Below are 72,089 nucleotides of genomic sequence, written 5' to 3' on the forward strand. Positions count from 1 at the left end.
CTAGTTTTGAGGTAGTTGTATTTCTTCTTAGTTGCGGAGGAGACACAGCGTGTCTGTCTAGGCCTCCATCTTGGCCAGAAGTCATGCCACAGTTATTTAAAGATGAAATTAAGATGACTTTTATAGAATACTACTTTTAATTCTCTAAATTAGCATAACCTAACAAAATAATGTTTCTGTTTTCAAGAACTACACAATAAAAATTTTTCATAGAACAAAGCACACTTTTCGTGCCAAAATACTAGCATTTTATTACTCTTTTAAACATTTCCATTGTTGGCTATATTTGGCAGAAATTAAGTAATGAATGGCAATTAATCTCACAATAAATTTAGAAGTGAAGTAGAACATTAAAACAAAAGGAGATTGAAAGAATAATTCTGTTTCTTCATCCTTTGAATCAGCAATGACTCCATGCATGAAATGGACAGGAAAATATACAATCTAACAGATAAATTATTTAATGTTCATGTTTTCTTTTAAAAGTTGTCTTATTTGCATTTACACAATATGACCCTGAAACCACAAGAAGTTACAAAGATATGTTTAATTTATTGGAATTAATGAGAATATATAAATATAGATTTATACCATTGTCATCAAAGTATATAAAAATTGAGCATGCCCATTTGCATGACTTGTTACTGATTTCAATATAAAATATAATTTTCCAGGTTTAAGTAAGTGGGAAATGAATGAAGCAAGTCAGCTATTATTTAACAAATGAACGTGAATTGAAAGTAAAAAGAGGATAGGAACAAGCCAACAAAGAGAATGATTCCTGGAAAAAGAACTAATGAGGGGAACCCTGCAACAAGTGTTTTCTGTGTGCTTAGAATTTAAGAACACAGTTGCTTATAAATTACCCACCAAAATGACTCTTTTTTAAATTTCGTTCTTCAGTTACAGTTGACATTCAATATTATATTAGTTTCCTGTGTACAGCATCATGGTGAGACACTTATATAATTTACAAAGTGATCACCCTGATAAGTCTAGTACCCATCTGGCACCATGCATAGTTATTGAAATATTATTGACTCAACTTCCTTTGCTGTACTTTATGTTTCCATGGCTATTTTATAACGCCAATTTGTACTTCTTAATCCCTTTCCCCATTTTAGCCATCTCCCAAGCCCCCATTCATCTGGCAACCATCAGTTTGTTTTCTATGTCTAGGAATTTGTTTGTTTTGTGTGTTTATTTTGTTGTGTAGATTCCACATAAAAGTGAAATCACATGGTTATTTGCCTTTCTATATCTGACTTTTTTGACTTAGCATAATACCTTCTAGGTCCATCCGTGTTGTTGCAAATGGTAAGATTTCATTCTTATTTATGGTTGAGTAATAAGCCATTATATATATGTACCACTTCTATATCCATTTGTGTCTTGATTGTAGCATTTAACTATTGACATTTAAAGTGATTATAGATGGGTATGTAGGTATTGACATTTTATTGTTTCTGATTGTTTTTGTAGTTCTTTTCTGGTCCTTTCCTATTCTCTTGCTCTCTTCTCCTGTATGTTGATGACTCTTAAAAGACAATTTCTTAACGATTATTCTTCAGTGATCTATTTTTCTCTCCCTTCCTGCACTCTTCATTTGCTATACACTCTGAAGCATTCCCAGACTGAACACCTTTGTTTTACAGCTACTTATTTATTTATCCTGTTGAAGAAATATACAGTTAGTAATAACAACGGCACAGATTGCCAGTTTCTCAAAACAAAATCCACTTGAGCTCTATGACTTTATCATGGTATTCATACTTATAGTTTGAAGATTGAAGAAAGTAGTTATAATTTTGACATCACATTTTAGATATGCCTAACGTTAAACAAGCTTCAGTAGATGGCCTCATGTGTTTCAAGTAATTTACAATAAAATAAAACAACTTGGAGGGTAATTATTATAAAACATTCTGATATGTAAGGCTCTAAATGAGTAGATGAAGGTCAAAAATTTACCTTTAGTTTGGTTAAAATGACATCAATTTACTCAGTTGAATATTTATATTAATGAAGACACATAGCCTATTTGAGTGGTCACTGCTAGTTTCTCAGTGAAAGGAGATTGTCTCTAATGAACCCTCACTGAAAAACAGTTTGACTGCACCAAAAATATGACCCATCTTTTTTATTTCAAAATAAGTTCTTGTCTCACATGGGAAGCATGAGACATTAATCAACTTTTTAATTATTTTAAAAGGGTAACTAGTATTGATGAGCTTTCTAAGGAGAGAAATGAAGCCTGAAGCATTAAGGTAAATTAAAATGTGAAAAGCCAAAATATAACTGTTTAAACTAAAGATGCTATTGTCTTAGTGTACCATAATATTTACACAGCTTGTAGAAGTGTCCCAATTTAAATCTTAGTTTATATGCTATGGACTAATATCTATGCTTCTATAGGATAAGGCTGATGGTAAAATATTACAAAAGTTTTAATATTTTAAAAGTCTTACATTTCATGCAAAACATGGATATTAATCATAACAAAAACACAAATTAAGTTCAATAGGTAGAACTTAGTAAAGTCAAGGGAACCAGAATTCTATAGCTAAAGTAAGAAACTTTGAAATTCTTCAAGTAAATGAGGACACATACTAGAAGCTGGAAATCTTTGAAGAATCTTCTGGCAAAAAGAAAGAAGAAACATGGGCAAGTACTTGGCAAGTCCTAACAGTCTCGTCTAAGCTTTAAGGTCTGAAAACCTAAAAATAGAATTCCTTCAAATTATTATTTTAAAAGTAAGTAGAAATTTTGCAATTAAAAACATAAAAATTGGATTATATTCTTTTTTCCTCTAGAAAGCAGCCCCATTTACATTTTATCATTGGAATATATTTTCCAGATCCTTCATATCAGGGGTCACTCATTAATTCAGTATTTTATTAGTCTCAGGCCTGCTGTGAATAAACATAGAATATGGGAAACTTTGGGTCCCAGGATTATTGTTTTTTTTCCAGAGTTTCAGCTAAGTGCTATGGTCAGTCTTAAACAAAGCTCAAAAATAAATGCATTGATGTACTTGGTTCACTATAGACTTACCATTTATTATGTCCTCTAAAAACACCAACCAACAGTCTATTTAAAACATATTATTTTAATTATATACTAGAAGTCTTACATTATTATTTGCTAACAACAGTAACTAGTTTTTGTTAAATTTAATTTTGCTAATATAATAAGGATAATAATGGTAATGGATGAGGCCACAATTAAAGATAATTTAATAAGAAAAGAAAAATTTATTAATGAATCAGTATTTTTGAGATCTCATTGCATGCAAAGCAGTGTATATAGAAATACATCTAATAATGCATCATTTATGTAAATCTTTTTATTTTTTCCACTTTTTAAAGATTTACTTTATTGGTCCATACTTTTCATACAATAAAATGCACCCATTTAAAGTATACAGTCTGATGAGTTTTGACAAATGTGGATAGCAGTGTAAATGTCAGCACCATCAATTATCAAAAATTCCTATCACATCCAAAAATTCAATCTCTCCCATTTTTGCTTCTGTCACCATAGTTCTTTCTGCCTTTTCTAGAACTTAATCTAAATTTAATACAGCAGCATGTGTTGTTTTGTGTCTGTCTTTTTCAATTAACAGTGTCTGTGACATTCTCATACATTGCCATGGGTACCAATACTGTTTTTCTTTTTGTTGCTGAGTAGTATTCCACTGTATGTGTATATCACAATTTAATTTGTTCAATTACAGTTTACATTCAATATTATGTTAGTTTCAGGTGTACAACAGCATAGTGGTTAGACAATCGTATACTTTACAAAGTGTCCCCCTGATATTTCAAGTACCCACCTGACACCACATTTGTTATTACAATAGTATTGACTATATTCCTTATGCTGTACTCTACATCCCTGTGACTGTTTTAAAGCTATGATTATGCAAAATATTTGAAGACCCCTTTTATCTTAACTGAGTAGCATCCCTTTTCTAATAAACTCGTACTAGTTTCTTTTGGATTATCTTCCTCAAGCGTGTTAATGTTGGTGTCTTCCTCTATAAATTTTCATGTCATCCTGTGTCATTTCCCCATGGTTACTAAATCGACATGCTAAAGCTCCTGTAAGTTTTCAGAATGGCAGTAGGCATACTTAATACCCAGTGGAAATTAGAGTGCCATGTGGAGAAGTACCTGGCAATCAACCTTCATGGTCATTAAAAAATAATATAAAATGAGAAATAAACCAATGTAATTTTAGAAAACATAAAGCAATAGAAACTCTAACTTCAACAATTGTACAAAAAATAAAAACTTTACTGAGGAATAGTTTATCCGTTTAGAAGAATATTATTTAAAGTTAAATTCTAAAGGAGGTATGTAGTGTGATTTGCTGAGAAAATATTTAGGCGAGAGGAACTAAATATATACAATTTTAATTAAATGTGAACTTGTAGGACTGAGTTTTCAGGGATATAGTGGAAAATATCAAGCTTTCTTGTGTCATATGAGTGGTACAATCTAAATTCTACAGTATAACAAGAAGGTAGTATCTTTTAGGGCTGAAATGATTGGAGAAAGCTTTTTTCAAAGAGGTGATATTTAACTAGGGCCTGAACAGTTTGGTAGACACTTGAAATACAAAGATAAGAGAATGAGACTGCAGTCAGTAGTAAAAACAGAGCAAAGGCAAGGAACCTTGGACAGGCTGGTTTGTTCAGACCACCCTGGTTAATGATTAAAAAGAAGAACACAGAGGGTAGGGGTCAGGAATTAAAGAAATGTTCCATACCAAACATTTTCTTATGCATGTAGGGCTATTTTAGCGTTCTGATAAGACATAAATCACAGTTGCAACAGGTTAGATCGCGTGGAAGAAAGACTGACCATGAAAGAAAATAGCTGACGAACTTAGGAGGAATCTTAGAGCTCACTGACCTGCAACATTTTGCTTTGCCTCTGAACTGTCTTTCTCCCAAGGCTCCTCATAATCATTTGTTTCAATCCACTCGGACAAGGCATTCTGTTCTCAGAGTAAGAACAAACTTTTCCTACCTCGGCATTTGTTATAATATAACAATCTAGCAAACAATTCAGAGCAAATTGAACTTAGATTGCACAACTTACAAACAACCTTGAATTTATAAATATGTATGCATGTGTTTGCTCTATCCTACAAACTTATTTTAAAAATCCTTAAAGTCAGAAACCACACAATGCAATTTTTCATGCTACAGGGTTTTGCATTTTCTTTGGCTAGTCTACAAAACCAAAATCCAACTCAGAAAATAATGCTAAATACATATATTTGTTGAATAAATGTGTTCTGGTGATGATAGATATTTGTTTATTCCCTTCATGTTTCTCTTTATCCTTATGAGGCAATACTTACATTGAACCCAATTTGTACGCTTAGCTTCTAACTCTTGAAAATAGAATGACGACTGAAACATATCTGGTCTCACCCAAGAGTGTTTTCACGATAAGGGTAAAAAGAGGCATCTCGGGGCATCTGTGGATGATCCTAATAATGATGGGCAAAAGATGCAGTTGAAATGTCTTTCTGATTTACCTACTTGACTTAGAATGCAATATTAGGTTGGAGGGAGTGAATGGAGGAATGGAATTGAGCTGCGGTCAGTCATATACCACCTAATCAGCTTAATCCCACACTGTAGATGCTATAGGGAAGAATGGATAGAAATAAAATGATTTTTCTGTTAGGCTGTATTTTAATTTGAAGGGTTGGTTTGGTATTCTGTCACAGCTATGAATATTATTTTTTAAACTTACCATTCCAATTTTTTAAATCCCTATGAATACAAATGGAATTCTCCCTTTAAGAAACTGTTCTAAAGCTTAATTTGGTTAATTTCCTTTTTCTTTTTTTTTTTTTTTTTTTTTTTTTTTTTTTTTTTTTTTTTTGATAAATCTTTAAGAGTAGGGATTTGGGCTGTTGTTGGAGCACTTTTAAGTCCAATTAGCTGTTTCAAGAACCACAGCAAGGCACTGTAAGAAAGGGCTTCAGGGACTTGGGTCCTATGTTTTACCCATAATTATACTCAGTATCTTATCTGCCAATCCCCACCCCCTACTCCAGCGACCTTTAGGTCTCAGGAAATACCTTTGGAAAGCAGAGAGAAGCCTCTTTTAGAATAGAAAGCCACTTAAAATGGCCAGGACTAGGGCGAGGCTAGGGAAGCACTGTCCTTAGGAACAAGATATAAGGGGTGCCCCAAAACTCAGTAATGAAGATAAATATTTAATATACTATTTTAAAGATGTAAATTAATGTAAAAGCCCATGACTAATAACACATCAAGTTTTTAAATAATTACAGGATTCTGGTTCACCCTCAACCGCTTAAGTTTAATCTCTTGAGTTTGGGCCACGTCTTTAAATTCTGCACCAGAGGTGAGTGCCTTAGCCACCTTATCCTAGTCCATACTTGAGTCCTCAATACTTTCCTAAGTGGACCTACCTTTAGATTTAAAACGCATTGTACCAGCACTTTCCCTCTGGATTGACCTCTGTTATTACAAACCTCACGCGGGGTCCCATTGAATTCCTGGTGGACTCCCACCAGGTGGAATAGCGGTATTTATCGAGTGCCCCTGCCTTCAGGCACGTCCAGCTCTTCCAGCTCCCTGTTTTGTTGCTACTCTCTACTTGCAGGAGAGAGGCAACTTTGGCACCTTCCTTGTGCCAGGGCCGTAGTTCTGCTTTGGCAGAAAGTACCCACAACCAGAAAAACATCTTTACTCCTTTCTACTTTCTGAATGACCGCTTTCCACTTAGTTATCTCCATCCTCCCGCCAAAGGTAGAACTCAACCAAGTCTCAAAAGCACTCCCCTCTGCACCCCACCCCGGGAAGAAGTAAAAATGAAGGTTTCGGAGTCTGTGGAGAAAGCAAGTGCAGTGGCTTTCGCCTGTCATTGCAACATAAATTAAAAGAAAAATCATCAAGATAACTCGGGCTTTCTGGCCGGTTTTATGCTTGAGCACTTTGCGTCTTCCAAGTCCACGTGCTCCCCTATCCCACCGGCGGTCGGAGCTGGCAGTGTAGGAGGGCTTCGGGCAAGTCCGTGCACCACGCCTCCTGGGCTGGTCACCTCCCCTATTGGCCTGACAGCCTGTCATTCCAATCTGGCTCCCACTCCAACTAACCATTCACGTAGTTCGGTTGCTTCTTGGTGCGTGTAATGTTGCCAATAACGAAAGATTTTTTTTGCGGGGGGAGGCGAGTACAGGTCGTGCTGCAATTAGTTCATTGAAAACTCAGTTGCTCTTGGAGCGGCCGAGCGGAGACGGTTCTCAGCTTTTATTTTGTTGACTGTTAAAATCTCCGGTAGAGAGCTGCAACCATGCCCAAAAGAAAGGTAAGTGAAATGGGAAGATATAAGGGGGACTAGCTACTGAAACATATATTTCCTAACCGGCAGAGATTTTTTTTTTAAAAGCACTTTGGCTTCTAGTTCGATTTTGCGGTGTACTGAATGGAAGGGGAGGGAAGGGCAAAGAATGGTCGGTGTTAAGTTTTAGGATGGTCCCGCATGCAACTAGTACTTCACTTTTGACTTGTTTTGTTTAAGGGAAAGAATCGCCTAAGAGGTGTCTCCATGCTGAATTACAAACAGCCATAGCGCTGCGCTGTCGCTTCCTACCCCACCCCCCTCCCTCCGCTTACCCTATTGGAGAACGCTTCTCCCAACCACGCTCCCAGGCACCCGCTTCCTGCACAGCTCGCGGCTTCTCTCTGGGAACCTTCCCGGTTGGGAGCACGAAAGCCACGGCTTTCTCCCATATTTGCCTTTGTTCTTCCCGTTTTCTTTTTCCCTTTTTTCCCCTTCCCTCCTCCACTTCTTGTCATGCCAGATGGCTATGCAGTGGTAATCCTGTGCCATTAGGCGGCGCAGACTTCTAACTGTCCTAGAGAAGGGAGAGATTCACCACTGTAATGAACAACTTTAGGGCGGAGCAGTCTGGGGCTCTCCGAGCTCTGTCTAAAGGTAAAAAGAAAAAAAGAACTGAACCACGTAAACTGTTCTTCGTGTTAGCGCAACCTGGATTTGTTCACTTTAGACACGCAGAATTGTTCTGAGTCGCTCAGGGTCTACAGATCTCCTGAAAACCCTCACTTTAAAATTCGTGGCTCCTCTCTTGGACGGGAAATAAATTCATGCTCGGTGTTTGTTTGCTTGTTCTGGGAGGAGGGGCCCCTGAAAAGTGAAATCAAACGCATTCATGCTTGATAAAATTGTGAAGCGCCGTGCTAATGTAAGGCATGATGACTGTTTTGATATCATTCTTCTGTATCCACCCACCTTCCCTATTTCTATAGGGTAGTGTAAGACTGAAATTCCCCTGCGCTCTGAGGCTGTGCTAGGAGTCCCGCAGCCGCTCGGTAATTCCCAGGCTAGAGGGCTGCTCAGACAAGGAAAGCGATGGTTTCTGATCACCATCCCCCTTTCGGAGATTCCCGCCCTTGTGCTTTTCTAGGCTTGTGCAATGTGTCTTGCTATTTTACAGAGCTGACAGCAACCTTGCAGCAGGTAGTGGCGGGAAGTTTTAAAAATGCGGCTGGCTCCTCGGAATAACGCATTGACGTTGTAACAAAGAGGTTCCCCCCCCCTTCAAAGCATTGTGGGGGTTGTAGTTCCTGTGTTCGGAACTTGGAGGAGAGGATATCCAGAGTCATTAGAGAGGTTCAGATAACTACAGCTGCATCTCAAACATACAGCAAAACAGCGAAATGGCATGAAGCTCCGCCTTCATTCTGCCCACCCCCACACTTTTTTTTTTTTTTTTTTTTTGCTTTAACACTGGCTACAGCAGGTGGTTTTTAAAATTTAAAAGATTTTTTAATAGGACATGCAATGTAAACAAAAGGATGAAATTGACTATTATTTGTGTAAATGAACTTAATGTCTGGTGAATACATTTGCTTCCTGGCGCATATTTGCACAGTAGTAGACAGTGGTATGTAGCATGCTACTAGGAAATAATGTGCAGCTACTTGAATGGGACTCCAAGAAAAAGTCATAAGCAGTCATGTTGTAACTGTAGTCCGTAGGCATTATTTTCTCACCTATATGTTTACACCGATGACCTTATTTCTGTATGTTTTTCTCCTCTGTATAGGCTGATGGTCCAGATGATATAAGCCAGGAGGTGAGTTTCTTTAGTTTTAGAATCTGTCCAAAAAAATCCACTCATTTTTAAAATTTGGGGCTCATAAAAGCAGCGAAAAAAAGATGCTGGTTAGTATATTTGACCACGAGTACCAATGTATATGTCAGTGAGCTCTCTCAAAAAGTTTGTATTTACTGAAAACTCCAAACTTCTTGGAATTTAGGACTTTGTTGTGCTTATTAAGATCGGGAGGGAGCTCCTTCCTTTTAAGCAAAAAAAAAAAATTGCTTTGTCAGTTTTAAAGAAGGGGCTATATTGTCATTTCTAAATATGTTCCTTGTTCCTAGTGATTGTGTTCAGTTAGCCTACCAATCAAAATTTAATCTGGGATTTTTGTCTTAGTTGTATGAAGAATCTAGAGGAGGGAGAAATCAAAACTTATATTTCTACTATGACACTTCATAATCAGGTGTATAACTGCTTCTGTAACGACAATATTTATGTAGTATTACACTACTATTGTGTATCCATAATTCTCTTAAGTGATCTTTTTTTCCCCACACATAGCCAAAGAGAAGATCAGCCAGACTGTCTGCTGTAAGTAGTCTTTTTAAAAAGCCGCCCACCTATTGTGGAATATAATTTTAAAATTCAGGTAATCCTGGACAATACTATATTTACAAGATTTCTTTTTAAGAAAAAACAAAGCTTTTTTCGGTTTGAACCATACCTATTTATTTAAATTAAGAGGTTGAATTTTATTGTTAGTGATTTTTAATTCTGATTTCCTCCCTCCCCCGCCCTCTTGACTCGTGTTTTGTTTTGTTTTGTTTTGTTTTGCTTTTTTGGATGCAGATGCCTGTTCCCATTATACCAGAAGTGAAGCCTAAAAGAACATCAACTCCAAGGGTAAATATTCAACATGCAATGTTGAGAGAAAATTGCCTTTCTTCCGGAAAAAAAAAAAATTTGTTTTAGAAAAGCATACAGCTGATCATTTTGGCTTTTTTTTTTTTCTGTTCAGTTAGTAATCTATTACATTATACCATATGGTATATGTAATCTCTTTGAATAAGGAATATTTGTTCATGTTCTGTGATTGTCCACTGTGTTTTGGCATTTTCATTAGGAACAGACAAAATTTTAGTTGGATAGACCTGTTAAATGTACATGCCTTTGACATCATATAGTCACAATACCTGTATTCCTGAAAAAACCAAAGGTGTAGACTATAGTAATCAAAGCAATGCTTTTTAATAATTGTAGTAACTAATATTTGATAATACTTTACAGTTTGCAAAGTGCCTTCACATACATTATTTTTAAATGGACTCATTTAATTTCATAGAAGCTTCTGTGCTCTGATATTGTGACTAAAGATGTTGGAAATAAAAATAGCCTCAATATTAAGTTCATTTTTATACCTTTTATTTATATTTATTTATGTGTAAATGTGTGAATATAATTCCATTTTATTTTTAACCACTTTATTGATGTATGATTGATGTTTTAAGGATTGGTTGAATTCTTAAAATCAAAAGTTTAAAGCTATGAGAGTATTAGTCATGTAATCCCATTGTTTTGTGGTTAAAGAAAGTGTATTATAGTCTTATTTGTAAAATGCTTTGAAATTCTTGATTAAAAGATATTGGTAAAACTAGGGCAAGTGAAGTTTTAATAATAATAGTAAGCGACAATAGAAGAAAAAGTTTATTTTTCTTCTCTATTTCACATTTTAAGGTCGCTATTGTATAAAATTAGGTACTGAACTTATAGGTTATAAAAATAGTAAACACTTTATTTCCTTTAAAAATAGAAGATATTGCTAGAATAAAACAGATACTATACAATCATGGACTTTAAAATACTGCCTATCTATATTGCATTTTACAGTTTCTAAAGCAATTTCACATGTATTTTATCATTTGCTCCTTATAACATCCCTATGAGGTAGGTGGCATTACTTTCTTCTATATACGAGTGAATAAGCCCAAAGGGATTTATGCTTTTGCTCAAGATCACATCAAGTAAGTAGCAGGTCCAAATTTCAAATACAGACTTTCTGGCGCCTTAACCCAAGTGCTCTTTCTACCACATACATACTTAGGCAAAGAGCTTTCTTGATAAAACAATCATGATTCAAGTGATTCTAAAACTTGTAGGGGGAGCAACGGGGGGGGGAATGGGACAACTGTAATTAAAAAAATCAAAAAATAAAATTAAAAAAAATTAAAAAATATTTTAAAAAGTTGTAGACACGTAAATTTAATTACCTATGTCCCCAAGTGGTCTTTCAAATGGATGTAAATTGATGATCTCACTAGTATTTCTCTTAATTACTACCAATGAAGGATTTGCAATCAACAAAACCCTGTTGGTAATTATTAGACATGACAGAGATAAACTAGCCCCTCTAGTCAAAGACAGTTGATTTATCAGTCTAACCTAATGCTGGTAGCTGGCCCTCAAGGGCCACTGCTCAGCATTCTAACTTGTTGCTTCCCATCGAAAAGAAAATCTGTTTGATTTATATCAGAATAACATAATTCATTTTTAATATATAAAGAGAGTTATTTAGTTTTAATTTAGTTTTTCTCAGAGCGGACAGTCAATATTATATGAGTTTCAGGTGTATAGCATAGTAGTTAGACATTTAATTTATAAAGTGATCTTCTCATTAAGTCTAGTACCCACCTGGCAGCATACATAGTTATTACAATATTATTGACTGTATTCTCTATGCTGACTGTCGCTTTGTACTTCTCAATCCTTTCACCTGTTTCATCCAGCCCCCTAAACCCCTCTCTTAATACTACTTCAGTTCATAATGAAACTGAAGGTATCTAGTGATAATTTTGTTGATATAAAGTTTATACAAGGGACCCTGGCTGCTGTGGCTCAGTGGATTGAGTGTCGGCCTGCGAACCAAGTGTCGCTGGTTCGATTCCCAGTCAGGGCACATGACTAGGTTGCACGTCAGGTCCCCAGTTGGGGGCGCAAGTGAGAGACAACCACACAGTGATGTTTCTCTCCCTCTCTTTCTCCTTTCCCCTCTCTCTAAAAATAAATAAAGAAACAAACAAATTATTTTTTAAAAAAAGAATACTTCGTAGGTTTAAAAAAGTTTATACAAGGTATTTTAAAGCTTTTTCATAAATTATTACAATATCTGGTAAAATAACTTGGGTCATTTAATCAATACACCACTTAAATTGTATATATATTTTTAATTATTCTGTGTTGCTGGACAGAAAATGAAAAAAGATGATATGACGGAAAAGAACGCAAATACAAGTACCCCCAAAATAGCTGAAAGCAAGCAAGAAGAAGGTGTTAAAGAAGAACACAGCAATGAAAATGCTGAAAATGGAGAAGCCAAAATTATAGAGGTATCTTACAATACTTACAAATTTGTCCATTTGGAAATTTAACAATACGTGCAGCTGGGTGAAATCTTATGTCTTGTAGTTTAAAAGCTGAGCCACATTAATTGAGCAGTGGTTCTATAATGTCTCAGTATTTTCAGGCTACTGGAACAAAATACCACAAATTGGGTGGTTTATCAACAACAGAAATTTATTTCTCAGTCTGGAGGCTGAGAAGTTCAAGATCAAGGCTGTAGTATGTTGGTGTCTGGTGAGGACCTGCTTCCTGATTTATAGATGGCAATCCTCTCTATGTCCTGACATGATGGAAGGGACCAGAGAGCTCTCTAGGGACTCCTTTATAAAGACATTAATTCCAGTCATGACAGCTCTACACTAATGATAGCTCATAACCTAATCACCTCTCATTAAACCCACTTCCAAACACCACTACATGGAGGATTAGGTTTCATCATATGAATTCTGGGGACACAAACATCAATCTATAACATATAGTATAATGGTATCTAAAGGGAAAATGAAGAAAATTAATTTAAATATGAGATTTACACATACGGTTAGTGGGAGCAGTAGCTTACCATGCTATTAATAGAACACTGCCAGCGATAATGATTTAGTAATGTAATGACTCTCTTATTAAATACAGACTAATTATCTATTCCTTTTGTCAGCACATGAGTTATTTGTAAATCCTTTTCCCAGACCATGATTACTTGCCTCCCTGCAGATTGCAAAAAGAAATTATTATGTAAATGTTTCTAATAGGTCTTGCTTTGCATATTTAATGCATACCACATTTTTAGGTATTATAGTAAAACACTGAAAATGGGATAAAGTGCCAAATCTACAAATGAAACCTGTGCACATAGGGAAAATCTTTTTGTAAGTGATCCTGATACATGGTAAAAACTTTTCAAGAAATTTTTACAAAAAACTTAAATCTCACCATTACAGAAACAAAACAGTGTATCTTCAGGTAATGCATTTTTGTTTACATGTATTCTACTCATTGAGAATTGCTGGTATAGAATACGTCATTTTTTCTATACTTTTTTCATGTTTTAATGAAAATTATTTATATGAATAAGTTTCCCTGAATTTATGGTGCTAAATATCTGTTTGTGTGGAGATATTTTAATCAATTTTATTTCTTAGAATGTTTTCCTTGTGATGTGATATTTAGGAGGCCTTTTCTACATGAAAATTAGTTTTTTGTAAATGAAGTCTTATTATTTTCATTATATATAATCCTATCTAAATATTTGGGGAGGGATTCTAAATTTAAAAATACAATTATGTTTTTTTCCCCTCTACATATAGGCTCCTGCTCTTGAAAAAGAATTCGAGGAAATAAAAGAAGAAAAAATTGAAGATGCTGAAGAAGAGGGAGGAGAAAAGGGACAAGCAGTGGCATCAGAAGAAAGTAAAAATGAAAACAAAGGTAAGAAAGAAGATGGAGCAGACCAAAATAAGGAAGAAGAGAAAGGAGAAGATAGAAAAGAAGACAAAGATGGGAATGGGGGAAAATATGGAAGAGAGGATGATGAAAAAGAGGAAGAAAACCAAAAAGAGAAAGGAAATGAAAAAGAGGATGAAGATGGAAAGATGGAAGGAGAAGATAGCAAAGAATCTGAGTATGAAAAAGATAAAGGAGATGATGGAAAACAAGGCCAAGACAGAAAAGAGGAAGGAGATAGAAAGGATGATGAAGATGAAAAAGATGATGAAGATGCAGAAGATGATGAAGATGGAAGAGAAGATGACAATGGAAAGGATGAAAATGAAAAAGTTGATGAAGGTGGAAATGAGGAGAAAGATGGAAAAGAGAAAAGAGAAGATGAAAAAGTTGACAAAGATGGAAAAGAGGAGGAAGATGGAAAAGGAGATGGGGAAGATGGAAGAGATGGAAAGGAAAATGAAAATAAGGCTGAAGTTGAAAAAGAAGTAGTCAAAAAAGAAGAGGTTAAAAAAGAAGAGTCTCAGAGTATTGTTTAAAGCTGCCCTATGTAGTTTCATAATTTGGTAATATGTACCTCCATGTTGTAATGTTAATAGAGATAAATATTTTTATCAAAATTTTATAAGCAGGTTTTCTTTAGCATTAACTGAATTTCAGAATATCTTCATACTGATCATTAGCAACAAATTTCTAACACGAAATCTTTATAAATTTTGTGATTATAAAAGTGGAATATATAGAGACACGCCTTCAACTTTCTCAGTAAATTTTCTTTTGTGTAAGTTATATGTTAAATTTTAATTTTACTCCTGTTCGTGATAGTTTCATAATGTGGGCAGATCTGAAAAGAAAAACATGTGTGTGGTTCTCTAGGTTGCTTTTATAAAAAAGGTGAAATATTTTCATGTAATGCTAAGGAGTTAGAATTATCTTTTCCAAATGTGACTTGTTTATTTCAGAAGGGCAGTTCTGATTATATGTGTATTCACAAAATTTTAATGACTTTATCTTAATAAAAATTCTCTTCAAAGATTATTGTAGTTTGTTATATATTCAAAAATAGTTAATAAAATATTATAATGCTTGATTTTTTCTATTGTGTTATTCATGAAATTATTTAAAATTTTGTTTGCACTTAGATAAAATTAACAAAATTTATCATTTTAATTATTTCAAAGTGTACAAATCAGTGGTTTTAGTATATTCACAATTTTTAGTATATTCACCACCACTAATTCCAGACAACTCCACACCCACTGGTCCTTGGCAACCACTAATTTATATTCTGTCTCTATGGATTTGTCTATTCTGGATACTACATATAAATGGAATCATACAATATGTGCCATTTTGTATCTGGTTTCTTTCACTGGGAATAATGTTTTCAGTTTCATTCCCATTGTAGTATATATTATTACTTCATTCCTTTTTATGGATGAATATTATATTGCACCAAAATACTACATTGTTTGTTGATGGACATTTGGGCTGTTTCCACGTTTTGTCCATTATGAATAATACTTCTATGAACATTCGTATGCTAGTTTTTTGGGCGCATGTGTTTTCATTTCTCCTACATATGCATTAGGAGTGAACTACTGGTTCATATAGTAATCTTGTATTTAATATTTTGAGGAGCTCCCAGACTATTACCCAAAGTGGCTTCAGCATTTTATATTCTCACCAGCAATGTATGAGTGTTCTAATTTCCCCACAACTTTGTCAACACTTGTTATTGTCAATCTTTTCATTATAACCACCCTAGTGGGGGATATAGGAGTGATCAAAATCATGGCGATTTTGACTTGCATTTTTCTAATGAAGCGGAGCATCTTCTCTTGTGTTTATTGGCCATTTGTATCTTTTTTTGGAGAAATGCCTAACAAAGCCTTTGCTCATTTTTTACTTGGGTTTTAATATTAAGTTGTAAGACATACATTTTGGATATGTCTCTTATCAGAAACAATGATATGCAAAAATTTTTCTCCCTATTTTTATAGGTTGTGTTTTCACATTCTTGTGTTCTTTGAAGCACAAAAGTTTTAATTTTAAGTCCAGTTTATCTACATTTTTTATGTTGCTTGTGTTTTTGGTAACATTTTGAAGAATCTGGTACCTAGCCCCAGGGTACAAAGATGTTCACCCATATAAACAGTGTTATTTATAGTTTTAGCTCTTACACTTAGGTCTTTTATGTTTGTGTTAAATTCTGCATATGAGAATGACTTCATTCATTTACATGTGGCTATCCATTTGTCCAAGCACCATTTCTTGAAAAGATTATTTCCTCATTGGATAGTCTTAGCATTCCAAAAATCAATGGACCACAGATGTATGGGTTTACTTCTGGATTGTTAATTCTATACAATTGATCTATATGTCTATTTCAATGTCAGTACCACATTTTTGATTCTTGTAGCATTGTAGTTAGTTTTGACATTAAAGTATATGTTCTCCAACTTTGTCATTGATTGTTCAAGGTCAATTACATTTCTATATCACTTTTAGAATCAGCTTGTTTATTTCTACAAAAAAAAAAGGAAGTTGAAGTTCTGATAGGGACTACAAGAAATACTCAGATAAATTTGGGAACATGGCCATATTAGCCAAATTGTCTTCCAATCCATGAACATGGGACAGATTTTCATTTATTTAGGTTTTCTTTACCTTCTTTTAGCACTATCCTATAGTTCTTAATGTGCAGGTCTTATACTTTCTTGATTGAATTTATTTCTAAGTATTTTATTCTTTCTGATGCTATAAGTGGAATTGTTTCCTTGATCTCAATTTTGGGGTGCTCATTGCTAATGTATAGAAATCTAACTGATTTCTTTAAATGTTATTTAATGTTTATTGTATCAAATTTATTGGGGTGACAGTTAATAAAATTATATAGGTTTCAAGTATACAGTTCTACTACATATCATCAGTATATTGTGTTGTGTTCACCACCCCAAGTCAAGTCTCCTTCTATCACCTATTATCCCCACTTTATCCTCTTCTACCTCGCCGACCACCCTTTCCCTCTGATAATCATCATACTGTTGTCTGTGTCCATGACTTTTTCATTTTTTTTTATTTGCTTAAACTCTGCATCTTTCTCACCCAGCCCCCAACCCCTTCCTTGTGGACAGCTGTTAGTCTGTTCTCTATATGGATAAGTCTGTTTTCACTTTGTTAGTGTATTTTGTACATTAGATTTATGTAAGTGAAATCATATAGCACTTGTCTTTCTCTGACTGGCTTATTTCACTTAGCATAATATTGTCCAGTTCCATCGATGATGTAACAAAAAGTCAGATTAAGATTACTTTCTGGTTTATGGCTGAGTACTATTCCATTCTGTAAATGTATCACAGCTTTTTTATCCACTCATCTACTAATGGGCACTTGGGTTGCTTCCAAATCTTGGCTACTGTAAATAACACTGCAGTGAACATGGCGGTGCATATATTCTTTTGAATTAGTGTTTCAGGTTTCTTCGGATAAAGTTCAAGAAGTGAAATCATTAGGTCTTAAAGCAGTTATATTTTTAACTTTTTTTAAAAGTATATTTTATTAAATATATTGTTACAATAGTTCCAATTTTTTCCCGTTTGCTCCCCTCTTCCCAGCACCCCCCCTCCCCCAGCAATTCCACTACCCCAAGTCCATGCCCATGGGTCATGTATACAAGTTCTCTGGCTTCACCCTTTCCTATATTATTCTTTTTAAAAAATAATTAATTAATTTTTTATAACAATAAAAAATAACAATGCCCCCTTCTCAGATTTTAGACCCTTTATAATCTTATAAACGACAATGGGTGAAGGTCTCGTGCTCCTCTAGCTGCTTCAAGCTTGACATGGTCTTCGTCCTACCTACCCTTGGGTCCAGAAATCCCTAATAAGAGTGAAGATGTGGACGGGAGGGTGGTCTTCCCACATGGGGAAGGATCTTCCAGACTCCAGGTCAGTTGGCTGTCCCCGGACCATGCCATGCTTGGTTTAACAGGCTGACATCCTTGTTGTATTCTGGGGGCAACAGATTTGGCAAGAGGGTTAAAAGGCATCATTCAATCCATAACCACTAGAAGACAAAAGGCAGGTATTAATTTTTCAGTGTCCCCCATTAGGGAAAAAAGGGCTTCTTTGGAGGAAGGTATGCAAGACACATCACACTTGTCCAAAACTCTTTTGCCCACTATACTTATTTTGGGTTGAGGGGAATATTTTAGGTTTGCCCCCTCTCATATTTTTAAAGTTTTGAGAAACTCCATACTGTTTTTCACAGTGGCTTCACCAGTCTGCATTCCCACCAATAGTGCAAAAGGGTTCCCTTTTCTCCACATCCTCACCCACACTTGTTTGTTGGTTTATTGATGATAGCCATTCTAACAGGTATGAAGTGATATTTCATAGTGGTTTTAATTTGCATTTCTCTAATGATTAGTGATGTTGAGCATCTTTTCATATGTCTAATGGCCAACTGTATGTCCTTTTTGGAAAAGTGTCTATTCAGGTCCTTTGCTCACTTCTTAATTGGATTGCTTGTGTTTTTGGTGTTGAGTTTTATAAGTTCCTTATAAACTTTGGACATTAAGCCCTCATCAGATGTATTGGAAAATATGTTCACCCATACAGTGGGTTGTCTTTTCATTTTGCCAATGGTTTCCTTTGCTATACAAAAACTTTTTATAAAGTTTTATGTAGTCCTATTTGTTTTTTTCTTTTGTTTTCATTTCCCGAGGAGATACATCAGAAAAAGATTGTTATGAGAAATGGCCAAGATTTGACTGCCTATGTTTTCTTCTAGATTTTTATGGTTTTGTGTCTTACACTTATGTCTTTAATCCATTTGGAATTCATTCTTGTGTGTGGTGTAAGAAAGTGACCCAGTTTCTTTTACTTTTCTTTTTTCTTTCTTCTTTTTTTTTTTTTTTTTGGTACATATCTGTTCAATTTTCTCAACACCATTTATTGAATAAACTATCTTTATGCTATTGTATATTTTTTCCTACTTTGTTAAGTATTAATCAACTGTAAAGACATGGGTTTATTTCTGGGCTATCTCCTCTGTTCCATTGATTTATATGCCTGTTCTTATGCCAGTACCATGCTATTTTAATTACTATGGCCTTGTGGTATAGCTTGATATCATGTAGCATGATTCTTCCAACTTTGTTCTTTCTCAAGATTACTGTGGCTATTCAGAGTTTTTTTGTGGTTCCATATAAATTTTTGAAATATTTTTTCTATTTCTGTAAAATACGCCATTGGCATCTTGATAAGAATTGCATTGAATCTATAGATTGCTTTGGGTAGTATAGACATTTTAATGATGTTAATTCTTATCTATGAACATAGTATATGGTTCCACTTATTTTTATCTTCTTCAGTTCCTTTCTTTGATATCTTATAATTTTTAAATACAGGTCTTTTACATGCTTGGTTCAATTTATTCTTAAGTATTTTATTTTTTAAAGTAATTGTGAATGGGTTTGTTTTCTTAGTTTTCCTTTCTGATTGTTCACTATTGGCGTATAAAAATGTTTGTGTCTATGTATTATATATATATCTGCTATGACTCCCAGTATTCATGTGGTAGTCTTATATAGTAGGTGACCTGTGGGACGCAGTGATGCAGTCTCCTTGATCACCTGAGCTGGATGCTGTAGTAATGTCTCTTATGTGGGTTATGTGGGCCCTCCTGTTGTAATTGAGTCTTGATTGTTATTGGCTTATCATGTGTGGGGTTGACCTTCAGGCTGGCTGACTGTGAAGCTCAACCTTGACCATGGCATTTAAGCTGTTGTGCAAGTGCTGACCACACAAAGCTGAATTTGCCTTAACAGGTTTTGGTGCCTGCTGAGATACCTCTTGGATGTACCATTTGTGAAGCTTATTGGATACTGATCTGATGTTCTCTGAAGTTGGCCACTGGGTACATTGGTTCTGGGCCTTTTGTGAGGGACTCTGGTGCAGTCCAATGTCAGACACTGTCTGTGTCTGGCCCTTGACAACCTATTTAGAACTACAGGGTGATCCAGTTTGTGGCTGTCTCTGCTGGGCTTGGCTGCATGCAGGAACGACCAAGCTGCACAGAGGTGGGCTTTAACAGCATGGGGCACAGGGGCAGGTCAGCAAATGTCTGAAGGCACCCAGAGATCTGCTTTTATCTGCCTCCATCTAACAGCTGCCTATTAGTTTCAGTCACTGAAAGAGCCTCTGGTGAAGTTGGGAGATGGTGCTAGTGGATCTCCCATAAGGGAGAGTTGCTACGCAAGATTCAGAGAAGGTGGTGGGTGTGGTACCCACCCTAGAGCCACACAACTAAGTCTGTTCAGGATACTTCCCAGTCCTCACCAGGGCAGAGGTGCAAGGAGTCAGGTACGTGTGGCCCAGGGAGTGTGGAGAGTGGGGTTAGCAAATCTTCATGAGGGAGAAGTGCCAGTCAGGTTCACATAAAAGTGTGGGAAATGGCCCCCATCCCAAAGCCACACAATTCAGACACTGACACCTCATGAGTCTGCTCAGAATGCTACATCCTAGCCCATGCAGCTGACTCTTCAGCTGGGTCTAAGCTCTGCAAGTGGTGGTGAAAGATACTCCAGAGATTGGGGCAATTGCTTTCCCCCTGGCTGATGTAACATGGAGGGAGTTCTATACCCAAGAAATATGATGTCTGCGGTATGGAAAAATTACTCAGCACAGGAATACTGGAGACTGTCTCTTCACCTTTCTCCTCAGAGCCACAAACCCAAGAATCTCCTCAGACACCTCTAGTCTTTTCTGTCCTCCCTCCACTGGAGCCCAGGGTGAGTGGCTATGAACAAAAATTTGTTCTTTGGTCCTTTAAGAGGATGCCTGTGTCTCAAGTAGACTCCTGTCTCCTCTGGCAAACAGAATCACTTCTGACTTTCACAGCCAGATGTTATGTGGGCTCTGGTGCTCTGGTTTTGGGGGGCCTGGCTTGGGGTTTAGACTCCATGCTTCTCATGCAGAACCCCTCACAGCTGAGATATCCTTCTAGAACCTCAGCCACAACTGGATCGGAGCAGAGCCACCCCTTTCCAAGTCTCTACCCTTCCTAGCACTCTTAATGTGGCTTCTTCTGTAAATCCTTCGTGTTAGACTCCTCTTTACCTAGTCTTCAGCTGGTTTTCATGATCATTGTTCTTTAATTTAGTTGTAATTCCAGTTTGGTCCTGGGAGGAGGTGAGTGTAACTTCCACCTGTTTGGTCGCCATCTTGAAATCACCAAAATACGACTGATTTTTTTTTAAGATTGTATTTATTTATTTTTAGAAGGAGGAGAAGAGAGGGAGAAAAACATCAATTGTGATTGCCTCTCATGCACCCCCAACTGGGAACCTGGCCTACAACCCAGGCATATACCCTGACTGGGAATCAAACCAGTGACTGTTTAGTTCACAGGCTGACACTCAATTCACTGAGCCACACCAGCCAGGGCACAACTGATTTTTGATTACTGATCGTACATACTGCGGTTTTGCTAAACTTTTGTTATTAAATTTAATAGGTATTTTGTGGATTTTTTAGTTTTCCATTTATAAGACTATGTCTTTGTGAACACATTGTTTTACTTCTCTTTCCAATTGGGATGCTTTTATTTCCTATTTCTTGCCTAATTTTCCTTTAAACGGCTTCACATATATTATAAATAAATAAATAAATAAATGAATAAATGAATAAATAAAAATAAATACACAGCCCTGGCTGGTTAGCTCAGTTGGTTAGAGCCTTATCCTGATATACCACGGTTGCAGGTTTGATCCTCAATCAGGGCACATACAAGAAGCAACAAATGAGCCCTTCCTGGTGTGGTTCAGTTGGTTGGGCATCATGGGTGTGATTCCCAGTCAGGGCACAAATGTAGGTTGTGAGTTTGTTTCCCAGTAGGGCTCCCACAGAAGGCAACCAATCGATTTTTCTCACATCACTGTTTCTCTCCCTCTCTTCTTCCCTCCCTTCCCATCTCTCTAAAACTGTCCCTCCCTTCCTTTCCAAATGCAATGAAAAAATATCCATGGGTGTGGATAAGAAAAAAAGTTTAAAGAAGCAACAATCAAATAATAAGTGAAACACGTTAATATTTCTCTCCTTCTATAAAATCAATAAATTAAAAAATATGTATTTTTAAAAAGTAAATGCACAGATTCAGAAATCCAGCTTTCAAAGCATAGCTCTATAATTCTACCTCTTTCCAAGGGCTGGTAGGCCCTGCATGATTTCATACTTTCTCTTAAAACTTGTTACAATGCTGACATAATCAAATCCAACATGAAAGGGTTTCTTAAACTTCTAAGTACCATGCCTGGATCCCTCACTTCCCAGTCATATTCTGCAACCACAGAAAATGTACTGTCATAACTTCCAGCACAGAAACTGATCTTTCGTTGTCAAGGCTAAAATAAAAGTAACAATCCTGGTTTCCTCTTTAAAAACACATTCCAGATGATAGGCAGAATCGTGGTAATGAGTAATCCTAACTTTTCATGTGAAATTCTACCCTTTACACAAAAAAAGCTACTGCCACCTTACAACATTATTTTAACACTATAATAAAGCATTCATGTAAGTATGTCATGGTATACTACATTCCTTCACACCATGACATTAAAGTAAACTTTCTTACTCGGTCTAGGATTATTTTATTTTTTGATGTTTTAATTGGCTCTTTCTTTCTCTTTACACCCAAACCTTGCTTCACATAATTTTTCTTATGAAAGGCTCAGCAGTAGCGAAATGTGAAGGGGAGGAGTTGAGTAGAGAAGTGTTAAGTTATAGAGGCAGCATACCACTACCGTAAGTGAAAGTGGATATAAATTATAAGTCTATAGCAGAACAATCCTTACTAGAATTGTGTATAAATAGACAAAGGTATAAATAAATCTTTGTGGAACCCCAGAGAAAAGATCACGAAGTACACTTGGAGTTTCCTTTGTAATATGCAACATCTTTTGTTAACTCTCATTGCCAACACACATTTTAATAATATATAATACTAACACATGTCAATAATTGATTTTTTATTATAGAGTGCTGAAGTTTTAATCTAAAATTTTCTGTTATGACTTTAAAGGGTTTTCCTCATTCATAACCATGAATTTGGCTGGGGAGGGCATGCCTCAGGATAACAAAATTAATGGGAATAATCTTTGAAATCATATTGTAATTAGATAGAAAAGTATGATTTAGTCTCTTGCTGTACCTTGAGAAAAAGTGTATACACAATTATTTAGGGGCACATCTGCTGCATAAAGCATGGCCTGCCTTTAATATTTCCCTCTAATAATATTTAACATTTCATTCTTTTCATGTTGAACATTATTAATTCTTATCAGAAACTCATGTTTGGGATGGTATGAGCAAAGGGTAGAGCATGTGTATGTTGGAGCTGGAGTCTAATCTCATAAACCATAATATAATAGGCATTATTAATGAATTATTAAGATCAGACAAACACACCTTGACATCATCTTTAAAATCAGGTTTTAAAAGTTTTCTAACAGTAATGTTTTAGTTCTAAAATAATTATTTTTCTTCAAAATACTATTGCAGCAGTTTTCCAAAATTAAAAAACAACTGTGGAATAAGTTGTTTAACAAACAGGGGTTAGCAAAAGTAGGTCTACAGTTGTTTGCATGGAAAAATATATAATACCTGCATAAATAGTAATACAAGAATAAAGCATGTTGCATACTCACAATTGTAAACCTACTTTTTCCCACCCTTGTATAAGGAACAGAAAAAAACAACAACAACAACAACAAAAACAACCCACCTAATGATTTAGAGCTTACAGCCTCTTGTGCTAAAGTTAAATTTAGATAAATCTATAACATGACAGGAGGTAAATGATTTCTGTGAAGGTACAATTTCTAAGATGCAGAAAAGTGTTTTAATGTGATATTTACACACTACATATAATTTTTTAAATCTTAAAATACATGGATTTAGGCCTTATCATTAATAATGATTGATTTGCCTCTCCTGAATACAGTATAGTTGACTTTCTTGACTTGGAAAATAGTAAGTAGGCAAAAGTCTAATTTTGTATGGAGTAATACCCATTTTCTCTGGCATAGTATCTCTATAACTAGAGTTTTTCATTATGATTATTATTAATTTTTAAAATTTTATTTTAATTTTGTTTTTCCCATCGATGTTGTCTTTACATATTTTTATCAAGTATCACATAATAGTGTAGATCAAAATGGGTTCCCTTTCTTAAAAAGTGAAACATTAAATTCAGAAAAAAATTAAATATACCTCATGAACCAAAACTATGATTTAATATATGTTTTTGGACAACATGCCTTTAATCCCATAACAACTGTATTATGCAGTCCAGACTTAGTGGAATTTACTAAATAATATAAGTGAATTCTAATGTTTGCAGAAATTTTGTTTCATATTACATAATGAGGAGATTATCAACTAGGAGTTCTTATGAAGGGTTAAATAACTTCAAATATTTAATAAGTGTAAATGTGTTTACTGTGTGTCAAGCACTTTCTTAAGCATATATATATATTTCACATATATATAAAAATCTACATATAATAACCCTATGAAGCAGGTACTATTCTTTTTTTAAAATTTTATTAATTTTTAGAAAGAGTGAAGGGAGGGAGACGGAGAGAGACATCAATGTGCGGTTTCCTCTTGTGTGCCCCCAACTGGAGACCTGGCCTGTAGCCCAGGCATGTGACCTGACTGGGAATTGAACCCACAACCCTTTGGTTTGTAGGCAGGCGCTCAATCCACTTAGCCACATCAGCTAGGGCAGGTACTATTCTTATTCCCATTTTATAGATGAGGAAACTAAAGCACAAAGGCCAATCAGTTTAATTTACTTATGGTAAATCTATAGTTGCCAGGATTTGAACTAGGTTATGCTATCTCTCAAATAGGCTTAATTCACAAGCCACTTCTGGCCAATAGGATTTTGCTGGTAAAAATTGTTTTACTGAACCTGGCTGCTGTAGCTCAGTGGATTGAGCATCAGCCTGCGAACCAAGTGTCACTAGTTCGATTCCCAGTCAGGGCACATGACTAGGTTGCATGTCAGGTCCCCAGCTGGGGCACGAGTAAGAGACAACCACACATTGATGTTTCTCTCCCTCTCTTTCCCCATTCCCCTCTCTCTAAAAACAAATAAATAAAATCTTTTAAAAACGGTTTTATAAATTCAAGGAGAAATGATGTCATCCACCATTATTATGATTTAGACTCTTTATTTAGTCAATATTTATTGATTACCTATCATGTGTCAGTTAGGAACTGGGGTAACATACGTCAAGAAAATAAGGATCTTCCTTGTCCTCATAGATCTTATAGTCCAGCAGAGGAAACCAATATATTTTTAATCGCGTAAATAATTATATAATTGCAACTTTTGTTAATGCTTTAAGGTAGTTAAAAGACAGTATGACAGTGACTTGGGAGAATCTAGACTTGGGTGGTTGGGGTGCTAATTTTCATGTAATGTGGTATGTAACCCACTCAATCAGACATATGGGTCAATTAAACTCAAGTGGGAGGTTCTCACTTGAGGTTCCCCGTGCAATCATAAGCACATAGTGGCTGGAGGTGAATTCAACTGCAAGCTCAACTGAGCAGGTTTATTTATTTATTTATTTATTTAAAAAAAATTTATTTGTTTATTTATTTTTAGAGAGAGGGGAAAGGAGAAAGAGACGGAGAGAAATATCACTATGTGGTTACCTCTCACGCGTCCCCAACTGGGGACCTGCCGTACAACCTAGTCATGTGCCCTGACTGGGACCCAAACCAGCAACACTTGGTTCACAAGCCGATGCTAAATCCACTGAGCCACACCAGCCAGGGTTGAGCAGATATATTTAATATGGCTTCTTCAATCAATTAGCTAGCACTTCAGTTTATTCAACTTGGGTGGCTTTCCTCATGGCTAGCTAGCCTTTTATTTTCACAGAATGGTGATCTCGGGGTAGTCCAACTTCTTACAAGGTGGCTGGTAGGTGGTGGCTGGCTTCCCCCAAGAGACTCAGGCACAATTTACAAGAATTCTAATGACCTAGCCTAAGAAACCATATATTACTTCTGCCACATTTTTTTTTGGTCAAAGAAAGGTCAGCCCAAATACAAAGGAAGAAAAATCGACAAGGACATGATTACAGGAAGACATACTGGGCAGCCATCTTTGAAAATTAGCTACCCTAATGCTCCATTTTCTTTATTCTCTGTTTCTAGAATTCCTACTACATGAGTGTTAGACCTTCAGGAGTGACTCCCTCTTTTTAAAATAATATATTGTGTCTCTTATTTTTCTTGTCTCTTTTTCTTCTTTCTGGGATATACACATATGTTTTTATCAAGGTTTCTATTGAATTTTATATTTATTTTTAATTTCCATGAGCTCTTTCTTGTTCTATGATTTTTATTTTTTACATCATGTTGTTTTTATTTCTTGACATATTTTCTGTTCTCTGTCCTCAGCTATCAATGTTACAGTATATTTTTATTTACAGTATTTTTTAAATTTCAATTACAGTTTACATTCAATATTGTTTTGTATTAGTTACAATTTGCTGATATTTTTTGTTTTATTTTGAGTTCTTTTGATTCCCTGGATTGCCATATTTCTTCCAAGTTCCTCCCCTCCCCAACCCACACTGATTTTAGCTTGTTTTGCTAACTTTCTTTAATGTTAGAGTCTTGTCTCACATGCCTCCTGATTTAAGACACTTAACATTTATATTTAAGAATTAGACACTAAAAAAGACGGTTGGGTGGAGCTTGTCATCTAATGCCACCATGAGGGATTTGTAGTGATCTGGCCATTTCATGAGCAGGGTGTACCAATGTCATTCTCTATGAAAATTTTCTCTTCAGCTAGTGAGTTTCTCTAGAGAGTAATCATGCAAACTCTTGTCTGGAGTAAAAGCCTGACTGCAGAAAATCTGAAATCCTAAGAAAAATTCACTTGGATCTCTGAATTAGTCAAGTTCTCCAGAGAAACAGAATGAGAGAGAGAGAGAGAGAGAGAGAGAGAGAGAGAGAGAGAGAGAGAGAGAGAGAGAGAGAGGAGAGAATAGATAAATAAATGATCAATAAATAATGATAGATAAATAAACAGGTAGATAGATTCATTATAAAGAATTGAGTCACATAACTAGAAAGTGGCAGGTCTAAATCTGTAGTTTGGACCAGCAGGCTAAATATCTAGGAGGGATGATGTTCAGTTGCAGTCTGAAGGGCCTGTAGCCTAAAGAACTAGAGAAGCCAATGCTCAGATGAAGGCAGTCAGTTAGAAAATTATGTCTTTCTTAGGGATTCTGGTCTTTTTGTTCGATTCAGGTATTCAGCTGATTAGATTAGGCCCATCTACGTTGTGAGGGGAAATATGCTTACTTGAAGTTCATGGGTTTAAATGTTAAGCTCACCTGAAAATACTAACTTGACACATAAAACCATTACAATCTCACTGATTGGTATGTACAGTGTGAATTAATTCAACATGATGTTTTCAAAAAGCACCTTACCTAAGTCCTTAGCTGTACCTGGTAACACTGTGTCCAGAGTCCTTTTGTTTCAAATTCTCTGGTGACTAAAATTCTATCTTATGGCTACTTTGACCAACAGAATGTGTCAGAAGTGATGAGGTGTCAGTTTTGGGGCCTAAACTTTAAAATAGGTTTCTCAAATGTAGCATTACTGACATCTGAGTTTGAATAATTTCTTGTTGTATTAGACTGACCTCTGCTAAGTAGATGACAGTTGCAACCTGTTTCCACTTGTGACACCTAAAAATGTCATCAGGCATAGCTTAATATCCCCGGGGATAGGGGCAAAGTAAGCCCCAGTTGAGAACCACTGATTTCAAAAGATAGTGGCTTCTACTTCCTAATTCTTGAACGGTCAGCTCCCACTACCATTTGACTGTAACCACATGGGAAATTCAATGAGAACAACTCAGCTGATCCCTGTAAATTCACAGAATTTTGAGATATGATAATATATTTTTATTTTATGCTTTAAGTTTTGGGAAATTTGTTACAAAATATTAAGTAAATGCAATATAAGTTATCAAAGAAACAATGTATTTTTACTACTGAAATACCTAAAATTCTGGATTAAAAATATGTATAAAGTGCCCTTGGCAATATTTTGCTTTGCCTCCAAACTGTCTTTCCTCCTAAGGCTCCACATAATTATTTGCTTGAATCCACTTGGACACAACGTTCTGTTCTCAGAATAAGAACAAAGTTTCCCTACCTCTGCATTTTCTATAATGTAACATTCTACCAAATAACTCAGCATAGATGAACCTGGAGAATATAATGGTAAGTGAAATAAGCCAGTAAGGGAAAGATAAATACCATATGATCTCACATGTGGAATTTAATGAACAAAATCGTCGGCAGCCGTCCGTCTCGAGAGACGATGGTGTAGCTTCTTAAGAGTCTATCTGCACCGCCGAGAATGGCTGTGCAGTCCGACTCGGGAGTGACATGGTATCTGTCTCCTCCCGTGTTGAATCGACATCATGCGATGACGCTGAAGCTACAGAGCCTGGGCAGGGTAATATGGAGGGTCTGCTGTTGCCCATGCAGCAGACCCCCCCTCTCTTCGCAGCTGAAGGGTCCAAGGGAAAGACTGAAGAAAAAAATAGAAACAGAAGCATGGACACATGGAAAAGTCTGACAGCTGTCAGATGTTGGGTGGGTGGATGAAAGATGGTAAAGGGATTAGCCAAAGAACATATATGTGTGACCCAAGGACACAGAGAAAAAATATGGGGGTCAACTGAGGGAGGAGAGGGGTTGGGGCTGGGTGATGGTGGGCAAAGGGAGAAAAAAGTGGGGACAACTGTAATAGCATAAACAAACAAACAAACAAAAAATAGAATTCCGGCCAAGATGGAGGCCTAGGCAGACATGCTACGTCTCCCTCCACAACTAAGAAGGACTACAACTACCTCAAAAGTAGAGACAACCAGAAGTTCCAGAAAATCAAACTGCATGGAAGTCCAACAAACAAAGATATAAAGAAGAAATACTCATCCAGACTAGCAGGAGGGGTGGAGCTGGGGTGGAGAGGATGCATTGTGGTGGTGGCAGTGGTGGTGGCAGCGGCGGTGGCAGCAGCAGCAGCAGCAGGCCAGCAGAAAGCACAGTTACACAGCTTAAAAAGTCAGGAGGGACACCTGGGATGTGTTCCCAGCTCCTCACCAGACCAAGAAGCTCACTGTCCCAGCACCGGGGAAAATCAAGCCTCATTGCTTCTGACTGTGCAAACCAGTGGGGCTTGGGGCAGAGGCAGAAACTGCTGGTCTCTCAGCAGAGTCCACTTGTTTAAAGGGCCCCCAGTCCTAGAACATCTGCAGACCCACATACCCTGGGAACAACAGCCAGGGCAACAGCTAGAGGCACCAGTCTCATACGGAAGTGGGAGAAGTGCCTGGAACAGGGGTGAGTGCTGAGCAAGTGGCATTGTTCCCTCTCGGACCCCTCCAACACACATACAGCAGCACAACGTGGTGAAACAGGTCACCCTGTACTGAAAAATACCTAAGAATCCACCCCTTACAACATAACAGGTGTGACAGTTCTACCTAAGGCACAGAGCCAAACAACACAGGGGCCTGTCAAGATGAGGAGACAGAGAAGTATGGCCCAAAAGGGGAAACGGATCAAGGTTCCAGTGGGAGAACTAAGAGACGAGGAGAGGCCAACCTAACAGACAAGGAGATAGCCAACCTAACAGACACAGAGTTTAAAACACTGATGATAAAGATGCTCACAGGCTTGATAGATATGCTTAAGTATGGCAAATGCATAAAGGAAGAAGTGAAAGCCATGATAAATGAAACAAAGAAAAATTGACACAAAACTAACAGTGAAGAGAAGGAAACTGGGGTTCAAATCAATGGTTTGGAACATAAGGATGAAAAAAAAGTCAACCAGTACAAAATGAGGAAAACAAGAATTGAAAAAAGTGAGGATAGGCTTAGGAACCTCTGGGACAACCTTAAACATGCCAACATCCAAATCATAGGGGTGCCAGAAGGAGAAGAGGGAGAGCAAGAAACTGAAAATTTATGTGACAAAATAATGAAGGAAAACTTCCCAAATTTGGCAAACGAAATAGACATACAAGCCCAGGGAGCAGAGATCCCAAACTGTTACAGAACCCCTGGGCTGCTCCAATTGAAAATAAACCCACGGGGTCTTTAGTTAGGGGTCCGATTGCCCACCGCCAGAATTACAACTCTTAATACTTTAGTTGAGTGAAAAGAAAATTGTTTATTTAATAGTTACACATATCCTTGCCTTCCCCCTACCAAACCTAGCCAGTTTTAGGAAGGTCAGAAACACCGTTTCCCTACTTCCCAAACACAGTTCAGCTTTACCAGCGGCTGCCAATCATTCAATCTGATTGGGGAGGTCCTTTCTGTGCTGTGGTGCCCTTCAGCTCTCAATGCAAAACCGCCAGGATTCTCAGCCTCCCTGCAAACTGTCTTCTTTCTGTAAACCGCATGGATCTCCTCTCCTTCTCAAGAGCACCCCTGTGAACACCCGCCAGTGAGGGAGACAGCCCCAGAGCGCGCCGTCCCCCTAAAGTGTTCGCAGCTGCCTATATATACCTGACTGCGTCCTCTGACGCAGTGGGTGTTGCCAACAGTTCTGGCCAATCACAGAACCCCCCGTAGGCTCTGTGTGCTTTCCATACCGTCCCCTGGTTCAAGACCCCTCTCATTCACCTGAGGCCTTGGAAGCATCCAAGCAATTTTGCAGAATGAAAGACACCAGCCACCAGCCTCAGGCGTGTGGAGGCATCCTGAAAGCTGCTTCCTTCTCCCCATCCCCCAGCCGCCAACTCCGGGGATTTTTGGACTCCCCTGTTTCTGTAACAAAACCGGGCACTTGCCCCATTTTCAGTCACTTCACCCACTTCCCTTATGCAACTGTCACCCTTCAGGATGTTGCCCTGATGGTGAATGCCAGAGTGGGTGGGTTCGAGTATGTTCTAAGTCTATGCAGACCTTTTACATGGATTCTCCTTAGAAACGGGCAGTTTCTTCCACTACCCCAATCCTCCCTGGTTTTTACAGCCAGAAGTTATGGGGCTTTATTTTCTTGGTGCTAGAACCTTGGTCTGTGTGGTCTGGCCTGGGGCCGGGATCACTCACTCCCAAGGTATCACTCTTGGTTTTTATCCACCACACGTGAATGTGGGACCATCCATTCCACCGCTGCTGCTGCCACCTCTCCACACTACACCACGTGTCCTCGACCTCTCTTTCCCAAATCCACCTCTTCGCCCCTGTTACCAATCTGGATGAATGTGAGTCCTTTAAGTCCTTGGTTGTTGGACTTCCATAGAATTCAGTTTTGTGGCAGTTCTGGGTGTTATTTGTTTTGAGGTTAGTTGTAATTCTTCTTGTGGTTGCGCAAAGACACAAAGTGTGTCTACCTACACCTCCATCTTGACTAGAAGTCTGGGCAGTTTCAAATGATGTTTTAATTCACTGATTCTTTATTCTGTTTGTTTAAATCTGCTTTTCACAATCTTTTGAATTCTTAAGTTGAGTCACTGTATTCTTTAGTTCTAGAATTTCTTTATGATTTTTATTTCCCTTTGAACTTCTAATTTTATTCATGCATTGTTTTCCTGATTTTATTTAGTTGTCTGTGTTTAATTGCAACTTACTAAACTTCTTTAAGTGGAATATTCTGATTTGTTGTCAGATGGCTCAATCCCTTAAGCTGAGTTATTGAAACTTTATTCATCTCTTTTGGTATTGCCATGTTTACCTGATTATTTGTGATCCCTGCATTGGTAGCTCTAATTCTGAATAAGCAGTCTTATTTTCTGGGCTTCATAGATTTACTTTGGAAGAGACAGCCTTTTACCAGTCAGCTCAAATTGTGTTTCTAGATGAGTCATCTGCTAGTATATTTGCCAGATGGAACTTGCCATTGCTGTCTCTACTTGGGTGAGGCCACTGCCTAAGCTCTAAAGTTCAAGGGTAATGGTAGTGCTGCTGATCTGGAACAGTTGGATAGGAAAGCTGAATTGGTGCTCTGCCTGGGAACAGCAATAGTATGGGTGCTATGGTGGCCTGGATCCTCTGGTCATGTTTCTAGGAAGGCAGGACTGGATGTTATACCCAGCAATTGGACAGGCTGTGAATTTGCTTCCTTGCTTAAGCAGGTCTATTAAACAGTTTCCACAGCCATTACTGCTCAGTGGCTGAGTCCTTAAATTAGGTAACACTGGCCACTGAGCAATTTGGTGAGACAGTTCCACTGGATTGATTTTGTGCATGAAGAGATGCTGGCTGTGCTACCTTTAGGGTGGCCTTTCTGAGTGAATCTCTAGAATGGGTTATGAAGTTTCCTGGGTATTCTCTTATGGCTACCTAGTTAGGTATAAACAGTCAACCAGAACAGAATAAAGAAACAAGAATTCAAAAACTGTGAGAATAAGAAGATTCTGGGACATCTCCAGAAGTGCCAACATCAGAATCATAGGGATGCCAGAAGGAGAAGAGGAAGAGGAACAGAATCATAGGTATGGGGATCATTTGGAGGATTATTAGCTGGGAGGGGGATTGGGGAGAAATGGGGAAATGGTGCAGGGATTAGGAAGCATAATTAGTTGGTACAAAATAGACAGGGGAAGTTAAGAATAATATAGGAAAGGGTGAAGCCAAAGAACTTATATGCATGACCCATGGACATGAACTAAGGGGGTGGGATTGCTGGGGGAAGGGGGGTACTGGGCAGAGGGGAGCAAAGGGGAAAAGAATTGGAACTACTGTAACAACATAATCAATAAAAGATACTTTAAAAAAAAGAAAAGAACTGCAAAAAAAAAATGCCTGAAATGTATACCTACAAAATAAATTACTTTTATTGTAATGGTCAATACGCATATCTTCCTTCTGACCCAGAAGGAGACACTATACCTCCTAAGGCTTTTTGCTATACATCCTTGATAAGAAAATCCAGGACAAAGCTGTCAATGTTTCTGCTCACAAGATATGCGGAAAGTAAAAAAGCCATGGAGAATTGTCTCCCAGAAACTTGCAATGAGAACACAAAATTTGGCTAATATGCCTCTGACCCAGCAGTCTTATATGTCTTCTTCCAGCATTCATGACACTAAATCAACACACTCATTTTACTCTAGTACATCATTGAGGTCCTCATAACTAATCTGTAACATTTTTGACCTTCTAGAACAATTGAAGACTAGCAATAGTGCATTCTTATTGCCAGTTACTCAACAATGGGCTGATGGTCAAGGTATTTAATATACATTTCATTATCTTTTTTATCACAGGTATCTAGTATTAAGCATTGCAATAACATCTTAAAAAATTGGTTCAAAAATATTTCGTTTTACTTGATCCATAGACTCTAGTAAAACAGTCTGAGTCACAGAATTCAGTAATGAAGTCTGGCCTTTCAATGTAGCTGTCCCTAGGAAGGAAGCATTTCCTTTTGGCCACTTCTTAAGTAATGATCAGGTGAAAAGACTTGGGCACTATACATACCTATTTTGAAAATAGATATTAAAAACACCCTGGTTGCTCTTACACCTGACACTCCCAGACCAAAAAGGTCTGAGTGTGAGCAAGAGATGACTGGAAGGAAGGTAAAATTATAGCTATTGTAGTGGGATGCACTGATTTTTTTTTTGTGTGATGATAGAGTGAGAACAACAACCTGGCACTTGAAGAGGACACACCTTAGACCTTGGGAGCTACAGGTTAAGGAGAGTCATTAATTATCCTTATCTTTCAGAGCCTTCCAGGGGCCTGCCTAGTAAAGGGAAATACCCAGGTGACCTAAATAAAACGACTACAGGTCTGCCGTCCCATCAGAGTTTTGATCATAATTACCTTGCCATTTTCCTTAACTTTACTGAGAAGTCTATCAGAAGCAGAAGAGTTTGACTCCAGCCTCTCCACTTCCAAGGCAAAACCTCTGTCAACAACTTTAAAAGTTCTCCCCGCTCCTTTTATCAGTCATTCTACAGGACAAATGAATGCCACTTGGTTGGTGGCACAGACAAACAGTGTAGATTGGGCTGACTACCCTCAAACAGTTCCTCCAAAAACAAGGACTAAGTGCATTTATTCAAAATGAACAGGGCAACGCAAGGTCAACAAGACAGCCAGGAGGGCACATGGAAGTCCATGTCAACCAGCAGCCCACTCGGGGCAGGGGCAATAACTTTAACCAACACTTTATTTTTAGAGGCATTGTGTGCAACACAAGGATTGTACTTTCTGTATGGAAACAAGGCATTAACTTGCTTCTCTCCTTATAACTTGCTTCTCTCCTTATAGTGACTCTCCTTTTGGGATTGTCAGGAGAAATATTCAAGTGTTCAAGCCAGTACTGATTCAGCCATCTTGCACCACAAGGGCCCTGTTTCATATAAGAGAAACTCCCACATATATGTCCAGGTTTGTTTGCACCATCTGATAACAACTATTCCTTGGCCACCACTTAAATGCACACATTCCTCGAACGTAGGCTCACATGTATTTGGAGAGATGCTTTAGTTGCCTAGGGTAGCCAGAACAAGTTTTTAGGAGTAAATAAATGAAAATATACAGCTACAAGGTTCTTATACTCTCATAAACTAGCATATCACTTGAAAGTAGACTGTGATATGTGGAAGATGCTGTTCATGTATTTGAAAGCAACCACTATAACATCAAACAAAATAGCTCTAGCTAATAAGCTAACAAAGAAAATAAAATGTAATTATAAAAATAATTATTTCCACATAAGGCAGAAAAAAGGGAACACAGAACAGATAGGACAATTATAAAGCAAATGGGGAAGAACTGCAGACTGAAATAACCGCCTGAGATTGTCTCAATTCAAGATGGCAATGTAAGACATCAAATCTACAGCTACAGTGTGGCTGCTGTGGCTCAGTGGATTGAGCATCGGCCTGCGAGCCAAGTATCGCTGGTTCAATTCCCAGTCAGGGCACATGACTAAGTTGCTTGTCAGGTCCCCAGTTGGGGGCGCGAGTGAGAGGCAATCGCACAGTGATGTTTCTCTCGCTCCCTTTCTCCTTTCCCCTCTCTCTAAAAACAAACAAATAAATAAATAATAAAATTATTAAAATTAAAAATAAACACATATCTAGGAGCTGATCTTAATCTTCTCCAGAAACAACAAGCACCGTATTCACACTCCACATCTGCTCTGCCCCAGGTTGCTGGTGTTTCCAAGAAAAGAGCTTGTGCACATGTCTGGCACCTGGTGAATGTGGCACCCAAAGGAAATATCCCTAGAGAGCCAGGCTCTGGTGACCAGTGGGTCTGGTATTTCTGTGTTCACAGAATGGTAGCAAACAAAGAAACAGTTCTTAGCTGGTTATTACCCTAGGTCTCAGAACAGAGGGAAAAGACAAAAACGCCCATGTCCCAGTCTTCTCAAGAGAGATGTATATTTACATACTTTAAAAGCTGCAGCCTGAGGCTCTGGCTTCTAAACATCATGAATCTAGTTGCTGAGGGAGATGCTCATACCAGGATGAGAATAGAGAGAAGAAGGGACAGAAAGCTTTGAATAACTAATAGATGCAAATTTTCTTAATCTGGGAAAGGACACAGACATCCAGGACCAGGAAGCACAGAGTTCCAAGCAAGTTAAACCCCAACAGACTCTCACTGCCATGTAATTACAGTGGCAAAAGTAAAGGAGAGAGAGGCCATCTTGAAGGCAGCAAGAGGAAGAAAATAAGTCACATCGACGGGAAACACCAAATGTTTTCAGCACATTTCTCAGGAGCAACTTTACAAGTCAGAAGCGAGTAACAGGAAGCAATTTAAATTTCTGAAAGAAACGAACCTACAACTGAGAATACTCTACCTGCCAAGCTCATCATTTAGAAATGAAGGAAAAATAGTTTCCCAAACAAGCAAAACAAACAAACAAAAACAACAAACAAACAGAAACTAAAGAACGTTATCATGAATAAAGCAGCTTTGCAGGAAATGTAAAAGGGTACTGTTGATTCAGAAAACTCCAGAACCACAAATAAGGAAATACACAAAAGAAAAAAATCATTGAATCAGCCACTTAAAAAGCTAGTACGACAAATGAAAAAAAGCGGTAAAATTAATTATAACCACAATATATACTTAGAGGATACACAAAAAGTGATTTAAAAATATAGTGCCAAAAACATAAGTCAGGCCCTGGCGGGTGTGGCTCAGTGGACTGAATGCCGGCCTGCAAACCAAAGGGTCACTGGTTCAATTCCCAGTCAGAGCACATGGCTGGGTTGTGGGCCAGGTCCCCAGTTGGGGGCGCATGAGAGGCAACCACACATGGATGATTCTCTCCCTCTCTTTCTCCCTCCCTTCCCCTCTCTCTAGAAATAAATAAATAAATAAATCTTTAAAAATCCACGTCATGGAAGGGTGGGTAAAAAGGCAGTGATCTCAGGATGCATTTGAAGTTAAACATCAGCTTACATAGGCTGCTAGAGATATAGATACATAGGTATGAACTTCATCATAATCACAAATCAAAAACCTACCAAAAAAGAATGCCCAGGCCATGTTGCTCAGCTGTTTGGAGAATCATACCATACACCAAAGGCTGTGGCCTCAGTCCCTGGTTGGGAGGTGTGCAAGAGGCAACACCTTGATGTTTCTCTTTTGCATCAATGTTTCTCTCCCTGTCTTTCTCCCTCCCTTCCCCTCTCTAAAATAAAAAATAAAAAAAGGTCAGTGGGTTAAATGATCAAATTATAAGACACGGGGGTGGCTGAATAAGAAGAAAAACAAAATCCATCTACATGTTGTCTACAAGAGACTCTGTTCAGATTAACAGACATAAAATGAGCCTAGCGGGCCACACGTGTGGCTGTGTTTGAATGGCCCTGAACCGGGCTTGGCGGGGAGCTGAGGGACTCTGTAGACTTCTGAGCACAGTTCATCAATGCGAGGGCTGCACTGAGGTGCCTCAGTACCATGAAGTGCCGGTATTTAAGACATTATGGCATCTGAATCTCACAATGCTAAAAAGAAAGCTTTTTGTGACAACATTGAGGAGCTTCCATTGATCTTCTGAGACAAAGGATCTCTGAATTCACTAATAAGAACATGAAGGAGGTTAAGAAATCTCCAAAACAGTTGGCTGCTTACATAAACAGAGCAGTTGGACAAGCTGAGAAAAGCCCAGATAAACGACGTAAGATAATCTATCAAAGAAAGTTCATCACCCTTTTCCAAATCCTTGTTATAAAAGGAAACAGTCCCCTACAAGTGGGGGCTGTGGCATGGCAAATAGAAGATGAACTGACTTACACAAGCCACCTGCCTGATAAATTGCACCATGACAGTTCAACGTATTTGCTTAACCCCAGTGATTCTGATTTTTCACAAACAGATAACCCCTCTTTTAAAATACAGTGCTTTTTCTTCTGAGGTTTCTCAGGAACATGAAAAAGTGGCACAAGTTTTGTTCAACAGGAATTTGAGAGTGAATGTAGCTTTAACTTCCTGGAAAAGGGGAAGCATAAGTAAATTTCTAGCATATCTGGTGAGGACAGAAGACCTTAGAGTGATGGTGGATTGCTTTCCTGTGCTCACCAATAGTTTCTAGGAAGAAAAACAATACATCTCACTCGGCTGCTATGTAGACTTGTCTCTAGGAAAGTCACTACTTAAAAGCAAATTTGCAGACTATATAATAGCTGGTTTAAACTGGCTTCAGGCAGTTACAACTATCCTCCAAAACAGAAATTATAAATGATGAAAATATTCAAATTTTAAAACAATAATGCACTATGGGAACAAGAAAACCATCTTACTTTAGTTTCAGGATATACTGGTAATACAGCTAAGGATGTAGAGATGCTTCTTTATTACGTTTGCATTGACAGACTGCATCTACTAAAGAGAATTCGGTTATTAAAAAACATCTCTCAACTATATGATTTATGAAAAAGTCTAATTAGGGAACTAGGAACTGTGGAAGAAGTCAAAACCTTTTTTTTTTTTTTAAGCCACATAATTGAACCACTAACAAAACCCTATTTCACATTAAAGTGGAAAATATCCAGAAGGACCAGCTGATTTATATGGTTATTTGGTAACATTGTTTAAGAACTTCTGGATCTTAATGCAATCCTGCATAAGAACATAGTTTACACTATGTGAAAAAATAAGACAGAACTTATTACTAGGAACCACGAAGGCCAATTATTATTACTTTTCTTATTATTTTATTTAAAAAGACACTCATATGTGTGCAGCTATTTTCTTATGTTGAAAAGACTTTGAAAGTTTAAAACTTCAAAGCAAATAATCAATACTAAAATGTTTGTCCACACTGAACTACTGTTTAAATAAAGAGTGCCTTAGTTATTAAAAACCAATGTGTTTAATAATATCTTTTTAAAAAAATAAAAACCAACCATGATTTTGGCATGATAAAATTATGGAATTAAATCATGGGTTTCTATTCATGTGGAATGTTTTTGTTAAAACTTATACCAGCCCTGGCTGGTGTGGCTCAGCGGATTGAGTGCCAACCTGCAAACCAAAGGGTCACCGGTTCAATTCCTAGTCAGGGCACATGCCTGGGTTGTGGGCTAGGTTCCCAGTTGGGGGTGTCCAAGACACAACCACACATTGATGTTTCTCTTTCTCTTTCTCCCTCCCTTCCCTTCTCTTTAAAAATAAATAAATAATATCTTTAAAGAAAGAAAAACTTATTCCATACCATCTTATAAAAGAAAAAAGGTCCATATGTATTTGTATGAATGCTTAGCTGGAAATATTTATAGAGTTGGCTAATTTATATTTACTTTTTATTGTGTACAGGTTTCTAATGTGTTCACTGATGATTAACCTCCATGTATTTCAGGTTTTCCAGTTTTCTTCCTATAGGTGATGTTTAGTTTCATGCAATTGTGTTCAGAAATACGATTAATAAATTGCACACTTGCTGAATTTATTGAGGTTTTTCTCATGACCTAATATGTAGTCTATCTTAAAAAATGTTCCATGTGCACTTGAGGAAAATGTATAGTCTGCAAAGTTGGGATGAAATGTTCTAAAAACAGATATTAAGTCGATCTGCTGCAATGTGTCATTTAAGGACATTATTTCCTTATTAATTACCTTTGTGGATGATCTATTCATCGAGGCAAAAGGAGTATTCAAGTCTCTAACTATTACTGTATTACTGTTAATTTCTGCCTGTATGTCCATTAATATTCGCTTTACATACTTGTGTGTTCCTATGTTGGGTGCATAAATATTTGCAATTATTAATATATCTTTCTCTTGGATTGACTGTTCTATCATTATGTAATGTCCTTCTTTGTCTCCTTTTGCACTCTTTTTCTTAAAAATTACTTTATCTGAAATGAGTATTGCTACCCCAGTTTTCATTTTGCTTCCATTTGCATGGATTATATTTTTCCATATTTTCTTTTTTAATATATATTTTATTGTTTATGCTAATACAGTTGTTCCAAATATTCCCCCTTTGTCCCCCTTCACCCAGCCCCCTCACTCCCTCTGGCAATCCCCACATCGTTTTCCATGTCTATGGGTCCTGTATATATGTTCTTTGGCTACACTATTCCCTAAATTGTACTTTACATCCCCATGACTGTTCTGTAACTACCTATTTGTACTTCTTAATCCCCTTCACCTTTTTCACCCATAACTCCAAACCCCCTCCCATTTGGTGCCATCAGAACGTCCTCTGTATCATGATAGATACATATTTATTGACATTTTATTTTTAACTATTTTCTTCCTTTCTTCTCCTCCTCCTTCTCCTTCTTCTTCTTGCAAGCTCTTTAACATTTGTTGCAATACTGGTTTGGTGGTAAAAATATGTTTAACTTTTTCTTGTCTGGGAAGCTCTTTATTTCTCCTTCCATTTTAAATACTAGCCTTGCTGGGTAAAGTAGCCTCGGTTGTAGGTTCTTGCTGTTCATCACCTTGAATATTTCATGCTATTCTCTTCTGGCCTGAAATGTTTCTGTTGAGAAATCAGATGACAGTCTTATGGAAGCTACCTTGTAGTAACTAACTGCTTTTCTCTTGTGGCTTTTTAAGATTTCTCCTTGTCTTTAAGCTTTGCCGTTTTAATTATGATGTGTCTTGGGTGGGTCTCTTTGGATCCATCTTGTTTGGGTCTCTCTGTGCTTCCTGAGTGGGTATGTCTATTTCCTTCACCAGGTTAAGGAAGTTTTAGGTCATTGTTTCTTCAAACAGGTTCTTGATCCCTTGCTTCTCTCTCTTCTCCTTCTGGTATCCCCAAGTGGTGGATATTTTTACTCTTCATGTTGTCCCAAAGGTCCCTTAAACTATCCTCATTTTTAAAATACCTTTATTTTTGCTGCTCTGATTGGGTGTTTATTCTAACTTGCCTTCCAAATCACTGATTTCATACTCTGCTTCACCTAACCTGTTTATTCCTTCCAGCATATTATTTATTTCATATATTGCATTCTTTATTTCTGAATGGTCATTTTTATGGTTTCTATGTCTTTTTTTCATGCTGTTGAGCATCCTTACAATCATTACTTTGAACTCTATATCTGATTAATTGCTTGCCTCCATTGCATTTAGCTCTTCTTCTAGAGAATTCTCCTATTGTTTCATTTGGGGCCTGTTTCCTAGTCTTCCCATTTTGGCTGCCTCTTTGTGTTTGTTTCTGTGTATTAGGTAGATCTGCAAAGACGCTGGTCAGATGCTTCCTGTGACTGGCCTTGGTCAACCTGTTTAGAGTTATTAAGTGATCCACAGCTTGTAGCTCTCTCTGCTGGGCCTGGATGTGTGCAAAAAGAAGCAAGCTGCACACCAGGGCCAGCTTTTACCAGCACCAGGCCTGGGGGAGGATCTGCTAAAATCTCAAAGCTCCCAGAGATCCACTTCTGCCAGCAGGCTGTTAGACTTAATCACTGAAAGTGCATCCAGCTTAAGCTCCACAGGGTGGGGCAAAAGGGATTCCTGAGGCAGGGCCTATTGCTTCCCTCCAGGCTAAGGCTGCATGTAGGGGAGCTCAGTGCCTGAGCAAGATGGCTCCTGCAGTATGGGGAATGACTCAGCACAGGGATCCTGGTGGCTGACCTTTCAGCTCTCTCCCCAGAGCCACCAACCCCAGACTCTCCTCATGTGGCTCTAGTCCACTCCTCCTTACCTCCACCAGAGCCCAGGGTGAGTGACAGTCTCAATGTGGTGGTGTGGCTTGGTTATAAGGCTTCTCTCCAGCTAGTCTTCAGTTGGTTTATTCAGGATGCTCTTTCTACAATTTAGTTGTAATTTCAGTTTGGTCCTGGAGGAGGTTAGTATAGCTTCCACCTACTCCACCACCATCCTGGATCTGCTAAACCTGTAGTGTTTTATTAATTGAGTCAGTTTCTTTCTTAGATACCCTACTTATGGCCAAGGTACATTCGCATATTAAATTTTCTTTTTTGATCTTGGGAAGTGATTTTTATCCATCCCTTTCCTAATTGCTGTACATACAAAAGAAACTAATCTGAACCATTTTCTTGATGACTGATTTTACACATCCATGTGGGATATGAGCTTACAGCACACACTCACATGACAAAGCCATACATTAGCCCAACATCCTGCCCCAGCTTCCTGAACTTGTTTTTATTCATTTCAGAAAAAGAAAAGGAATTATAAAGCAGAAAAGCCTGGCATTGATCCAGGAGAGTTGCTGTCAACGTTTGAGCCCAGGAGGCACAGACTCTATTTTTACTGTATGTTAATGACACACAATTTTAGGTGGTTATATAAATTGTAGGTAAAATATTTAATGGCTCAAACAAAATTTTTAAAAAACTGATTGCTTTCTCTAAATACCATATTTCTTATGGGGAAAATATAGACAAGAAAATTACCCTTATTTTATGAGCAAAAATAATGATACACATGCAGTTTTTTTTATAATAATAGCCAAATTTCCAAAATAAAAATATATAACAGTTATTATACACATCCCCAGATCACCCTGAAGCTTTCTGCATTTCCTTACACACTAACATAACTCCTGGAAGAAATTACTTAACTTATCTCATGCAAATCAAAGTGTTTTATACGGCACTGAGCTAGCCTGACTTATCTTGGTGTGATAATTCCAAAGCTAATGGAACTCCATCCTTTATACCAAAACATTTGAAAAATATTTTCTGCCAAAACAAATCAAAGAAAAATAGCATAAGGTTAAAGGAAACTGCAGAGTCAGATTTAGAAGACTAAATATTAATTGTGTCTGTATTGAGTGAATATGACTTTACAGAAAGATATTTGAAGGTATAGTAATTTTTAACTAAGGTATGCTACTCTCCTCCTCAGTAAGTCATGTCCTGTACTATATAACTTCAAATATGGCTCAATTTTGTAATTATACAACCCAATAGCTCATGAATTTCTTCTGAAACCTGGATGATTTTAAGGAGTAGATCTTTACTCATTATAATATTGGATGACAAAACTCATTACATCACACATTTGGGACAAAAATTCTCTACAGCTGCCTATAGAGTGTGATTGTGTGAGTGTGTGTGTGTGTACTAAATTATGCCCAGTTCCATCTCTTTTTCCTCTTATTTTGGCTCAGGAAAGTGTATTTTTAAATCACAGAAAGCTATTGTCTCTCTAGGAAGAAATTTTTTTCCAAAGGAGTTTAGGTCACAATTTTTCTTGAGTGGGGGTAGGAGAGAGAAAGAGGAAGAGGGAGGAGGAGGGAGAGGGAGAGAAGGAGGGAGAGAGAGAGAGAGAGAGAGAGAGAGAGAGAGAGAGAGAGAGAGAGAGAGAGAGAGAGAGAGAGAGAGAGAGAGAGAGAGAGAGAAACCAAGTGCTATTGCTATCCAACGAATCATGAATCTCCGGAAGCCTGAAGAATGAAAACCATAAAATTACAGATGGCACAAAGACACAGATGAAGCTCTGAACATTATTACACTTAAAAATTTCTGATTCTAGGCTTAACTAATGTATCACCTGGGTCAGAACCAATGAAATTAAACTGAAGTTAAGACAAATTATGAATTTTGCTCAATGACCAAGAAGCACCATTCAAGCCACCTTATGCATCAACTCTCTGAGATTCTGACATGCCCAAAAATTACATTCTGTTTCCTGTACTTCAGTCCCGACCCTTCGGTTCACAGGCTGGTGCTCAATCCACCGAGCCACACCAGCCAGATCTGGAAACCCTTTTTTCATTCTTACAATTCAATAAGGGAGAAAACTCACATTAACACTTGTAACCCACATACAGATTTACTGGAAAATACCTATAAAATAAAACAGCTTAAAATAAAATAGTGCATTATATATGTATAGTTTTAATAGAAATACGAGTAGTATATGAATTTGAAATACAAATATAAAATGTTTGCATACCTCTTAAGGCTGAATCAGTTACACATTTTTCTTGAACATTTCTTATTTGTCCAGGTGAGAATTATTCACTTCAAGGACAACGTTGCCTTCTCTCCCTATCATGATGAGATGGCAAGGTAGGCAATGTCAGCGAATTTTATATTCAACATATAAATATAAACATAACTTTCAACAGCCATCTGTTCTTTACCCTTACTTTCATCCCCACCAATACAAAATATTAAGTTATATATATGAAAAGGGATAAATGAAAAGATCTGAACCAATCTGCTGTTTGTTCATATGCATGTCAGTGTATATGTACACAGTAAGGATAGCTTGGATGAAGATGATAACGGGGGTCTAGATTTAGATCATCAGGGTATGAGAGGCCCTTTCAGTCTCTGCCTTGTTCATTTACTTCTTTCTACAGAAACAAAATAACCTCAAACTGCAGGCTCAACTCTGTCCAATACATTAGTAATCCCTTTTCCCTAACTGGTGGAATCTAGACCTGATTCTTTTGTTCTCAGCTCTACAACTGGAGTTCATAGGCCAAATCCTGGGTCCACAGAAGTGGTCCAAAATGCTACTCTGCATTCAGAGTGCCCTCTTCTCCCAAGCTTGTATTATAACGTTCCTGTCCTTCTGATTCAGCTTCCACCGCATCTTCCTGAATATTATCGGTCAGAGTTCTTTGTTTAGAAGTAGCAGAAACTAATTCCTGGTTAACTTAGACAAAGTACAATTAATTAGAAATATATTATTTTCTTCACAGAAATTACTGGAGGCCTGGAGAATCAAGTTTAGAATTTGGCAAGAACCAAGGAAGCTCTGGGAGGGCTAGGGAGTTGCAACAATGGAAATAGGAATGCTCTTGTAACAAAAAGGTTACGTGTTGGATTCTCTATGGGAACAGAACAGACTCAAACTTGTTTCAGTTTTTTTTTTTTTTTTTTTTTTTTTTTTTTTTTTTTTTTGTGTGTGTGTGTGTGTGATAGCCTTCAGGTTTCAAATTCCAGGACATCGGTGTTCAGTTGCCTTTATTATCATCCCTTGTTCATCCCCTGGTTAGGAGAGCCAGTGGGCTATGATTCCAGACCCACCAGACTTCATGCAGCGAAGAAGAGGCAGTTCCTCATAATGCAATTAAGGAGCCAATTAGAAAAGGGAAAACCAACAAATGCCCGTGATGCTGAATGTTTTCAGCTTCCCCATCGTCACTTGAGCAGTGCCCTTGGCCTTGAACACCTAGTTCCTGAATTTTTTTTCCCAAAAGCTAGACCTTACTCTTCACACCCTGAGTTGCTGCCTGGAAATCTCCAACCTTCACAAATGACAAAAGACCCAAAGTTTGCTACCTCATGCTCAAACACAGGTATTATCTCTGTCCTAAAACTACTGCTACTAAATACCACCTATCCGATCATATTCAAATCAAGTTCATCTGCTGTGCACCCTGAGAAAGTGTACGTTCAAATTTCAGCCACACAGGTAGGACCTACTTTTAGGACAACCACCTGGTCCTGGCCACCTTTAGTTTACTCCCTCTTGCAAGATGCAGCTATTGAGGTCTAAGCACACCTCAGAGGTTAAATCACCCCAGTATGACAGGCAGCAGAATACAGGGCCAGCGCTGTGAATTAAGCTCTGAGAATTTCAATTTGGAAGTAGCATCCAATAATAAGACAATAGACAATAGCCAACTGTTCCTTGGCAAGCCATACTCGTAAATTACAATGTTTCTCAAAACCTGGTGTGCTTATCCCTTGTATCAGAATCCTCGCTAAACATAAAAGTCACGTGATTTAGCCCAAACACAGGGACAAAAGATTAAACCACAGAATCCAAGAATGTGCAATTCCCATGAATATGATAAGTAACCTCTATGCACACTAAAGTTTGAGAAGGGTGGGCGTGAGGTTATCTGCTGGAAGACAAGGGTAACTCCTTACAGGATGCCTGCACCGAGAGTAATGGGTCAAGGAGGCCAACATTCACAAGTCTAAGCTGACTGCCAGCAAGGACATAGCTACAGCCCTGAGCCTCAGAAAGGATAACTGCAGGGAAACAGGAGTAATGGGCATAATCAAAACAAAAATCCAGTCCTCGCAGGACTAAGGGAAAAGGCAGGGTACCAAGGCAGGGACTCAGGCTCCTAAAGCAATATGGAAAACATGATTATCAGAGTCGGCAAGGAGGATGGGAGCTGAATGCCAGGAACAAACAAAAAGGCCATTTATAGCAAGGGCTATAACTTCAGGGTCAAACAAGCCACATGAGTAACTTGATGCTGAGTGAGAGAGGCATAGGAGAGAGTGCTACGGTCTCACATTCTAAGGTCCATGGATCCAGGCTAAGCCCACAATGGGAACAAGTGGTCCAAGCTCTGGCAGCAGAAGGACTAAAGATTTTGAAATCAAGCAAGATCTACCATCCTGGAATCAGAAAATACTAAATGTGATCAATTTCTTTTCTGCAACAATTATTTACTATGGCTTTGTTAGAAAGTCAACCTCTTACCTTCACAACGAGAGACAATGAATAGGCTTACTCACGGTAGGTAATAGGCATAAAGCAACAGCAAAAGAAAAAGAAATAGATGAAAGTAGAAGTGCAGCACATAGAAAGAAGATAAAGAAAGCAACAGAAAGAAAGAAAACAAGATAGAGCATGAGACATTAGGAAAAAGGGAACAAGTGGGAGCAACAGAATCAGCTGTAGCAGAACTCTACCAGCGTAAGAGGCACTGAAACAAGACCAGTAGACTACTCAACACCCCCCCACCACAAACAATCCAATAGAAAGATGGCACTAGGACCTGAATATACACTTATTGTAAGAGGACAGAGAGATGGCCAATACACCTATAAACATTTTTACAACATTAATAATCATCAGAGAGTTGCAAATTAAAACCACAATGAACTATCACCTCACACCGGCCAGAATGGCTGTCATCAACAAATCAACAAACAACAAGCGCTGGTGAGGATGTGGAGAAAGGGGAACCCTTCTGCACTGTTGGTGGGAATGCAGGCTCGTGCAGCCACTTACCCCAATGAAGGTTCCTCAAAAATAAAAAATAAAACTGCCTTAAGATCCAGCAATTCCATTTCTAAGTATATATCTGAAGAAGCCCAAAACACTAAGTTGAAGGCATATATGCACCCTTATATTCATTGCAGTGTTATTTACAATAGCCAACCTATGGAAGCAACCTAAGTGCCTATCAGTAGATGAGTGGATAACAAAGCTGGGGTACATGTATACAATGGAATACTACTTAGCCCTAAAAAGAATGAAATCTTACCATTTGCGACAGCACGGATGGACCTAGAGGACGTGATGCTCAGTGAAATAAGTCACAAAAAGACAAAAACCATATGATTTAATTTATATACAGAATCTAAAGAACAATAAATGAACAAACGACACAGAAACAGATTCATAAACACAGAGGCTGGGCTGGTGGCTGGCAGACGGGAGGGGGGTGGGAGACTGGGGAAAATGTGAGAGGATTAAGAAGTACTAATTCGTAGTTACAAAAATAGTCACAGGGATGTAAAGGACAACCTAGGGAATATAGTCAATAATATTGTCATAACTGTATGGTGCCAGGTGGGTACTGGAAATGTCAGTGGGGACACTTTGTAAAGCATATGATTGTTTAACACTTACGCTGTACACCTGCAACCAATACAAAGTAATATAGAAAGTAAAGTGTAATTGAAAATTTGTTTAAAGACCAGTGGTACTTTAACAGGAAGGAAAACATTTCAGTTGCAAAAATCAACATAGTTATCATGAGACAAACTAACGTAGATGACTGGAATAAAATTTTATGGTGAGAAAAAGTCTAGTTAATGAACTGTTGGAACACCCTGAGTTGATGGTCAGAATACAACTTATTCTCGTGTGATTTACTTATGGATACAGTGAAATAAAATATATATAATTCATCATGAAAGCCTAACTTTATGCTTAGTAACTTCTAGTTACAATCGTATTCATACAGCACATTTATTGTTATTATTCAGTGTTCCCTTTTCACGTTACTTAAAGTCCTAGTTTAAGAAACTTGAGAATTATTGGTTGCATCTTATAACACTATCAGATGTCTGATTTTGAACGCCACCCCTCTAAAACCAAGATTATTAAATGGTGAAAGACTGGTCTTTTCAACAAATGGTGCTGAGGCAAGTGCATATCCACATGCAAAAGAATAAAGTCGGGCTCTTGCCCAGATGAGGGGCCACTGGGTCAGATATTACCTCTACTCTTCATTCTTTGAGGACCTGCCATACTGCTTTCCGTAGTGGCTGTACCAGCTTACATTCTCACTAGCAGTGAATGAAGGTCCCCTTTACTCCACAGCCTCTTCTGCACTTGTTATTACCTAACTTGTTGATAATAGCCATTCTAAGGTAGCATGTCATTGTAGCTTTGGTTTTCCTTGCCCTACTAGAGAGCGAAGTTGACCATCTTTACATGTATCTGTTGGCCATTTGTATGTCTTCTTGGGAGAAGTGTCTGTTTGGGTCCTCTGCCCAGTTTTTAATTGGATTGTTTGTTGGGTGTTGGGTTCTATGAGTTCTCTATATATTGTGGATATTAACCGCTTGTCTGAGCGGATGTTTGCAAACATCTTATGCCATTTGATTGGTTGACTTTTTTGTTGATGTTTTCTTTTGCTCTGCAGAAGCTTTTCACTTGACATATTCCTATACATTTAATTTTGCTCTTAATTTCCTTGCCTTTGGGGTCAAATTCATAAAATTCTAAGACCAAAGTTCATATTTAGTACCTATGTTTTCTTCTATGAAATTTAAGGTTTTAGGTTTTATATTTATGTATTTGATCCCTTTTGAGTTAATTTTGTGTATGGAGACAAACAATAGTCTAGATTCATCCTTTTGCATGTGAATTACCAATTTCCCCAGAACCATTTATTGAAGAGGCTTTTTTTCTCCACTGTATGTTTTGCTCCTTAGTCAAAATTATTTGCCTGTATACTTGTGGTTTTATTTCTGGGCTCTCAATTCTGTTCCATTGGTCTGCATGCCTTTTTTTCTGCCAATACCATGCTGTTTTAATTATTGTTGCTTTGTGATGTTCTTTGAAGTCAGAGAGTGTGATATGGCCAGCTTTGTTCTTTTTTCTCAAGATTGCTTTGGCTATAGAGTTTTTTGTGTTTCCATATAAATGTAATAATTTTTTGTTGTATTTCTTAAAAAAAAAATGCCATTAGGATTTTTATGGGGATTGCAGTAAGCTTGTTCATTGCTTTGGTAATATGGACTTTTTAATTGTGTTGGTTCTTCCAATCCATAAACATAAAACATCTTTCCATTTCTTTGTGTTTCTTTTAATTATGCTTCTGTAGTGTCCAGTGTATAGGTCCTTAAGCTTCTTTGTTAAATTTATTCCTAGATATTTTATTCTCTGGATTGCAATGGCAAAAAAAAAAAGGGTTTTTAATTTTTTTTCTGAAATTTTATTGTTAGTACATAGGAGTGTAATAGATTTTTGTACATGAACTGTGTACCTGGAAACTTTACTGTATTAGTTTACTATTTTTAATAGGTTTTTTTTTTTTTTTTTGGTGGAGTGTTTAGGGTTTTCTATGTAAAGAATTATGCCATCTGCAAAAGTGACCATTTTACTTCTTTAGTCTCAATTTTGATACTTTTTTTTCCTCATCTGATCGCTGTGGCTAGGACTTCCACTCCTATGCTGAATAAGAGTGGTGAGAGTAGACATCTTTGTCTTGCTCTTGATTTTAGAGGAAAAGCTTTCGATTTTTCTCCATTGGGCATGATATTGACTAAGAACTTGTCCTGTACACCCTTTATGTAGAGGTTCTTTCCTTCTATACCCATCTTATTGAGTATTTTCATCATAAGTGGATATTATGCCTTGTCAAATGCTTTTCTGCATCTATTGATATGATTATATGATTTTATTCTTTATTTTATTCATTCAATATATATGTATGATGTATCATGAAATTGTGCACTTGAAACTTATGTAATTTTTAGTTTCATGATAATTACTCAAACTTTTACAAAATACAAAACTCAAAAAGTTGGCTGGATAATTGAGATTTCTTTTCAATTTGTACCAGTATATTAAATTAATTTTTCTGTAATAAATATTAACCACAACTTGAATGAGCCTCATTACTCTTATGATAATATTCACAAATTATGGACATTTTGCTTACCCTGATTAATGTGAATAAAATCAACCTTGTCAGTACCACCTTTTCGTTGCTTTATCACTTAAAATTCTTAAGAGTTGAGATTTGGGCCAGAGATCAGATCTGTTCTTGACAGTAAAGTCACTATCAAAAGTTGTCTTCTCTTCCTCCAACCAGCTTGCTGAGATAAAACTTTAATTGTGTCTTACGTTGCCAGGGATTTCTTCAAAGCTTTTACAATTGTTTTGAGGAATAATTATTCACCTTACTTCTGCTCTGTGTGTTCTCAACACTTTTTGTTTAATTCTACCCACTAGAAGAACAAGGCCTCACCACGTGATTTCTGCAGTCAAGGCTATATCAGAATGTGCCAACTGCCTGCTAAAAGTGAGGCAAAACATATGACTCTGATAAGTCTAGCAGATGGTACATCTTTTGTGACAGCTCTGGCTGGGAAGAGCAGAGTGATGTCTATCTGGTTAAGAAAATCGAAACTTCCAGAAGCTTTAGTCAAATAGTATTTCTTTGCATTGCTGTGGAGCCAGTTTAGATGGGACAATGACTTCTTGACATCTGCTAGCTAGTCAAAGTTAAATGACCTTCAACATCCATTCCACTTGTTTCGAAAATCATTTCTCTATCTAAGGATGTTCAAGCCTAAGCTATTGCCACTGCTGGTTGACTCAGATGCTAATCTCATTCATTAGGGACCAAGGATATCTTTCAGTGCATAGACATGAAACAAAATTGCATTTCAGGTGGAGGGCCAAGTCAGCAACAGCTTGGCAAATGGCCCCAAACTTACTTTCCAGAGATGGAAACCCTTCCTCTCCCATATACCTGGTGATGATGTCAAGAGTAATAAACGAAAAGATCTGAATCTGATGAGGAGTCAACAGATGCTGGTTGAGGTGTTTTGGAGATAAGTGCCTGTCATCAATCTATCTCCTCTCATGCATACCCCGAGTGATCTCCATTTTGACCACCAAGATACGTAGACTAATAGCAATGGAACTGGCAGTAGCTAGAAGAAGAGCTTGTGAAAGGTCAAAAGCTACATTTATACCCTAACGTGTAAAGTTATGATTTTGATCAGGATCTAATACCTCAAGAAGAGTTGCTGCAACATCAACCTATAGCCTTTCAAATGAGCTTTCCAACCTCATCAAATAGGAACACTGTATTCTTTTCTTCCTTTTTAAAGATTTTACTGGTGTTCAACGACAGTTGTCCCACTTTTTCCTTGGTTGGTCTCCCTTGCTGCACCCACCCCACCTCCTGCTCCCACCATTGATTCCCACCCTGTTGTCCATGTCCATGGGCCCTTGATACTTCTTAACTTCAGCAGACTTCAAGCCATTGATTACACAACCCAGCATCCTTCCAGCATAGGTGTGCCTGTGTCTTCCAATGTCTGACTGATCACACTCTCCTCCAAGTGCAATTCTGTGGAATTCTTGACTTAAGAGTCTTGGCCTTTGATCTTCCCACACTTGATTTTATCAACTCCAGATGGACGAGCAAAGCTGAAAATGAATGCTTCATGTTGTTTTATAGCTGTCTAAAAGACAAATATTTCAACACTCTATGAATTTTCCATGGCATAATGGTCATTATCCAGAAGAATCTGAGCTGCTTGAGTGTCCAGACATTCAGTTGTACTGTGTTACAGTCAAGTTCCACAAGAAGTTCTAAAAAATTCTTGTTCTTGATATTTATTTTTTCAATTAAAGCTTACATTTAACATTACTTAGCATTAGTTTCAGGTGTACAGTGTAGTAGCTAAACAATCACATCCTTTAGGAAGTGTTCTCCTTGATAATCTCCAGTCCACATCTAACACCATCCACAGTTATAACAAAATTATAGACTATGTAGCCTATGCTGTACCAATCTGTAGTTCTCAATCCCATCAACATTTTACTGAGTCCTCCGAACCACTGCCCTCTCTAACCATCCGTTTTCTGTATCTATGTTTCTGTTTAGTTTGTTTCTATTTTTCTTTAGATTTCATGTAAATAGAATCATATGGTCTTTGTCTGTCTTTGACTGGCTAAGTTCACTTAGCTAAATGCCCTCTAGGTCCATCCATGCTGTTGCAAATGGTAAGATTTCATTCTTCTTATGGCTAAGTCATATTCCATTGTGTAAATGTACCACAGCTTTTTTAATACTTATCTAGTTATGGACAATTGAGTTGCCTCCATAGCTTGGCTATTATAAATAAGACTACAATAAACATAGGGGTGCATATATTTGTTCAAATTATGTTTCATGTTTCTTCAGTTATATACCCATAAGTGGAATTGCTGGATCTAAGATAGATACATATCTAATTTTGAAAAACCTCTATAAAGTTTTCCATAGTGACTGTACCAATCAGCAGTCCCACCAACAGTGCATGAGGGTTCCCCTTTTTCCACAACTTTGCCAAAACTTGTTGTTTCTTAATTTATTGGTGATGGCCATTCTGACAAGTGTGAAGTGGTATTTCATGTGGTTTTTTAAAAAATATGATTTATTGATTATGCTGTTACAGTTGTCCCAATTTCTTTTCCCTTTGTTCCCCTCCACCCAGTGACCTCCCTCACTCCAGTTGTCCCCCCCCCCCCAAGTCCATGCCAATTGGTTGTGCATATAGTTCTTCTCAACATCTTCCTGTCTACTCCACTCCCTCCTACTATGCTTCTTAATTCCTGTACTATCTCCCTCCCTTTCCCCTTCCCCCTCCCTGCTGACCTCATCCCATAATGTTCCCCATACTTATAACTGTTTTCCCACTCTCGTTGCCTACTTACTTTGCCTTTGGTTCAGTTCCCTAGCTTCTGTTATTGGTTGTTGTGATATAGTTTTCATTTTAATGTTCATAGTTTTGATCCTCTTTCTCCTAAAAAAGTCCCTTTAATGTTTCATATAACAGTGGTTTTAATTTGTCCTGGAAGCACTTTCTCTGCCCTTCTATTCTGAATGACAGCTTCACTGTATAGAGAAATCATGACTGTAGGTTTTTGCTTTTCATTACTTTGAATATTTCTTGCCAGTCCCTTCTTGCCTGCAGAATTTCTTTTGAGAAATCAGCTGATAGTCTTGTTGGGACCCCTTTGTACATAATTCTCTTCTTCTCTCTTGCTGCTTTTAAGATTCTCTCTTGATCTTTAATTTTTGACAATTTGATTATAGTGTGTCTTGGTGTGGTTTTCCCTGGGTCCAGTTTTTTTGAAACTCTCTGTGCTTCCTGGACCTATAAGTCTATTTCGTTCCCCAAGTTAGGGAAGTTCTGCTTCATTATTTTTTCACATAATTTTTTAATTCATAGTTCTTCTTCACCTTCCGGCAGCCCTATGATTTGGATGTTGGCCTGCTTATAGATGTCCCAGAGGTTTCTGAGCCTCTCCTCATTTTCCACACATTTTGTTTCTTCTTTCTGCACTGGTTGACTCTTTGTTCCTTCCTTATGTTTGGATTTGTTGATTTGACCCCTGGTTTTCCTTCCCTCACCACTTGTTTTGTATGTGTTTTTGTTCATTTCAGGAGGACTAGCCTTTATTCCTTCCCCGTCTTGTTTAAGATCTGCTGTTAGGTCTGTAAGCATTCATATAGACAAAGCTCTGAACTGTGCCTCAGAACTATTTCCTATCTGCTCCTTCATAACTTTAGATATTTGCTGTCTGGTCAGCTGCGTCACCAGGATCTCTATCATGATCTGTGCCATCCTGACCATTTTGTGTTTACCTTTGCTTCCTGGGCAGGGCTGTCACACCTCCTACTCTATAGGACGTGGAGCCCCATGCACACATCACAACTGGGTGACCCTTCTCACTATGCTGTGGCATTTTCTGTGGGAGTGGGGGTCCAAGATGGATTCCTGCCATTAACTCTCTGCTAAGAGACCAGGAGCCTCCTCCTCCAACCCTACCCCTCTGGGCCTCACAGTCCAAGGCAATGGGGCTCTGCTTTCCCTGGCATTCGAATTGCAAGCTGATGGGTCTGGTCTGCAGCCAGGGGTGCTCCCCAGGCACTTCTCGGCCCCCTTTTGATACAGGAATCTGTGCTTACCACTGCCTAGCCACTGTTGCCACCGCCGCCACCAGCACAGCTTGACCTCTACACCCTGGTTTCACGCCACCTACCTGTCAAGACAAGCACCACTTCTTTATAACTTCATATGTTACACTTCCATTTATTTTCTGGAACTTCTGATTATTTCTGGCTTCGCGGTAGTTGTATTCCTTCTTAGTTGTGGAGGGAGATGGAGCGTGTCAGTCTAGGCCTTCATCTTGGTTGGATGTCTCCTCATGTGGTTTTAATATGCATTTCTCTGATGATTAGTGGCATAGAGCATCTTTTCATATGTCTGTTGGCCTTCTGTATATCCTCTTTGGAGAAGTGTCTATTCAGGTACTTTGCCCACTTTTTAAATGGATTGTTTGTTTTTTTGGTGTTGACTTTATAAGTTGATTATAAATTTTTGATATTAAGCCCTTATTAGATATATCAATGAATATATTCTCCCATTCAGTTGCTTGTCATATATAAGTGTTTGCCTTAAGATCAGAAGCAATAGAAGGATGTTTGTTTTCACCATTCTTATTCAACATAGTACTGGAAGTCATAGCCAAAGCAATTAAACAATAAGAAAAAATAAGATGCATCCAAATGTAAAGGAAAAAGTAAAACTCTCATATTCGCAGATGACATGATATAGTACATAGAAATCCCTAAAGATCCCACCAAAAATCTACTGGAACTAACAAATAAATTCAGCAAAGTAGCAGGACACAAAATTAATATTCATAACTTGGTGGCATTTCTACACCAATAATGAACTATCAAATAGAGAAACTAACAAAACTGTTCCATTTACTATTGCAACTAAAAAACTAGGTACCTAAAAATAAATTTAACCACAGAGGTAAAAGACCTGTACTTCGAAAACTATAAGACACTGAAGAGAGAGCTTGAGGAAGATAATAATAAGTGGCACATACACTGTGTTTGTGGATTAGAAAAGTAATATCATTAAAATGTGCATATTACCCAAAGCAATCTATAAGGTCGATGCTATTTCTATTAAAATAGACATGGCAGCCCTGGCTGCTGTGGCTCAGTGGACTGAGCGTCGTCCTTTCGAGCCAACTGTCACTGGTTCAATTCCCAGTCAGGGCACATGACTAGGTTGCACATCAGGTCCCCAGTTGGGGGCACTCGTGTGAGGCAACCACACAGTGATATTTCTCTCCCTCTCTTTCTCTTTTCCATTCTCTCTAAAAATAAACAAACAAACAAATAAATAAATAAATAATGCCCATGTCATATATCACAGAGCTATAACCAATATTCCAAAAATTTATATGGAACCACAAGCGACCCTGAATAGCCTCAGAAATTTGGAGAACGAAGCAAAATTGGAGGGACCACAATACCTGATATCAAACTATACTACAAGACCATTTTAATCAAAGCAGCCTGTTACTAAAATATATCAGTGGAACAGAAAAAAGAGGTGAGAAATCAACCCACACCTATATGGTCAATTAATATGTGACAAAGGAGGCAAGAACATACAATGAACTAAGGACAGTCTCTTTAATAAATGGTGTTGGGCCCTGGCGGGAGTCACCAAGTGCATTGAGTGCCAGCCTGTGAACCTAAAGGTTGCAGGTCTATTTCCCTGTCTGGGCACATGCCTGGGTTGCAGGCCAGGTCCCCAGCTGAGGACGTACTAGAGGCAACCAACTGATGTTTGTCTCTCTCCTTCTTCCCTCCCTTCTTCTCTCTCTGAAAATACATAATATCTTTTTAAACATTTTTAAAAATGGTGTTGGGAAAATTAGACAGGTACATGCAAAAATTAAAACTAGACCACCAACTTATACCATACATAAGAATAAACTCAAACTGGATAAAACACTTAGATACAAGTCACAAACGCATAAAAATCTTAGAAGAAAACATAGGCAGCAAAATATCAGACATCTTTCTCTCTTTTTAAGAAAATTTTATTTATTTACTTTTAGAGAGAGGGGAAGAAAGAGAAAGAGGGAGAGAAACATTGATGTGCAAGAGATACATTGATAGGTTGCCTCTCATGCGCCCCCTACTGGAAACCTGGCCCACAACCCAGGCATGTGCCCTGACTGGGAATCGAACCAGTGACCTTCTAGTTTGCAGGCCAGCACTCAACGGACTGAGCCACACCAGCCAGGGCTCTCAGACATCTCTTGTAGTAGTATTTTTACCAATATGTCTCTTAGGGTAGGGGGAATAAAGGGAAAATGAACAAATGGGCTACATCAAATTAAAAAGCTTCTGTGCAGCAAAATAAACCGTCAACCAAATGAAAAGGGGATCCACTGCATCCAACAACATATTTAGCTATGATTAGGGATTAATTTCCAAAATACATAAAGAACTTATACAACTCAACACCAGAGACACAAACAATCCAATTTAAAAAATGGGCAAAGGGCCTGAACAGACACTTCTCCAGAGAAGACAGAAAGATGGCCAATGGGCATATGAAAAAAATGTCCAATGCCAGTAATCATGAGAGATGTAAATAAAAACCACAATGAGCCCTGGCCGGTGTGGCTCAGTGGATTGAGTGCTGGCCTGTGAACCACAGAGTTGCTGGCTTGATTCCCAGTCAGGCACACGATTGGGTTGCGGGCCAGTTCTTCATTTAGGGGTGCAGGACAGGCAGCCACTCAGTAATGTTTCTCTCCCTCTCTCTCCCTCCCTTCCCCTCTCTCTAAAAATACATACATAAATACAATCTTTTTTAAAAAAACCACAATGAGATACCACCTGACACCTGAAAGAATGGCTCCCGTCAATAAATCACCAAAGAACAGGTCCTGACAAGGATGTGGAGCAAAGGGCACGCTAGTGCCCTGCTCATTGGAATGCAGACTGGGGCAGCCACTGTGGAAAACAGTATGGAGTTTCCCTGAAAATTAAATATGAGGCTGCCTTTTGACCTAGCAGTCCTATTTCTGGGATCATATCTTAAGAATCCTAGAACACCAATTCCAAAGAATATGAGCACCCGAATAGTCATAGCGACATTATTGATCATCACCAATGTCTGAAAACAGTCCACGTGCCCATCCGCAGATAAGTGGATAAAAAAGCTGTGGCACATTTATACAATGGAATGCTGTGCATCCTTTAAAAAGAAGGAATTCTTACGTTTTCCAACAGCACTGATGGACCTGGAGAGCATTATGCTAAGTGAAATAAGCTAGTCACTGAAAGACAAATGCCGTATGATCTCACTTATATGTGGAATCTAATGAACAAAATAAGCTGATGAACAAAATGGAATCAGCGGCATGGACACGTGGGACAGACTGACAGCTGTCAGAGGGGAGGGGGGCGGGAGACTGGATGAAAGGTGAAGGATTAGGCAAAGAACACATATGTGTGACCCATGAACCAGGACAATGGTGTGGTAATGGCCTGAGAGACGGAGGAGGCAGGTGCTGGGTAGAGGTGGGCAAAGAGGGGAAAAGTGGGGATAACTTAACAGTGTAAACAATAAAAATAAAGAAAAACGTTACTAAGAAGTTTAGATCTTACGTTAAGTGTTTTTAATCACAAAGTGATGATGATGATGATGATGATGATGATGATGATACTAATAAAGCAGGAAGAAACTGTGGAGGTGATGGATAGCCTCATGGCATAAATTGAGGTGACAGTTTTATGGGTGTATATTTATCTCCAAATGTATAAGTTGTACACATTAATTATGTATAGCTTTTTGTACATCGTGATAGCCAAGTAGAGCTGAGAAGAAACATCTCAGTTGGAAGATAAGTTGGAATCCAGTAAGGACAGGTATTATTTTTTTCAAGACTCTATTTACCTATTTTCAGAGAGAGGAAGGGAGGGAGAAAGAGAGGGAGAGAAACATCCACATGTGGTTGCCTCCCGCACGCCCCCAACCGAGGACCGGGTCCCAACACAGGCCTGTGCCCTGACTGGGAATCGAACCGGCCACCCTTTGGTCTGCAGGCCAGCACTCGATCCCCTGAGCCACACCAGCCAGGGCAGGACACATACGATTTGAATTCTGAAAAGTAAGCTAGAGGTCACATCGAAAATTTGGTCTCAAACCTAGGGTCACACTCGAGAAACAATAACTGAGAATTGTACTCACTTCTGTGACTTCCTCTCCGGCCAGTCTCTCTCCGCCTTTGAGACACCAGTCCCCGCAGGGAGCAGGACAGAGGGGCGGCGCCAACTGGGAGGCGTGGTCCAATCAGTGCCGGTGCAGCCAGCGGATTGTGATGGAAGCTCGGTTGTGCGGTGGTCCGGTTCCTGCTGGAGGCGGAGGCTGCTCCTCTCAGATCACAGCAGCCTCTGCCAGAGTCGGACGTGGCCGTGAGGCTGAAACACGCGGAAGCTCAGAGGGCCTGGAAAAGGTAGGGATGCGCAAAGCTGGGGAGAGCGGAAGTGCCTCTTAGCACGCGCCCTGAACTGAAACACATGTAAAATGTCGTTCAATAAAGACAAAGAGGAGGGCCATCCAAACACATTGCCGATACCCAGAGACACTCAAGATGAGTTTATTCGTGTAACCCACATGTCCTTAGGATAGCTGCACAGGTGAATGATCCGAGTCAACGTGCTGAAGCTGTACTGGGGGAAATAGACAGAAAGGTTGACAGGGTCTCTCTCAGAGTTCAGATTTTACAAGCCCGCGCCATCCGGTTGACTAACGGCATTGCCTATAGAGGCCAAAATGCAGGCTTTTCCGTGAAAACTACAAAATCAGGGGCGTTTGAAAGCATAACCGTCGCAGCCCAGCAGGCAGAGTCCTCCACGCAGTTACCTGTGCAAATGTGTGAAGCGCGGGAGACGTCTGTGGTGGCCCTGCCTCTTAACAGGTCTCCTTCCTGCCAAGATGCGGCAGAAGGTTTAAAAGTATCTCCTGCTGCCTCATATTGCCTTGAACTTTATAAAGAAAAGAGTGTATCTGAAAAGGGGGCAAAGCTCGAGCAAAGGACACACAAAGAACAGCCAGATAAACCAGCCCGTGTGCCTCCGAGTCCACGGATGGAAGACGGGGCTGCCATGTCCCGTGTCCCGGCTGCGTATAGTCAGGTCTCTCATTCCTCTGCGGGCCCCGCAGATGGAAGTCCCTCCTTTCCCGTCTCCCCGTCACTTTGTGCTCAATGAGCTGGTCATAAGAGGTGCAGGAGATGTGTTTTCCACCTCTCCATATCTGCCAACGCGTGCAGCCGGAGACGTGACCATCTCTTGCAAATACGTGAGATACGGAGTTGGAAGGCGAGAAGAATTGCAAGGCCCGCGACCTCAGAATCGTATGAACACGAAGCTGTTCGTGAGCCCAACAGCGCCGCCGCTGCTGCCAGCCGATCGGCCCGCTCATCGGGACACTCCTTCCTCAGCTGCACATCTCCCAGCTCAACCTGCATCCCCTGCTGTGAGAACCCAGCAGCAACATCTCCTCCTGCTTGCGTGCCAAGTGTTCCTGAAGCAGGTGTTCTAACTATTGCACCTGCAGGGGACTTCTCTACACCAGCAACCGAAACTTCCCCGGATCGTGAACCGACAGCAGATGACCTGCTCTCACAAGGTGAAGATCAGGGGATGCCTCCACCTCTGTCTCCTGCCCCGGTAACCGCGCCCAGTATTCACACGAGCGCCGCAGTTACACATGGAACCGGCCCCACGTCAGTTACACAGTCACCAACACCTTCGCTTACGACATCACCCAGATCTGCAATTCCATCCTCAGCAAGTTCTTCAGTGTCATCGCTACCAAGCTATTGTAGTGCACCCCCACCATATCCAGTGACGCAATTGCCAGGATCATCAACTCCAGAAAATTCAGTCCAACTACCATCGATACCCTCATGTCTACAAACATCAAGATTTTTGATTCCATCGCAAAGAAATCCATATTCCCCGTTGGCAAGAAGACATTCAGGCAGCACTTTGGCAAGATGTTTGTGTGCACCGTCATCAAGACTTTCAGTTGCTCAATCACAACGACCTTCAGTGGCGCAGTCAACGCGGCATTTGATTCCACCGCCACAAAGCCCTTCCCGTTTGCAGTCAGAAAAGCCTTTCACCGGACAGCCGCTGTTTGCTTTCGTACAGTCCCCTTGCATTGCAAGCCCATCGGCTCCATCAGCGCCCACAGCTTCCCAAGCCCCAGTGGGTGCTACTGGGACGCAACCTCCACCAACTCTCCCAGTCATCACGGGAGCAAGGAACGCGCTGACCGGAGCCATAAGAAAATGTATTCTGCTGCCCCAAACGAAAGACCAGTCTGTGCCTAAATTCCAAAATTGACATTGCTGAGAAAGAAGCAAGTTACGTGGATGGGTCCTTAAGCTATGGGACATCATTTCAGTAAATCGGTGGGAGGGACCAATTGGACGAGGGGAATGAGCCAATAAATGAATCCAATTAAATTGAAAATAACTCTCTATTGTCTTTTTTCTAGTTAAGTCATTATTAATGATTTGCATTTTCTTTAGAATAATCCATTAGCTTCTTTGTCCAAGAAAACTAATATCACATACTTCACAGTAAATATTAAAGTTTTCTTAAATGATATCATTTATTCAACCAAACTGAAACATCTGCACAGACAGTTCTTAATGGAGTTCTTAACACAGTTTTAAGACAACTAACATTGACAGTCAATAGCGGGGTGGGGGGAGGGAGAGAAGGGGGATAAGTAAGGGAAGGGTCTAGTCAAGGAACGTGTATAAATGACTCATGGACAGCGGGGAGGAATATGACTGTGGGAGAAGGGATGGGCTGGGTGGGGGGAGCAATGGGGGAAAAATGGGACAACTGTAATTGAATAACCAAAAAAGAAAGAAAGAAAGAAAGAAAGAAAGAAAAAAGAAATCCTGAAGCTATCAAGGGCTTTTATTTCTGGTACTGTTTAATACAGGAGTCCAAACTTATTGCCTCACTTACACGAGTATACTCAGAAAGGATGTATAACAGATAGCTATCTCTCTGTACCTCAAGAGAAAGGAGCCATTGGCCTCTCATTTTCTGTTAAATAGCATTATTGTCTGGACAGATTGAGCTCTCGTTAGGAATGTAAACTTTTCTAAATGAAATATTCATCGATTAAATATTGTTAAAGTGTAGTTAGTTTTAATAAATTATTTTTAAAGTAAAAAGAAGCCATAGGATTATGTGAGGCACCTCAGTTAAGAATATAAAAAAGGGAGTCAAGACCTCAGCTTTGAGGAACTCTACAATTATAAAATATGAGAGGCTGTAGCTGGTGTGGCTCAGTGGATTGAGTGCAGGCCTGGGAACTATGAGGGTCACCAGTTCAACTCCCAGTCAAGGCACATGCCTGGGTTGTAGGCCAGGTCCCCAGTTGGGGGTACGTGAGAGGCAACCACAGACTGATGTTTCTTTCTGTCTCTTTCTCTCTCCTTTCCCTTCTCTCTGAAAAAATAAATAAATAAAGTCTTTAAAAAAGAGAGAGAGAGAGAGAGAGAGGTGGAGGGAGGACAGCCAACCCAGATAACACTGAGGATCGATGTTCAGAAATATAGCAGGGGAACCGGGAAACTGGCTGCCAGAGATGGATCACAAAAGCCCAAGTGTGAATACTTCAAGGGCGGAACTATATCTGATGTTGCACATAATTCAGGTAAAATCAGAAATACTGGCTTTAGAAGACAGGGATCTACTGACCTTGAATAGAATAGTTTCAGTGCGGAGCCAAGAGGAGAGAGTAATGAATTGGGGATGGTTTAAGTTGATGCACTATGAGGAAGTGGGCAGACATGTTTCCCACTAGGCTGGGTTGTGAAGAGATGTATGGAAGATGGTGTCTGGATGGGCAATAGAGTTCATTGGGCAGATGGGAGTTGGAAGATTTTTGTATGCTACAGAAGATGAGAGAAGTTAATTAGCAAGTTATTAAATTAGTATACAAAATCAGTAGCTTTCATATATATATATAAATAAAATGAAATAGTATAATGAAAGATAATATTCTATTTTAAATAACATAAAATTAAATTAAATACATAGGCGTAAACTTAACAAGAAAAGTCCAAAACCTATAGGAAGAAAAATAGAGAACACTCAAAATCACAAAAATAGATGAGAATAAAAGATTCTTGTGTAGAAAAAGAAACTAAACAATCTTAAGTACCTCTAAGTCATTAATTTAATGCAATCTCAATAAAAATGCCAGTTATTTTTCCTGAAGGTAGACATGGTAATTACAAAGGTCATATAAAAGACTAAGCAATCAAACATAGCTAGAAAGTCCCTGAACAAAAACGCAAGAAAATCTGTCTACACCAGATTTTAACACTAACTTTAAAGCTTCTATGATTAAAACAATGTAGTTTCAAGGCATAAATGAACAGATTAACGAAACTGAGTAGAAAATACAATAAAATGCAAATTTAGTATATGACTTTTAAAAGTTGCTTTAGCCCTGGCTACTGGGGTTCAATGGATTGAGCACTGGCCTGTGAACCAAAGGGTCACTGGTTCAATTCCCAGTCAGGGCACATACCTGAGTTATGGGCCAGGTCCCTAGATGCGGATGTGCAAGAGACAACCACTCACTGATGTTTCTTTCCCTCTCTCTCTCCCTCCCTTCCCCTCCCTCTAAAAATAAATAAATAAAATCTTTAAAAAAATAAAAATAATAATTGCTTAAGCTTGGATCCTCCAAGAGATCCTGAGACAAGAATTAGGATGCACATGTTCATTTGTGAAGTGATCCTAAGAAATAACAGGAAGGCCATGGAGAAGTAAAAAAACAGAAAGGAAAGGCAACTAATAAAAGGTATGTTGTCAAGCAAATTACCTCTGTGGGTACCAATAGCTGATTTCTCTTGGGTAATTCTGGGAAGAACACTTGTTTCAGTGTTAGCCTTCCTGAAGCTTATTTTGTCAGCATCTTTTATTAGTCATTGGTTGTAGACCATTTTTGAGTAATATTAATTCCCAGGTACTTCCAGCCTGCCATGTGTGGGCAAAATAGGTACTAATGGCCAAAGAAAACCCACGGGTAAAGAAAAGCAGTTGATGGTAATTGGAACTCCTGTTGGCGTGCACTGAAGTGATAACTGCAATGGGATATAGACAGGGCACCAACAGCTTGCGCCTCAGGTAAAGCTCAAACCAGTAGGAAAAGATGGACCTCATAACGAGTGGCATAAGGGTAACCAGAAAGCCATATGGGGTAAAGAAAATATTGCATCTATTCCTCAAGCTATGCAACAGGACAGCTTGTATAAGAATCAGAGACTTAAGTGTAAAAAATTAATCCATACATGTACTAGAAGAAAATATGGGTAAATTATATTACAACTGAGAATGGGGGAATCTTTCTTAACTATCACCTAAGATCCAGAGGCAATAAGGAGAATGATAGATAAATTTTACATATATTTTTAGACTTAGCACAATTTAAAAAACACTCCACAAACAAAGAAAAAGGGCAAATAATAAAATTTGAAGAAAAAAAAAAAAAGCTTTCAACTTATGTCACCAAAAAAGGGTTAACATTTATATATATAAGCGTTTTTAAAAGTAGAGAAGAAAGAGACCAACTACCTTTAAAAATAGACTAGAGAAATGAAGAGTCAATTCACACAAAAAGAAATGCAAACAGCTTTTAATTCTATCGTTCCTGGTAACTGAGAATTGGGATTTTCAACATTGAAGAAAACAGATACAGATGTAAGATCAAGGAGGTTAATTTAAAACCTGTGGTCTGGGATTTGAAGTTTAAGTAACAGTATGAACTCATGAAATTTTTAATCTTTAAGATAAATTCTTAGCTCTGTTCACTAAAAATACCTAGAAATAACGACTAACTCAGGAACAAAGAGCACTCTTAGTACCCAGATTGTGGTCTTGAAAAAACCATTCTCTTTAAAATGAAGCAGTGTTACTTGGAGAAATTCAAGGTTTGGGGCAGGAAATGTACAAGATGATCCTGGAACATCTTGTCATACCAGAAATAAGGAAGCTATTTTTAGACTTCTGGGGGCTGTGTTAAAAAAAAAAAAAAAAAAAAAAAAAAAGAACCTCAGGAGCCAACTTGAACAGACTCCCACAGGTCACAGAGGGATAATTTAATCACCCATAAGGATAATAATTGTCATGGATTGAAACACATTGATCAATTGGAAAATACTGAAAGTTTTTTGAAAATTATCTCCACTGGAAGCTGCTTGTAAAAATTTTATTTTTAAAGTTGGTAAATAAAAAGAAAAAATCAATATTTTTTCTGCCTCTCTTAAATAAAATGCATCTCAGAGAAACCAAATAGACGGGGTAAAATTTCCTTTCATAGAAGTATTCAAGATAATAAATAAAGGAGAAATGTTACAATTTTGCAACTCTAATTAATGGATCTAGACACTTAACATTTTAACAACTGCTAACATCTCAAAAAGAGATAGCCAGATGTATAACGTATGCCCCTAATGGAAAAATGACACACAACCTATGAAGTATTCCTGCCCCCCCAAAAAAATTAAACTTGAATCTGATCAAGCCTTTAGGTCCAACTGCCTGTTTACTAGAAATACTGAAGGCTGAGGAACATATTAAATGATACCTCTGGATGCAATCATCCAAATCCAAACCTTAGAAAATTCTGTGAGACAAATGATCTAGTTTCTTAATCTAAATAAGTTGCAAGAGAAAATAAAATGGAGCCGAAATCTACCATTTAAAGAGATAAGAGATAGCCCTTTTCATGAAGATAGCACCGAAAGTGAAGAAGGAAATCCTTGCCCGTCCCAAAGCTGAAGCCAAAGCAAACTTTGAAGCCAAAGGAAGCAGTGCTGAAAGTCATTCACAGCCACACAAAAAAAGAAGATCCACATGTGAGCCACCTTCTGAAGTCAAAGACATTGTGGCTCAGAAAGCAGCCTAAATATTCTCAGAACAGCAACCCCAGGAGAAACAAGCTCGAAATGGCCATCATCAAGTTTCCCAACTCCCGAGTCAGCCATGAAGAAGGCAGAAGATAACAACACACCTGTGTTCACTGTGGAGGTCAAGGCCAACGAGCACCAGATAAAACAGGCTGGGATGAAGCTCTATGACATTGATGTGGCCAAGGTCAACACCCTGATTAGGCCTGATGGAGAGAAGAAGGCCCGTGTTCGACTGGTTCCTGACTAGGCTGCTTCAGATGCTGCCAACAAAATTGGGATCATCTAAACTGAGTCCAGCTGGCTAATTCTAAATATAAAAATTTTACAGTGTAAAAAAAAAATGTTTAAATATAGAAGAGACAAGACATATATCAAGCAATCCCAATGTGTGGACCTTGTTTAGATCCTGATTCAAACAAAGCACTGGTAAAAGTATATTATAATATCTATAAGATAATTGGAAATTTGATACTGGATATTTCATAATTTTAAGACATTACTTATTACTAGGTGTGACAATGGTAGTTTGGCATGTTAAATATAGTTCTTATCCTTTAGAGAGAAATAATAAAATATGTATTTATGGGTGATAAGTGATTCTGAGATTTGCTTTAAAATAATCAGAGGTTGGTATGAAGATGGGGAATAAATAAAACATGAAGCCAGCTACTCTCTTACCAACTATTTTAGCTTTGTTTTCTCTTTATCTTTCTCCCAAGGCTTGTGATCAAAAGCTAATCTAGGATCAATTCAGCTACTTTTTCCCCCTAGGTCCTACCCACAGAGCAATTAGACAAAGTCAAATAATCATGTAAATCAGTCTACCAAAAAAGTGTTTCTCATGACCCCTAACATGAAACAATCCTTTGATGTTTACCTATTCAGCACTCTTTCCTCGTTCTCCACAGTGCTGTTCTCGTAATTTACAATCATTTTTCATTAGTTCATTCAATTCTTATTACTCTGGATATTAGGTTAGCAGTCTCATGAACCCATCTTCATGTTGGATTGCTGTCTTTATTATTATGTAGTGTCCTTTAGTCTCTTAGTCTAGCCTTGGTTTTAAAGTCTATTTTGTCAGATTTAAGTATTGCTACCCAATATTTTTTTCCCTTACATTTGCATAAAACATCTTTTTCCATCTTTTTACTTTGAGTGTGTGTGTATCTTTCATTCTGAGGTGGGTCTCTGGTAGACAGCATATATATGGGTCTTATTTTCTTATCCATTAGCTACCCTATCTTTTGATTGGAGAATTTAAGCTACTTATATTTAAAGTAATTATTGATAGGTACATATTTGTTGTCATTGTATCTTTAACTATGTTCCTCTGTTTTTTCTTCTTTTTCTTCTTCTTAAAGCAGGCCCTTCAACATGTCTTGCAATACTCATTTGGTGGTAACAAACTCTTTCACCTTTTTCTGGCCTGGAATGCTCTTTATTTTATCAATGCAATTTCTATAAAGCTTCCAAAGGCATTTTTTACTGTCACTGGAGGACATTTTTTTTCATTGCTTTTAGAGAGAGGGGAAGAGAGAGAAACATTAATACAGGAGAGAAGCATTAATCAGTTGCCTCCCATACTTGTCCAGACTGGGGACTGAACCTGCAACCTAGGTATGTGCCCTGACTGGGAGTTAAACCCACAACGTTCCAGTTATGGGACAATACTCCAACCAACTGAGTCACATTGGCCAGGGCTCCAATGACGGTTATTTTAAGGAAGTAAACAAAACAATCATAAAATTTATATGGAACCACAAGAGACCCCAAACTGCCAAAGAAATCATGAGAAAATATTAACAGATTGAGAGGCATCACACTTCCTGATTTCAAGCTATACTATTTAGCTATAACAATTAAGTCAGTAGGCTACTGGCATTAAAATAGATCACTGGAAAACAATGGAAAGCCCAGACACATACCCAAGAGTATACAGTCAACTAGTATTTGACAATGTACTCAAAAATATGCAATGTAGAAAAGACAGTCTCTTCAATAAATAGTACTGGGAAAACTTAAAATTCACATTTAAAACAATAAAGCTAGACCTAAACCTCAAACAACAAAGTAAAAAAAAAAAAAAAAAAAAAAAGACAAATGGCACCACATTAAACTAAAATGCTTTTGCACAGCAGAAGAAACGACTGAAAGAGAGAAAAGGCAACCTACGAAGGAAGAAAAATATTTGTGAGCTATATATTTGATAAGGGATGAACAACCAAAATATATAAAGAGCAAATACAATTCCAAGGTGGTTGCAGAGTTGTTGGTAGCTACACTCCCCTATACCAAATGCCAATCAGATTTACAGCTAAATTATAGAACAATCAACCTAAATAACCAACTGAAGGCTAGCCAAATTGAAATATTGTGATCAAGGATTTACAGAAGCCTCATACAAACTGGGAAGAAGGGTGGAGATATGGAAAGGGCTGGTCCCTGCACCTACGTGCTGTGGCTGAGAAGCTGGAAAGATATTTCAGCTGCAAAACTCTTTCCCCCCAGGATCATGGAACCTCAAACCCCTGATAGAGAACCCCAACGCAGAGTACCAGAGATGGGAAGAGGAGCCCACATAGCATCTGGTCGTGAAAACCAGTGGGGATTCATTCAGTCCACCTGGGAGAGAAGGGCGTCTGCTAGAGACCCAGATGCCACCTTCCCAGGGTCATGCACTTTTATAGTTAGAGCACCAGTGTGGGAATCGTACCGCCCAGTCTTCTAACAACTGGCGACACCACCCTGCCAAGTCTGAGTCTTGCAGAGATGTCTGCTGGCTGTATCCAGCAGGGACTTTGGGGGAGCTCTTTTTCAGGAGAAGCGCTCCGTGGAGACACAGACGGTGACTGAACAGTATAGCTGTTGGAAAGGAGACCGTTCTTTTCCACCGTGAGCGCACAGCAGCCCCCACGCAGCCCCCACCCCACCCCCACCTGCTGGGTCGCTCAGCTTGCTCTTCCGCTCCCTGTGGCCCTGCTGTGCTGAGTCTGGCCCCGAGGAGGGATCAGAGCGCCTTGTAAAGCTGGGAAATTCAGAGCATGTATCCCGGGGGGCTTTTGTCAGGGAATTAAGTGGACAAGACTGGGTTTTGTGGCTACACCATAGGGAAGCCTCTTTTATCTGCCTTGCAAGCCCAGCCTACATTATTCCTCCAATGGAAGACTTATTTGATCTGTCTTTGCAGCAGCCAGGGAACCCGCCCTGCTGAGCTCAGTCTCAAGGGTACAGCTGAAAGCTGCTGGGAGGTGGGACCTTCTGGGCATGTCAGAAGGTTTTCCCCAGGAAAGGGAAGAAGTGCCTGCCCACCTCCTACAGACTTGCCAGCAAAAGACTATTTGGATCTACTCTCCCAAGTAAGGAAGGCCCTGACCTGCTGAGCTCCTGTCGGGGGAAGACGGTTCCTTTTCGAGTTGGGACATTCAAAGTGAGTCTCCTTTGCAGGCTGCTGGCTGGGACAGGAACAAAGTGCTTGGCCCCCTCCTGCACACTCAGCTGGCACCTCCCCCAGTGGGAGACTCATTTGATCTGTCTTCTCAAACCCTGGCCGCTCTTCCCAGTGAAGCTTGCTCGTGCAGAGGGGCAGTCGACTGCACCTAACCTGAAACTGTGGTGCGCTCCTCCTGGGGAAGCTACACATGGAGACTCTGCCAGAGAATGAGTGGTATGGCTCTGGCATAGGGACCACTCTCCCCTTATTGAATCCCTGACCGTGCAGCACCCAAGTAGGACACTCACTCTCCTGACCCCAATCACCCCACTCTACCGAGCTTGTGACTTATGTGTCTATTAGTAGCGGTCAGTCTAATCCCACTCTACAATCTCTTTGGAAGGCTCTGGGGAAAGACTAAGCAACCTTAGGGGATGGCAGAATAGCTGAGAGGTAGAGGAGGACCTCAGGGAGCCTCAGACCTTTATAGATTTATTCCGAGTTCTAAACTGGAGGAAGCCGAGCCTTGTACACAGCTTGGCCCCGCCCATGCACACCCAGCCACTGTAGAGGCAGCCACAAGCAGCACATTGCCCGGTAGCCCAAATCCAGACACAGTTAGCGTCTGACACTGACCTGCACTGGACCCTTGTCCAAATGGACTCAGAAAGAAACCAAACCAACGGTGGGCTTCAGACCACACCAGAGCTCCATCCAACTCACCACGCAATTGACACACCCAAAGGAAGATTCTGCAACTACCAGATTCTGCTGGAAACTACTCTGCCTGGGTTGGTGGGAGGTGGGGAGGGGCCACTGCACAATGGCTCATATATTATAATCAAGGTATATCAGTATAGTGAGCCAGCCTGAGGATTAACTCCGCCCATGAACGGTCCAACAGCATTTAAGACTCTACTACAACAGGAGGGTGCACATGACCCATACAAGAGACATCGTTTGAGCACCTGCCTTAGGTAATCTGGAAGGCTGCATTAATAGGCACCACAGGACACCTGCAACATAACACCACTATAACAATTTTGGGAGGCATAGCAGATTTACCTAATGCATGCGCGTGCGCATGCGCGCGCACACACACACACACACACACACACACACACACAAATAAAAATAAAAATAAAATGAGGACACAACAAAGATACCCTAAATGAAAGAACAAACGAAATCCTTAGAAGAATTATCTTATTTAATAATCATAACTATGAAATCCGTACTATTTTGTCATTGCCATTTTATTGGTAAGAAAGCTAAGATGCTGAGATGTTCAGAGTTTCAGAAGGATGCCCCATGTCACTTACATAGTGTGTGGCAAAAATATCCACTGTCATAGTTACACAAAGAATAAAAAAAAAAAGAGAGAGAAATCAAAATAGGAACTTAAGAATCAGGTTCCTACTAATGTCATAAAATATCAGTTGTTAAGGCACCCTCACACATTTTCTTTTGATACACAGCCTTGTGGGAGTTTCCTTCCCGAAAAACTTTCTCTTTAATTTTAAGGGCTTTTTGTTGTTGCTGTTGTTCGCAATCACAAGTGAGTTCTAGCCTGCTAAGTGGATTGTTCTTAACTTTTAAATTTTAAGTAATTATAAATTCAGAGGAAGTTGCAAAATTAACACAGACATCCAATGCACCCTTCAATCAGTTTCCCCCAAAGTAAATATGGTATGATCAAAACAAGGAAACTGATACTGGCACACTCCACAAATCTTATTTAGATACATCAGTTTTACATGCACGTGTGTGTGTGCAATTTTATCATGTAATGTTACAGCCATCACCATGACTGAGACACAAAATTATTCGCACGACAAGCATACTTCATGCTATTCTTTTACAGTCACATCAGCCCCACTTTGTTCCTCTCGCATCCCTAATTCCTGACAACCACTAACCTATTCTTCATTGCTTTTAAAGAGAGGGCTAGAAATAGAGAGACATGGATGTGAGAAACATCAACTGGTTGCCTTCTCATATGTGCCCTAACCAGGGACCGAACCTGCAACCTGGGTATGTGCCCTGACTGGGAATCAAACTCGCCTTTCAGTGTATGGAATGACACTCCAACCAACCGAGCCACACCAACCAGGGCCAAATTGGGTAAATTCTATTGTTCTGTTTTCAAGTTACCAATTTCTTCCTCTGTCATATTCATTCCGCTATTGAGGCTATGCTGTTTTTTAATTTAGTTATTGTATTTCTCAGTTCTAAAGTGTCCATTTGGTCCTGTATATCATATTTTTTGTTTGATTTTCAATTTTTTTGTTTCAAATATATTTGTACCCTTGAACAACGTAGGGGGTTAGTGACACCAATCCCTACACACTCAAAAATCCACTTATGGCTTTTGACTCCCCAAGAACTTAACTTATCCTTCAGAATCCACAAATTGCTTGTAGGATCACTGTGGATACCAAAATTCATAGATGCTCAATTACCTGATATAAAATGGCATAGGACAATGTATACAGTTGGCCCTCTATATCCACTGTTGTTTAAATTCACATATTCAAAAATGCAGGATTATGGAGGGCTGATAGTATATTTATTGAAAAAATCAACATATAAATGGATCCACATAGTTAAAACCTGTACTGTTCAAGGGTCAATTGTAGTTGCTCATTGGAGCATTTTTCAATGGTTTTAAAATCCTTGTCAGATATTTCTGTGTCATCTTGGTTTTGGTGATTGTTGATTGCCTTTTCTTATTCAAGTTGTAATTGTCCTGATTACAATTAATGGCTGGCTGCCGTAACTAATATGAGATATGTAATTGGCATACAGTGTGACAGATGGTATTATTCCATACAGATGCTTTGTGCTATATTAAATAAATTTTTAAAACTTAGGAAAATGTTCTTATTTTTTATTTGTTTTTAAGATTTTATTTATTTTTAGAGAGGGGAAGGGAGGAAGAGAGGAAGAGAAACATCAGTGTGTGGTTGCCTCTCACACACACCCAATTGGGGACCTGGCCTGAAACCCAGGCATGTGCCCTGACTGGGAATTGAACCAGTGACCCTTCGGTTCACAGACCGGCGCTCAATCCACTGAACCACATTAGCCAGGGTGAACTCCACTGGTTTTAAGATTTCAACTGGCCTTGCTTTAAGAACAAGCCCATTTGCACACAGGACATAAAGCTAGGTATTACTGAGAAAACTTGCTTAATCTGCTCTGGATATTACAGATAATGTCCTGAATCTGCTTAGTTCCAGAATAATTCAAAGCTTTCATCTCCTTTTCTTTCTCCTCTGCTTCCTCTTCCTCCTATTTCTCCTCTTTCTTCGTTTCCTTTTTCCTCTTCTTCCACATCCTCCTTCTTCATTTATAAATATAACCCACATATGAAAACTTCATTGCCCTTTCAGAACAAACAAAATGTTTCATATTTTTTGGAATAGGATAGACTTTAAATCTAAAATAAGTAGGATTTTGACTTTTTAACAATTAAAATATTAGCTTACAAAGCAGGTGATCAAGTTTTTAATCTCATTATCCACTCATGGCCATGGACAAGTATTGATTGCTGGAAGGAGGGGTATATAAAGGAATTAAATGGTAATGGAAAAAACTACAATAAAGATTAAATTTAAAAAATAACTCTTGTTATCCAGAAATATGAAACAGGAAATAAGAATGAATTTTTTTTCTATTTCTACATATTTTTTCTATTCTTTATGGAAAATATATACTTCATAGTGCAAGCATACTATAAAGTTTGACATAGATAAAACATAATAAAGGATATGGAGTCAATGGGTTGTGTCTTCTTGACTAAGAATATTTTTTTAATAACTTCCTGACTATAGAGATTTTTGGCTATGGAGCACCATCTAGAGGAAATGTGAGAAAAAGTTTTTTTATCAATAGATGAAGAAAAAACATTCAATAAGATAGGGAAGGGTTTAGTCAAGGAACATGTATAAATGAATCATCGACATGGACAACGGGGAGGGATATGACTGTGGGAGAAGGGGTGGGCTGGGTGGCGGGAGCAATGGGAGAGAAATGGAACAACTGTAATTGAAAAACCAAAAAATAAAATTAAAAAAAGAACATCCATTTATGATCAAAACACTCAATAAAATGGGTAGAAAAGGAAAGTACCTCAACATAGTAAAGGCCATAGATGACA

At 38.6% G+C, this 72,089-nt stretch overlaps 1 protein-coding gene and 3 pseudogenes across 1 annotated transcript; 2 read left to right on the forward strand and 2 right to left on the reverse strand.

Annotated features, from left to right (window-relative positions):
* The first annotated feature begins 7,176 nt into the window (after nucleotides 1–7,176).
* Nucleotides 7,177–14,985, forward strand: HMGN5 (high mobility group nucleosome binding domain 5). Its single transcript, XM_090265209.1, has 6 exons — nucleotides 7,177–7,361; nucleotides 9,124–9,153; nucleotides 9,682–9,711; nucleotides 9,970–10,023; nucleotides 12,366–12,503; nucleotides 13,821–14,985. The coding sequence occupies exons 1-6, from the start codon at nucleotides 7,347–7,349 to the stop codon at nucleotides 14,493–14,495; spliced, it is 942 nt and encodes a 313-aa protein (XP_090121335.1). The 5' UTR covers nucleotides 7,177–7,346; the 3' UTR covers nucleotides 14,496–14,985.
* Nucleotides 14,986–36,982: 21,997 nt separating this feature from the next.
* Nucleotides 36,983–37,941, forward strand: LOC149990374 (KATNB1-like protein 1 pseudogene; annotated as a pseudogene).
* Nucleotides 37,942–49,617: 11,676 nt separating this feature from the next.
* Nucleotides 49,618–50,197, reverse strand: LOC149990375 (lon protease homolog 2, peroxisomal pseudogene; annotated as a pseudogene).
* Nucleotides 50,198–50,247: 50 nt separating this feature from the next.
* On the reverse strand, nucleotides 50,248–56,789 carry LOC149990376 (lon protease homolog 2, peroxisomal pseudogene; annotated as a pseudogene).
* Nucleotides 56,790–72,089: the final 15,300 nt, after the last annotated feature.

This window comes from Furipterus horrens, unplaced genomic scaffold (assembly GCF_987537825.1).
Source record: "Furipterus horrens unplaced genomic scaffold, mFurHor1.1.pri manual_scaffold_17, whole genome shotgun sequence".
NCBI lineage: Eukaryota > Metazoa > Chordata > Mammalia > Chiroptera > Furipteridae > Furipterus > Furipterus horrens.

Excerpts from the sequence above, each read along its gene's own strand:
- HMGN5 (XM_090265209.1), top strand. Across the intron at positions 9,154-9,681 it reads CAGATGATATAAGCCAGGAG|CCAAAGAGAAGATCAGCCAG; the intron begins GTGAGTTTCTTT and ends CCCCACACATAG. Across the intron at positions 9,712-9,969 it reads GATCAGCCAGACTGTCTGCT|ATGCCTGTTCCCATTATACC; the intron begins GTAAGTAGTCTT and ends TTTTGGATGCAG.